This window comes from Typopeltis vanoorti, chromosome 24, assembly GCF_054136105.1.
Source record: "Typopeltis vanoorti isolate ZY-2024b chromosome 24, IOZ_Tvanoo_1.0, whole genome shotgun sequence".
NCBI classification, from domain to species: Eukaryota; Metazoa; Arthropoda; class Arachnida; order Uropygi; family Thelyphonidae; genus Typopeltis; species Typopeltis vanoorti.
Window position 1 is genome coordinate 62,254,982 of NC_143572.1, and position 72,089 is coordinate 62,327,070.

Below are 72,089 nucleotides of genomic sequence, written 5' to 3' on the forward strand. Positions count from 1 at the left end.
ATTCCCAAGCATACTGCAGATGTTGAGGAGGAATGGAAGCTGTTCAGAACAGCTGTCACTGCCTCTGCACTCTCATGGTGTGGCAGAAAGCGGCTCGGCGTGGCAACGGGCAGTGAGAAAAGGACACCTTGGTGGAACCAAGAAGTCCAAAAAACTGTCCGGGCAAAAAAGGAGTCCTACCTAACATGGCTTAGAGTCAGGTCACCTGAGATATGTTTGCGGTATGCTGAGGCACGAAAAGCTGCGGCTAAGGCAGTAAAGACAGCAAAGCAAAAGGCTTGGGAATCCTTTGGAGAAAGATTAGATTCATCCTATGCAAATGCGAACAATATTCTGGCAGACCATCCGCCGCCTTCGAGGGAGGAAATCGTGCACAGCGAGCGCAAGTAAGGCCTCTGATGGTGCACTTTTAACAACCGAGAAGGATATCCTTCACAGATGGAGGGAATACTTTGAGAGCCTTATTAACCCAGGTGGCCCAGCAGTTGTGGACATCCAAGAGGTCCAGATCGGGGCAATGACTAGTCTCACAGCAGAAGAGGTCCATTTAGCAATAAAATCGCTAAAATCGGGCAAGGCTGCTGGCGATGATGAAATTCGGCCCGAAATGCTAAAAGCCTTAAATCGAGACGGTGTTCTCTGGGTGACTCGAGTGTGTCAGGCTGCTTGGATATCTGGGCGAGCACCAAAACAATGGCAGACAGGCATAATAACACCAGTCTTTAAGAAGGGAGACCAGAAGGATTGCATTAACTATCGTGGCATCTCTGCTCAGCCTGCCTGGGAAAGTGTATGCTAAGTGCTAGGAAAGACGGTGCAGGAGCATAGTTGAGTCAAAGTTCCAGGAAGAACAATGTGGCTTTCGTCCTGGTAGAAGCACAACTTACCAAATCTTAACTTTAAGGCAAGTCTTTGAGAAATCTTGGGAATATGCCAAGAATGTCTACACATGTTTTGTGGACTTGGAGAAGGCATATGACCGGGTTCCTCGGAATAAGCTTTGGCAAGTAGTACAGGAGTATGGAGTGGATGGTCATCTATTAGTTGCCATCAAGTCCCTGTATGAATGCCTAGAGTTTTGTGTCAGGGTAAACAGCACAAAATCTGAACCTTTCACAGTCTCCGTTGGCCTCCGCCAAGGATGTGTTCTGTCACCCCTCCTTTTCGTAATATTTATGGACTGGATCGATAGGCATAGCCGAGGCAGTGAGTGTGTCAGAATTGGAAAATGTAGCATTGGACGTCTGCTTTCTGCAGATGACCTAGTTCTGCTTAGCTCTTCCACAGATGACCTCCAGCGGACCCTGGATAGGTTTGTAGCTGTTTGTGCAGACGCCGGAATGAAGATCAGTGTGGCCAAAACTGAAACGTTTGTGGTCTCAAGACAACCATCCCAGTGCACTCTAAATGTAAGTAGAGTCCCATTGAGACAGGTGGAGAAGTTTAAATACCTTGGGTCCATATTCACGAATGATGGAAAATGGGACGTAGAGCTAGATACTCGAATTGGCTTAGCAAGCTCAATATTGCGGGAGCTTGGCCGTTCGGTAGTATTGAAGCAGGAGTTAAGCCAGAAGGCGAAGCTGGCTATCTTCAATACAGTCTATGTCCCTATCCTCACCTATGGTCATGAGAGTTAGATAATGACCGAAAGAATGCGGACACGAATCCAAGCGGATGAAATGAGGTTCCTTCGAGGGATTGCGGGGCTGACAAAACTCGACAGAGTCAGAAGCTTTGCAATTCGGGTAACCCTCAATACTCAACCGCTGCTTCTCCGTGTTGAGAGATCACAGTTACGCTGGTACGGGCACCTGGTCAGAATGCCACAACAGAGGCTCCCTCAGCAGGCCCTCTTTGTCAAGCCAGAGGGTGGGAGGCCATGGACTCGCTGGATAGACTATATCCAAAACCTTGGGTGGGACTATATCCAAAACGTTTGGGAATCCCACCAGAACACCAGAGCTTGGTGGCAGAGGATCGTGACCATTGGAAGTTCCTCTTGCAGCTTTTGCTCCCACAACCCAATATATATTATATATATATATTTATATTTTGCTCCCACAACCCAATTAGGAAGAGTGGGCCTTGAAGATATATATATATATATATATCTATATCTATCTTTCATATATATATACATATATATACATATATATATATCTTAAAGTTCTTAAAGAAGTGGGCGATGGACTGAGTCATTGACTCTTTATCCCGTCATCTGAATGAAGAAAATCTGTGTGGATGGAGTGTTATCTCGAGCTAAAAAGCTCTAGTCATGGCTGGGTAACGGCAATAGCCGAGCCTCAGTTAAAACTTCATGGGCTACAGCATTGCCATTTGTTACCCTGGAAGTCCTAAGATCTTCCCACCTCTTACCCTCCCATACATACTTGAAAGATATATCTATATATAGATATAGATATATAGATATAGATATATAGATATAGATATAGATATATAGATATAGATATAGATATATATCTTTCAACCACTAATTTATTTATTACAATTATATAAGAATCAAAATGGTGTGTTGAAAATTGAGATTAATATTCTCCAGATTTTTAATAATTTTTAATTTATACCATGAATACCAAAAATCAAAATAAATTATAATATACGGAAAATATATAAAATATGTTCTATCAATCTTAAATCCTAAATAACAATGTGACTTCTTCGTTTGTTAAAGAAAGTTTGAAAACAAGAATATGATCTTTTCGTAAAAGTATAATTTACTTTGTAACCAGGTAGCGAAACTTTCTACCAGTACAGGGAGGAACGTTCATTACTAATATACCTAAACGCTTAAAAAGAAAGGAAGAATTTAATTAAACAGCTAATTTCCTACGTTCATATTTTATCCTTTATTCTAGTATAAATAAAGTTTAAGAATTTGTATATAGATCTAACTTTAAATAATTTTAATAATAAATTTATACACACCTTTATATTACTTGTATAAGATAAGTATATAAAATTTGTATTAAATGTATTAAATGTATTAGATTCATTCAATCCAATATCCTTGGAGGGTAATGGATGGCAATGCTGTAGCCAATGAAGTTCTAACTGAGGCTCGGCTATTGCTGTTACCCTCCTGCCATGATCAGAGCTTTAATAGCTGAATAACACCTTATCCCTACACTGCCCTCTACAGATAACGGGGAAGATGAAAAGCATTCTTGCTTCGCCCCTTATGCGGTGATGATTGATTCATTCAATCCAATACCCTTGGAGGGTAATGGATGGCAATGCTGTAGCTAATGAAGATCTAACTGAGGCTCGGCTATTGTTGTTACCCTCCTGCCATGATCAGAGCTTTAATTGCTGAATAACACCTTATCCCTACACTGTCCTCTACAGATAACGGGGAATATGAAAAGCATTCTTGCTTCGCCCCTTTAAGCCAGTCCTTATAAGGATAAGGATTAAATTAAGTGAGGAGACACCATACTCTTGGAGGGTAATGGATGGCAATGCTGTAGCCAATGAAGTTCTAATTGAGTATCAGCTATTGCTGTTACCTTCCTGTCATGATCAGAGCTTTAATAGCTCAATAACACCTTATCCCTACATTGTCCTCTACAGATAACGGGGAAGATGAAGACACAAATATTCCCTATATTCTCTCTTATCTACAATCCTTAGCTTCCAAATTTTTTCTAAAGACGTCCCCACATCCCAACGATTTGGTTCAACAAGCTGCAGCATACGAGCCAACGGACATATTTAAATATAGAAGACCAAAAACTATATTAGCCTCCTATAGCGATACATAATCTCCATGTCCATTCAGGGCGAGCAAACTGCTCGTAAATTTTACTCTCACTGTAACCACGACAGATAGCGGGGATTATGAAAAGCATTTTGCTTCACCCTTAAAGAATAAATGTCAATTGTCAATTATTAAATTAAGTGAATGTGCTTAATGGTGAGGAAAGGACTTGAATGAGAGAAAGTCCTTGTTAGGCCTTCCAGGGTAACAAATGGCAATGCTGTAGCCAATGAAGTTTTAACTGAGGTTCGGCTATTGCCGTTACCCAGCCATGACTAGAGCTTTTTTAGCTCAATAACACCCAATCCACACAGATTTTATTCATTCAGATGACGGGATAAAGAGTCAAGGACTCAGTTCATCGCCCAGTTCTTATAAGAACTATTAAATTAAGTGGAAAAGGTCACCAGACCACCATATCCTTGGAGAGTAATGGAATGCAATGCTGTAGTCAATGAAGTTCTAACTGAGGCTCGGCTATTGCTGTTACCCTCCTGCCATGATTAGAGCTTTAATAATAGCTCATAACACCTTATCCCTACACTGTCCGATACAGATAACGGGGAAGATGAAAAGCATTCTTGCTTCGCCCCTTTAAGCCAGTCCTTATAAGGATAAGGATTAAATTAAGTGAGGAGACACCATACTCTTGGAGGGTAATGGATGGCAATGCTGTAGCCAATGAAGTTCTAATTGAGTATCAGCTATTGTTGTTACCTTCCTGCCATGATCAGAGCTTTAATAGCTCAATAACACCTTATCCCTACATTGTCCTCTACAGATAACGGGGAAGATGAAAAGCATTGTTGCTTCGCCCCTTTAAGCCAGTCCTTTTAAGGATTTAAGGATATTAAATTAAGTTTGCATTTACATATCTATTTGGTATGGAGATTTCACTTATATGAGATTTCAATGCAGCATTGTCCAGTGTGTTTCAATACAGCATTATCCAGTATGTTGCATGAGAATATCATACTTGTATATAATCACACACACATACATATAATCAAACACGGACTTATATTATATATTATATAATCAAACACGTACTTATATTATATTATATATTATATTATATAATCATATCATACTTGTATAGTATATTATGTCGTATAATTAAACACACACACATATAATCAAACACACGCACACAGATATTATATTATATCATACTTATAGTATATTATATCATACTTATAGTATATTATATCATACTTATATAATCAAACACACGCATAGATATTAGTATTAAAGAAACCCTTGGAGGGTAATGGATGGAAATCATTTATATATGGAAAATATATAAATGGAGGGTAATTGATGGAAATGCTGTAGCCAATGAAGTTCTAACTGAGGTTCGGCTATGGCTTTTTCTCTCATGCCATAATCAGAGCTTTAATAGCTCAATCACACCTTATCCCTACACTGTCCTCTACAGATAACGGGAAAGATGAAAAGCATTCTTGCTTCGCCACTTTAAGCCACTCCTTATAAGGACTATAAGATATTAGTAAATTTAGTATTAATTGCATTAAGATATATACTGTATATAGATATACACGTACTACTGATTAGTCCTAACATCTGACCTTATCTCTAATAAATTAATTAAATTATTAATAAGCAAATACTAAATGCAAAACGAGATTTCTCAATGATGTTACATTTCTCTTTTGGTTGATTGATTGAGTGTCCACTATTTCCCAGAAAACTACATTTAAGATTGCCCAAAAGTGTTGTATTAATGAAACAATTTTTCAATGAAATCCTAATTCTATATAGTGTAATTATTATCAAGACAATTTCAGGATTCGGATTATTAAAAGTCAAAATTATTAGAAAAAATTAAATTAAACAAAATTATGTAAGGAAAATATCAAATTTTCTTGTTTATTAGCTTAATAATTCTTTAAAAATATTGAAATTGGATTTTAAATCAGTACACCACTATCAAAAATGCTCTTCTGAAATAGCAAACACAAAAGGCGTATTTTGAATATGATAACGACCGAACTTCAAGAGAAAAATGGGAAAATAATATTGTTTTCCTTTCATACTATCCACCAATAATTTTCCGGACGCACCTGTTATTTGAAGTTATGGAGCATTCCAAGTGTGTTCGTAACATTAAAACCGGTGTACAGATAGTAGGAAGCAGTATTTCACCGTAGCGGTTGAATTCAGGTGGTACGCAACACGACGTCAACTCATTGACTACGAGAGAGAGAGGTGTCATTGGGCTGTCACATTGGCAGCGTGTGCACTCGTGCCATTGCCGCTCAACTGGAGCATCCAAAATCAACGGTTGACGATGTCATCAACAAATGGAGGCGTTCTGGCATCACTAGTGCAGGAAAACACCCAGGTGAGCAGTTGAATATGAGTGAGATATGAGTGAGAGGAACAGGAGGGTGTTGAAACGGGTGGCACGGGAAAAAAAACGGCGCACAGTCAGCACAGACCATTCGTGATGAGTTCCAGAGTGCCAGTCACACCATAATCAGCACTAACACTGATCAACAACAACAAAAAAACTGAATTTATTGATTTTCCACCGAAGAATTGCTGAACATTACAACAACGAACAAGGCGACTAGTCTGTCCATGTGCAAATAGCATGTGAACTAGACAATTGCCTAGTGAAAAACGATAATCCAGAGCGAGAAATCAAGGTTCACCTGTCTCCAGTCGGCTGCCAATGCATGGGTTTGGAGGAAGCCTAGTGAACGCCTGCTACCACAGTGGGTTTTATCCACAGTAAAGTTTTGGTGGTGGAGGAATAATGGTATGGGATGCATGCAGCTGGTTGACGATGTGATGAATCAAATGGAAATGATCTGGCATCACTAGTGCAGGAAAACACCGAGAGCAGTCGCTGAAAATGACTGAGACGGACAGGAGGGTGTTAAAATGGGTGACACGCAAAAACCAGCCTACAGTCAGCACAGACCATTCATGATGAGTTCCAGTGGACAACTGGTCGTTGTCCCTGGTTCCATGAAGGCAGCTTAGTACCTTGATGTTCTGGATAACCAGGTGCTGCCTACACTGTGCAGTTTTTATGGAACTGAACAGTGTTACTCTTAAGAGGAAACTGTAGTTGTTGTGGAATGGGATGAAGAGATGGGTGTTAAACGACTGCCCTGACCTACGCAGGGTCCTGACCTCAACCCCATCAAACATCTGCGGAGGAATTGGCGTGGCGACTGAAGTACAGAGAAGCACGTCCTCGATCTGTTGCTGAACTCAGGGTGCTTTGATGGAGGAATGGAGACATATTTCACCTGATGTTTGCCTCCCATTGGTGGAAAGCCTCCCTGAAAGGGTGCATGAAGTGATCAAAGCCAAAGAGGGACATACTCGATGTTAGGTTCGGCGGCTGGTATCAATTGCAGACAATTATTGCTAGACAGTGATGTGTGAAATGTGAATTATTAAAGCTAATATAATATATTAGCTGTGTTAATATTAAAGGTACATTGTATAATATTTTATTTAATATAATATTATTTCTATTATCGAATGTCAAGGATAGATAATTTATCGCGTCCGTCCAAAGTGGTCCATTGGATTATTAGAAGAGGCACTTTGGACCCCAATGGTAACAATAAAAAATAAACCTATCCTATTTATGCCAAAAGTATTAACCAAAAGCCGATTTGTAGAAAAAATCTAAAACTTCGTAGTTATTTTTAGCGATTTTGTGTTTCGTGCACATCTTTTGCAGATTCACTTGTTTGATCCCGAGGCGCCAAGTGATAGCAACAGCGTCCTTCGCAGGTTTTTGTCAGTCGGTTTACAAGTGATACTCGTGCACTACGACGTTGCGCTTTGTTCGTCCTTTGTGAACATTTGCGGTTTGGCACTGTTTCGAAAATTAAACCTCGTGTTTACATCCATCCAGTTACCATCACAGAGCAAAAGAAAACAGAAGGTAACAATAAGCGTGAATTCAATGGGCAGTGGGAAAATGAGTTGTTTTTTTATAGCAAATCCATCAGTAAACCCAATTGTGCATTGTTTGTGAAAATATTGACTCAGTTGGGATTACATTTCGGTTCTAATCCGTCTGAAGATCAGTTTTGCCGAGTTATGCCATCATTCATCAGATCAGAAATATTGATTTGAGCTTTTCCAGAGGAATATTTTGAAGCAATATCGACAACATTATAAACAAATATTCATAATTTATAAATAATCATTGAATTTGTCGATGTTAGATTTTCATTTTGGTGAGTAAAACATTTACTAAATATATTTCGTTGATGTTTGATTCTTTTTCAACTGATAGTTTATATAAATATTATCCGAATAAGAAACTCAAAGATCGGAATCAAAGAGTTTCATGCCGAATATAGCAAACCATAAAAGTATCGGCGACTACTAGCGTAAGCTAAAGCACGTAGTACAAACTAGGGCATCTCGTAGCAAAGATGGAGAAAGTTCTGATCGCTATTCATAGTATTTTCCATAATCAGAACTTTTCACACCTTTGCTACGAGTTGCCCTAGATTGTACTACGTGCTTTAGCATACGCTAGTAGTCGCCGATACTCTTATAGTTACTATACTCGGCATGGAATTCTTTGATTCCAATCATTGAGTTTCTTGTTCGGTTTTAAAACAATGTGGGATTTAATATCCCCTTAATTTAAATAATGTTTACATCGCCGAAATGAAGCCTACTGGCTCTTTATTTTAAATAAATATTATCCTTTTTTGGTTCTTAGGTAAAAATACAGGTCATTTTATCTTCACGAAATCTCCCACTGCTTAATCAGATACTTTCATAAAATAACAATAGACTGTTATTATCTTATTCTTGCAAAATACGCAATCGATTTTTCTGAGTTCTTCTAAAAAAACTCTACTATTTATCCTTGAAATTTAGTAACTTTATTCTAGTTGCTTTAATGATAACAACAGAAGCAAGACCACTAAAAAAAAAAAAATAAAAATTTTGATTAACCGTGTTTCGTAACAGTAGTTTGCAAGAGATTCACAATTTCAGATCAACAATCCAAAGCAGAAAACTTCACACTGAGATTTTTATTCGAGGTGCAACAATTAATGAGAATTTCATTATTAGCGTGTTTCAGTTTTCAATGCCTTAACTGCGACCATTAGGCCTTTAAAGTGGGTCGTCCGCATCACAAAATGCTTCCACACTAAGCTTGAAGGTAAGGTTAAATTTTACCTTGTTTAGTTTTAAAAGTTTTTTTTTTTTTTGCCTCTATTAATGAAGTTACAACAACAAAAAAAAATACCTGGACATAACATAGAGAAGCCAGTTGAAAAGTATGCTGTTATCGCATATTGTAATCCTGAAGGTTCACCTTATACTTCTGGTATTAGATCGCACGCGCTTGTGCGTATGTGTATGTTTAACTTCTCTCTTTTCTACGTTATATATCCTCTCCTTTAATAGGGCATTTCTTTTTTTGACAGATGGACGGTGAATGTCATTTCGCTTTTCTTCATGATGTTGCCATCTCAACAAGAGAATCAGAACGGTCAATTATTAGATTACAAAAGTACGTAATAATTACGTCGACTGTATCAGCACTCCGAGTCAAGCATTCTTCTTTCAGGGAAGTATGTAAAATAAATATAATCTCAATTTCTTTCTTTCTTTTAAACACTTAGTTAAGTTATTTAAGTTAAAGTTATATTACATTCCATATCGTTTCTTAGCTGAATAAGAAACTCAAAGAGTTTAATGCCGAATATAGTAAAAACTATATAAAATTCGGCGATTCCAAGCGTAAGCATATACCTGGATGTTGCAGCAACTGATCCTTTAGGTAGTGCAAGCTGAGGCAACTCATGTCAAAGGTGGAGCAAGTTCCGATCACTATTCTTGATATTTACCCATAATGTGACCTTAGCTCCTGGGAGTTGTATTATTGTTCTACATTATTAGAGAAAGTCACTTCCCAGACCGGTTTCAACCTTTATTGAGGTCTCATCAGTGAGTAGGTAGACTAAGTTAATAATATGAAGTTTGTAGCGAACAGAACAGTTGCTGCAGTATCCAGGTATTTGCTTACGCTTGGAATCGCCGAACTTTATATAGTTTCTATATTCGGCATGAAACCCTTTGAATTTTCTTATTCGGCTAAGAAACAATATGGGATGTAATATCCCTTTAACTTAATTAAGTTATATAGTCGAAAAAAAATTTGGCTCTTCGTATAATTAGTAATTTATTAGAACACCTTCTTGGAAATTCTTATAGCAAGGTATGTAAGTTCTGTTCGCTACCCCCTTTAACTTGGATTAATACTTTTCGAGTATTTACTTGGATTAATACTTTTGTAGCGATAACACCTTATCCTTACACTGTCCTTTACAGATAACGGGGAATATGAAAAGCATTCTTGCTTCGCCCCTTTAAGCCAGTCCTTTTACTTATATTCGTATGTGCGTACAACACCTTTTTTTTTTTACTGTCATTTAAAAAAAACTGTAATGTAATGTAAAATGTAATATTCATATAATGAATACTATTATTATGACACATTGTATTATGTCATATTATTATTATATTAATAATGAAATATAATAATAAAATTAAGAGAAACCTTCCCGAAAGGGACTAGAGAGATCGCATTAATATCAAACAAATGGATCATATTTTCTGGGAATATTAACAAAATTTGAAAGTAGAACAATTAAAAGAACTGAAAGAACAAGCAAGGAAATACGTTGTAGGAATTCTACGATTAATAAAAGCAGATAGATGAATAGTTGGATTACTTTAGAGGAAGCTGCAGATTCGTATATAGTAAAGGACAGAAAAGACAAAAGTTGTGGCTTTGATACTAAGCAAAGATTGGGGAAAGAAAGTGGAACATACTTACCATCTGAATGACAGAATACTGAAGACAACCTTAACAGCACCCTTAATGGATCCAGCCATAATTCAAGTATACATCCTGAGAACTAATGCGGACGACGTTCGTATATAGAAGAAATGTATGAACAACTAAAGGAAGTAACAACACCTGGAAAAGATGACATTTAAAAATCTTTAGCTCACTCTTGGTACAAATGTCCTACAGGATTGCATGTAACCATTCGTGGATGGGTAAAATAAATAAATAAATGTACATGGTCGGTAGCGTGTTTAGTTCAATGGAAGTGGCGCTTGCATCCTCTGCATCCATCTTGCATCCATCTTCATGCTTGGCCGCATGAAGTTAGAATTCGAGTCTAGTCGCGGACTGGAAGAACTTTTTCCTAAGCCTTTCTTCGATCGGTTCCCGAGTTAATCGATGTGTGGCACCGGCCAGTAGGTTTTTTCTCCTAGAAACTCAGGTTTTTCATCCCTTAACCTCAAGAAAATCGACCTTGGAACCCATATTATTTCAGACAGTAACGTATCCTGTTAGAGTTAGTCACCAAGAGATGCCAGCACTTGATTCCCGGTCTGGTAGTTGCATATAATTAGTGATAGATATAGGAAAGCTATCTCTGACTGGCTATCTGTGGAGATTGAACTGCCCACTCAGTCTCCAAAAGCTAGATAGGGTTTCAAGTCCTCGCCAACTCCCTATATGGGAATAAAAAGGCGTTAGCTTATTATTATTATTATTTACAAACATGGTCTTATAGTTAGTAATGTTACATGAAGACGAAATACACGAAAATTACCAGGAGATTTTTTCACTGAATAAACACGCAAGATATCTCAAAATTTGAGAAACCACTCAGCTTTGCTGTTTACAAAATCGGTGGTCCAGCCAGACGAGCACCCACAATAAACCCTTTATCGAACACCGAAACATTCTTTGTTTGTTCCAATTAATATCAACACTACTGACATATTTCTTAAATAGCTGCTTAGTATACACGAGGTGACGCACTTGAGCAAGTATTTTGTATCTAAGCTGTGCAAGTGATGTTTGTGTATTTGCAAAAAAGTTTCTAATTCAGTCGCCGGTTTTGCTAATGTACAATGGAACAATTTTCTTTTAAATAATGAGAGCGATTGGAATATACTGGAGGGACAGAAAGTAATTAAGAAAGGGTACCAGCCAGAAGATAAAGGACACTTTTTCGACTCATAAATAGTGCATCACATTCGTGTTAAGAGCCAAAATGTGCGGTCACAAACACATTCACATTTGCGCCCTTTGAACAGACGAACAGATGACGTAGTGGATCAAATTTTTAGCGTTCAGTAGTTTTAAACCACGCACGAAGCGAAGCAGGGTGCGCGCTAAGAAAATAGCACCCAGAAATCAGTGGCTCTTATTGGTTATTATATCAACCAATCCAATTGAACATTGTCATTTTTCACGAGTTTGCTGCTTTTGTTTTCTGGGTTTCAACTGTTGTGGGTGCGTCAGGTGTGAAATGACGAGCTTAGGACACCGATAGACACACGTTTTTAATATAGAAATTTCTGTAAATTCAGTAAAAAAATTGTACTCCTGTACTGTATGTACTGCTGTTACCATTTTGCTTTTCTGTACTCGCAATTATTTTTATTGCATTTCCTAGACGACGTGAAAACGAACAGATTTGTTTTATTTTGCTTTCTTTCCACTTTTTTGTTCTCTTTTAGCTAGACGATTGTGATGACAATTTCACAGATGTCGGAATGTTTTTTTGCTCGTAACATGCATGAGACCAACTACCATTTTTTTCGTGATATCTTTATGAAAATCACTCTTGTTTTTTTTTTAATCTATTCAGTTCGATTGTATTCTAGTTTACAAAATGATGGATATATATTTCTATTCAAGTCTACTTTCGGCACTAATAGATAACTATTAAGTATATGGTCTAGTATAATGCTGGTGAGATCTTATCTGAAAAGGAAAAATTATTTAATGATACTTATTTTCTGTAAATAATGTACAAGTTTTTTCCCATATTTACAATGAGAAACAGCATCGATGATTTATTGAATGTCATGTTTTCTGCCGGAGATTTTGGGGATTATATTATTGAAGTGGAAGGAGGTAAGCGTCGACCTGCTCTTCCAAATTTACTCTTATATTTATACTTTTGAGTAATTCAAATATATCATCCAAATTGTAAGGCATATGAACCACAACCAACTGAAATGGACACGCGACGCCACTGGAAAAACTGAAAGTAAAAGAGTCAGCACTTATATAACTAATGACAACTACTGCTGTACGGTGCAGAAACTTGGACCTTGAAGAAAACATCAATGAAAAAACTTGAAGCATTTGATATATGGTTATACACACGAATTTTAAAAATCCCATGAACAGCAAAAACGTCCAATCACTAACACTGAATTACTCAATTACGAATGAGTTAACGTTTAGATACCATGTTTTCACGTGAACGTTTAGATACCATAACAAAGAAGGAAAGCTGCATGTCTTAGTCACCTACTTCGCAACGAAAAATATAAGATACTTGAATTGGTTTTAAAATGGAAGATCAATGATTGAAGGGGACAAGGAAAATGAAGAAAATCTTGGCTGGCAGACATCAGAGAGTGGACTGGCATGAGCTCTGAGGGACTGTTCGGAGTGTCTAGGGATCGCTCAAAATTTGCCAATTTGGTCTCCGAACTCCGATAGATGATGACACTCAAAGAAGAAGTTGTGTGTTCCTTAGACGATTGTTGTTTAATCGATATATCAGTGATATTGAAAACGGATTGAGGGGAGATCTTCATTTCTTTGCTGATGATGCAATTATCGGCAGGACAATCACAGATGCGACGGATATCCAGCATTTCCAGGGTGGTACAGGCTGAAAATGTGAGCAAATGATAATAGTTATCAATTCAGTGTTAGTAAATGTAAAGATAAGCACTTTGTGTAATATAATATTCAACAGCGTATTATAATAGGGGATGATTGACTTAGTGTAACTGGAGATGCTAATGATCGTGTAGTGATATCGGATAGAAAGTTGAAGTTTGATAGAAAAAGGACACATTACAAACATTTCAAACATAACTCAGAGTTAAACTGCGATGATGAAACTAATATTTTACTTGTAAAGATATGGAAGCAATTTTATCGCTTTACCGCACCTGGGGTAGTGTGTGCAGATTTGGACTCTATGGATGATGCCGTGAAAAGGCTGCAAACAAGAATTACAAATGATATTGGGACAGTTGAATGTTGATCACCAGGACAGATTGAGAGTATGTGGACTATAGATTCTGATAGAAAGAAGGAACAGAGGTGATATAATAGAGGTCTATAAAATTTTGAAAGGACTTCCTGAAATTTCGGTTTATAATATTTCTCTTTATATAGAAGATGGGAAGACAACAAAGAAATGTCCGTGGTATGTTTGTGTGCAGTTAACAAAATGGCAACAGCTCGAGAGCTGTTGTTTTCTCTCATAGAACTGACAGTTTGTAGAACAGTTTGCCTTTGAAGTCGTGAACGCATGCAGTGCGAATGAGTTTAAGAGAAAGTACGACAACACGGGTGATGTGTAGATTCCCTCGATGGGTCCTTGTCTCACGAGATGTCTAATCACAATCATTACTATGACAAAATAAGTATTAAACAAAAAGTAAGATAATAAATACTTTCTGAAAAGAGTTACAAAACATTTGTTTGGAGCATATTCTAATGTGGGTGTGAGACTTTGACAGTGGAAGGAATTAAATATAAGAAGTAAATTGGAGAGAAAGAAAAAACCAATATTCATTGTAATAAAAGCGAACAGAGTCTTGAAGACTACAATCATAGAAAGAAAGGTGAAATTCCTGGAACATGTACGGAGATATACGGAGTGGATTACAAGCATATTAGAAAGAAACATGCTGGGGAAAAGAACAAGAGGACACAGCCGAAATATAAATTATTAGACAAAGTGTTTAGGTTTATCGAAAAGATCTATAGAAGACGAATGTAGAAATAGTTCGCTTCGAATTACGGAATTCACAAGAATTGCCACAAATCATGCAGTCCATTATTATACCTTATTCCCCATTCATTATTCACTTTACTGGTCCATCTCTACTTCATAGAGACCACGTATTGGTAGTGGAAAAGAAAAAAATAAACGTATTCAACATATCAAATCAAGCAGCAAAATAAACTAGTACGATATAAATTAACCGAAAATCAAGAATATTTTAGAAACCTTTGTGTGTACGATCAGAAACAAATGTCGTTATATCTCATCTATTTGGAGTCGGCCATTTTACATAATGCTGCTTTAAGCAATCCCAATCGAAGAACCTGACGTTGGCGAGGAGGAAGGGAAAGTATTTTATGAGTGTAGATATGGGTGTTCACGGTGTCGGTTTAACTGTTTTAAAAAATTTAAGTTGCCTGGAGAAAAAACCCTCTCCTTCCGTATGAGACTGGATAACTGACCTTTAGTCGAAAGAGACCAGATAAAGGTTCCTCATCTCATGGACAGGAATCGAATCCAGGTCTTTCCAACTAATGAGCTTTGCCAATAACGAATGAGCTACGGAGGCTGCAATCAAAAATGAATTACAAAATGGAGATACAGAAGCAAAATGATAAAACATAAAACAGATACACAATGAAACACATCAAGGATAACTAGGAAATAGGAGAGAGTCTGAAAACTGGAGATAAGATAAGACGATGCTTCTAAGTGAGAAAAGAACAAAACGTAGAAGAAATAACTCCAAAATAATGAAGTGCAAAATAAAGTATACAATTAGAAAAATAGACAATAAAGGAACATGTAAGAGATCAAAAAAGAGAATTTCTTGAAGTCTTATGTAACGAGGATGAACAGACTGCACTGAATGTTCCTTATAAGTAATTATTTGAAATAACAAGAAAGGTCCGCGCGGTTAGCCTTGAGCTTGTCCCAGGTTCGATTCCCGTCGAAGAAGTGAATCGAACCTGCGACAAGTCAAAAGAAGTCAAAAATATATCCCCCTAGCCGCAGACTAGGCGACAGATCGGTTGGGAGTGGTACTTACAAAACCCTGCATAGGAAGCGGGAATAACGCGTAGTGAAAGAAGATTCAAAATAACAAGAAAGATAAGCGGGGAAAGAAATCAGAAACGAACGACAGCTGAGGGATAAACCACGACATACACCGCTTGGAAAGAACACGTAACAGATTACTTGACATTATGCCATCTAATATGTTGGCTGTTTGGAGCCGGTATAAATTGGAGGAATACGATACTCCCCATTGAGTGCCTGTTTCCGGGTGTGTAAAATGGCTGCGAGAAGGCAATTGACGGAGCTTGAAAGAAGCGTTGTGATTGGATGCCATGTTGCAGGCTTATCGGTTTGGAAACTTGTTGACAAATTGCGCCATCCCGGGTCAACAAACAGTGATGTCATAATGAGATGGAAGTGCAGGGATAGCACTTCAACTTGAAGTGCTACCCCAGTGGACGATCCAGCACACCCACTGAACGGGATCGTAGGATGCTACGAAGGAGAGCACAGGAAAATAGCCATTCGTCGGCCAATGCGTTGAACTTGGAGTTTCGACCACCGACTGGAACACGAATCTGATAACCGTTGAGAAGCAAGGCTGACAACAAGGTAGGAGTTTAATATGCAATCCCTATATTAACAGAACCAGCATGTAGTTGTCTACAGTAATACAATGAGCGTGTATGGGTGGCCAATGCCTCCTGAACGTCTCTTACTGGAGTGCGTAACCCCAACAATGAAATTCGGTGGTGAAGGTGTGGGACAATGCTATGCATGGCTTGCTACTTTGTGGAGTTTCTACGGAATTGTTCACTGTCTCTTTCAGCAAGTCAGTCTCATAAAGCTGCTGCCGCTGCTGCTGTAACTGTGTGGCTTGTGGACATGAACGTCACCACACTTGACTGGCCTCTCCAGAGCACTGATCTCAACTATACAGAGCATCTGTGGGATGAGATGGAGCGTCGGGTGAGGTCAATAGACGTTCGCCCGGCAACAGTCCAAGACTTCGTTACATGCGAACAGAAGAAATGCTCCAAAATACCCATTGATCGCTATTGTACATTTGTGGAAAGTATGTCCCGTAGGATTGCTGCAATCATCGCAGCAAAAGACGGTCCTGCATCTTATTAAGGTAGGCAACATGGCTATTTGCTCCTCACATCACAACAATGGTGTCCGTTGATTTCTTTACAAGCAGTGCAGTTTTTCCGATACTCAGGCTGGATTCAGAAAGAACAGATGTAGAATGGATTATATATTTTTACACTCAATATTATTGAATAAAAATATATAATTCTGAAGTAACGAAAAATTAATTTCTTTTCTGATCTATCCTTCATCGGATTTTTCTTCATCTGGCGTTTCCACATCAGTAGATTTTGTGGCTTCCCAATGAAAGTTTTCGGAGGATATTCCAGAAACCTGAAAACGAAGCTGTAACCAGCATAAACTGGTTTAACAAAAACTGAACAAGACTTTCCGTTCAGAGCTTAAGGCTAAATTCAAAGATAGATTGGAAATTTTTCTAATTGTTTTGGAAAAAATGGAAACCATCGTAAAATACAAAACCAAATGGAAACCTACACAGAACGAATAGTGTTCAAGATAAAATCCTACGAAGTTGATGAACTAGAAAAAACTTGATGAACTACTTCGTTGATGATATAGAAATGATTGAGATCAATTCTAAAAAAGCGATGTTTACCAATTGTATAACAAGCTTTAAAATTTATTAATTCGTGGAATAGGCCTACTGGGGATACCACGTTAAAAAAAAAACGCGCCTCATACTCTACCTCAGAGGTGGTGTGGAAAAGAGTAACCTGAACGTTCATCCATCTTTCTATTCCCATTAAAGCACCGAAGTCTGGTACTGTTGAGCTTATGAGCGAAGAACAGAGTGCTAGAGAAGTGGGATGTGGTGGGTGATTTTAATAATTTTTACTGAGTATTTTACATCATTATTATTACGAATACTTTTATTTCAAATTTATGTTACAAATAAAATAGACAATGGACAGTAAAGAGGAAACGAACGAAGAGGAAAAAAGTTTTGTTTGGAGTTTGATGTTAGTCTGTGAGTGTGTGTGTGTGTGTGTAAATTATTAGCTTTCGACAGAACAGTGATAAATCCTTAAAAGGACAAAGCAAGAATGCTTTTCATATTCCCCGTTATCTGAAGAAGAGAGTGTAAGGATAGGATGTTATTGAGCTATATAAATATAAATAAAGCTCTGATCATGGCAGTAACAGCAATAGCCGAGACTCAGTTACAACTTCATTGGCTACAGTATTGCCATCCATTACCCTCCAAGGGTATTAATCACCGCATCTCACGGTCGATTAAATTCCACACGGGGACAGCGAAAAATCTATGAAACCAAAATCAGATAATAATAATAACATCCAGAATTTTACTTTACACGTTCTTATAGTCCTTATTAGGACTGGCTTAAAGGGGCGAAGCAAGAATGCTTTTCATATTCCCCGTTATCTGTAGCGGACAGTGTAGGGATAAGGTTATTGAGCTATTATTAAAGCTCTGATCATGGCAGGAGGGTAACAGCAATAGCCGAGCCTCAGTTAGAGCTTCATTAGCTACAGCATTGCTATCCATTACCCTCCAAGGGTATTGGATTGAATGAATCAATCACCGCATCTCACATCTCGCATTATACAAAAATTTTGAAAGCGATAAAGAATTAAACGTTCAAAGGTTTAAAAAAAATTAAATATCAGTGTTTCAAAATTTTTAAAGGTAATAGTGAAACAAGAATCAAGAATTACATAATCTTTATAAGTAATAATATTTCTCTGATTAAAACAGCTAAGAATAACTAAATCGAAATTAACTTATCCTACTTAATAACTTCAGCATGAATTAATATCAGAATAATTATGTTATTCTGTAATTCCTATTTCGGAAATATTAATGATATAAATTAATTATAAATTATATAACTAATTCATAATTAAATTTAATTAATTATTAATAATTAACCATTTATATAATATAAATTAAAGAAATAATTTAATAACGTTAATAAATGAAAAAAAATCTCCATTTCATTCGCTCAAAATATAAATTTTGTTTATAATATAAATGAAAGCGATGCGTGAGACTATAAATGCCAGATATTCTTATAATTTATTACTGTTTAGCGAAGTTTATGTGAATAAAATAAATCACTATAATGTCACTGCATCTCGCTAGTTTAACAATACATCGTACCACCGCGAGACCAACGAATTACGTCACTGTTCACATGATCAACGATCATAAAATTTACCCGAAATAGAAATTCGATTCACAGTCTACAGAAATCAACAGCACAATTGAAAATTAGGTTGCGATTTATATTATTATATTTATTTATATTTTAGTAAAGTGCTTCACCAAGAAGTGACATATCCATTGTTTCCTGACATAAGAGGTTTATAAGTTTTTAGAAATATAACTTTATTTCAATATTTGATGGATACCGTTGACAGTTGCGTTCCTTTCACCTTATGTAACGGAATAGGAGGATTGTTATTATTCCCCTTTATTTTCTCATATTATTTGAATAATATGGGAAAATAATTATTTTCCCATATTATAGAAATAATATTTATTGCAATAAATATTATTTCCCTAAACAGAATTCATTGATAGATTTATGTCTCTTAAATAAATGAATCTTAAATTTAACTCATTCGGTCTTCAAATTTTTAAACATCGAAGCTAAACTTTTAAACAAGTTAATGTTAAATCTCCTCTTAAATCAATCTTTTAGAGAAATCATATTTGTCTTTTATACCCTTTAAAAAGGTAGGAAATACTTAATTAGTTTTCTTCGGAGAATTTTTCGGGATGCCATTATATCACCCCTTCCTGATCTATTCATTCTCGACCCTCCTTAGAAGGGTCGAGTTCCCTAATTAGAAGTTTTAGGCAATTGATTGGAGCAATTCCTCTGCTGTATCCCTCTAAGGATTAAATACTGTGTACATGGGCTGACATTTCAAATATTCCTTTGGCATATTTTTAGTGTGGTGGTTGACGTCACCTTGAGATCATCCTAATAACCTTAACTGGTAACCAAACATTGTAAAAATCCATCTGCAACAAAACGACATTTTCAAACATCGATGTCTAGTAATAGTAAAATTTGTTGTTGCTGATCTTCTTATGCGGGATTATGGCTGAAGAAACAGACTATGAGAATAGCCTATAATGTCTGTTAATTATTAATATTATTTATATTTTTATTAATATAAATAATATTAATGTAACCAAATCATATGTAACCAGAAAAAAGTATCATATGTAACCAAATGCATGTAATGTACGTTTCACATGTAAACCAATGTATGTAATGTATGTATTACATTTAAACAAATGTATGTAATGTAAGTATTATAAGTAAACAAATGTAAGTAATGTATCATATGTAATCAAATGTATATAATGTATGTAATAACTGTAACAAAAGTATGCAATATAGAGTGATTTTATCCATTGATATTGTATAGATAGAGTGTAAAATTGCAAGGAAAAAATCGGTAATAATCATCATGTATACTTGTAATAATATACGTTGTAAACAGTTATTGTTATTATTATTATTTAAAAAAAAATTATGTACGAGAAAGTATTTGTTATGCATAATTATGTTCATATAATGTATGTAATTTATATGAGAAATAATTAAAAAAAAGTATTATTATTATTAAAATTATTAATAATAATAATTATTATTATTAAAATTATTATTATTACTATTATTACTAAAAACTATTCTCAGAAATTCCAGTAGAATGAACAGATACTTCATAGATACTTGAGTTAATAAACACCTACAGTTTGATTAAAACCACCTGATCACGGATTATTAGTATTATTAATTTTTTTATTTTTAATTTCTTTAAATTTGGCATATTTTTCTAATCAGTGTCACTTTGATAGAATTTTCTTCCTTAAAGACGTATCGTAAATATAACCTTTCTCATTCAAAAACATGTGAGTTGTGATCAAAGTTTCAAGACTACCACCAGATGGCATTACTTTTTTACTATAAAAGCAAACCGTTAATATGGTGACCAGAATCCATGGGATCGTTCGCATTTTATATTACAAAACTACAGATTCGAACAAATTCTTGAAAATATTACTATATTTTCAAGAATTATATTTCAGGAAATATAAAACTTTTATCGGCTTTTTTAATTCTTAATATAAAATTTAGAGGATAATTTTCTTGCAAAACGCGTCAGGCAAAAATCATTTATTAAAACAAAAGAGATATAAATTGAGTCTGTATACCTTTTTCCTTCTTATGAATCCATTACTTTAACTATTTTTTCTTTAAATAAAACCAGTGCTTTAATCATTTTTTATAAATGATAATATTAATTAAAAAACATTTTATATCTTTAAAAGAAAATAAACCTTAATAAATTAGATTAAGTGATGTAAAATATTTAGAAATACTTTAACATATATTATAACACCTTAAATCTTTTTATAGATTATTAATATATCTATCTCAACAGAAATTTTTTTTCATTTGAAAATGTTAAAAGTTAATGTTTTTTCATTTGGAATTATTATTGGTTGGTGGGGCTTTTCCACGTTTCATGAGGGGAATTCTTGCATCGAAAATAAAATAAAAGCAGTTGTAAATTAGGAGACATTAAAAATTAAAGAAAAGGTTTTAGCAACATCTGCAGCCATGCTTAAAGAAAAGTATATTTTTTTTTATAAATGTGAATAAAAAAAGGAAGATTCTTTATCTGTTTTTAAGCGTAGGTTGGTAAAGACCACATTGTCAAACCGATGAGGTTTCCTCTTCTTCCTAGAGAACAACGGAGTGAATTCTACACATAATGGCCACTAAATTACAAACTTTTCTTTAACACCCTGTTGAACCTTCTTTAGCGCGAATTACAGCACATGCGGTTTGGCATAGATTCCACAAGGTGTTGGACTGCATCTACGTCTTCAGCATACCATTCGTGTCGAGGCTATCAGGTGAAAAGACATGCTATAAGAAAGATCCTGAAAGATCTGTGGTTTTTGTTGATTTTTTAAGTGTTTTCTTAGATTTATTATTATTATTATTATTATTATTATTATTATTATTATTATTATTATTATTCCTGATACCTCCAAGGAGTCCGAAGACTCATCGCGGGAGGACATCTTCAACTGTCTCTACACCTTATCTCTACTACGAATCAACGCCATCTACCGCCCACCATTTATTTGTGTGTTTTTGGTATAATATTGTAGTTTTTAGTGTAATTATTGTGCTACAGCATTTTATAACACAATCGCAGAAATATTATTAGATTTTGCTACTCTTAAGAATGGCGCCGACAACTCGTCGTAAGAAGGCAGTGGCTAAAGCTCAAGTTGTTGCTACTGAGGAGAGCGATTGTTCTGGTGAACAAAAGTATTGCTGCAGTGATGATGATAATTTATCCGAGGACGAGTTGACATTAGAAATATCTCGATTAAAAGAAATGATTAGAAAATTACCAGAGAACTGGAAAAGATTTAAGAAATAATTTAAGTAATAGGAAATATATTATGAGAAAAGATATGATAGGTCTGTTGGAAGAAGCGAGAAAGAAATATAAGAGAGCAAATATTGTAGGTTTGCTACCCAGATATGGTGGCACCGAGTTAAGATGGAGGGCGATGATAGCAAATGATTTCCCGCGCAGGTTGTGTAGAAGAAATGAATGCGTGTTTTTAGATGTGTGGAGTGTGTTTGATGACAGAAAAGACTTGAATAAAAAGAATGGCCTGAAATTTAATTCATTTGTCATCATAAGCTTGAAGAAATTACTTCTTAGTATGAGACCTAATGCAGAGCGTCAGGGAAACTAAATCATCAAGGGAGGAGTGGGGAAATGTGTGTGAAAGTTCAGCTATGGTATGCAAACATGATAAATAAAGATATGAATGCCTTCGAACGTGACGAAAGAGTGCAAAAATGTGCTTTGGGTTCGGACCTTTTAAGTATATCTGGGGAGAGAAAAGAGAAAATTCTAGAACAAGACCAAATAAATTGCATATCTAATTATAACAATAGTGCAGGTGGTAATTTGTATGTCTATACAAAAATGCCTGGCGCATCAGAAACATAATGGTTGAGTTCGTTGCTTTATTGAATACGATGTGGCCTAAGATTGCTGCCATTAGTGAAATCTTGATATCAGATTCATATATGGTAATCACTGCTAATATGGGATTGATAAACAGCAGTATTGTCGTCCATGAAACAGCCGTCACCTGCCTGATAAAAAGTGAACATTGCAGGATGGACTTGATAGCCACCAATACTCCCTTCTAGTATTGTGGCTTAAATATCTTCTAGCGATTCTCACAATATATTTACGGTTCCCTCTCAGATAACCAAGTTTGATGATCAACACTCACCCACCGCCACGATTTAATAAACCTGTTGTGGGCAAAGTGGTTAAAGTCATTGAGACGAATACTTTGAGACACACCGATCCATCCAAGGAAGTGATGAATACGCCATAGCCAAGAAGAATACGACTGGGAGGTTTCATACAGAGTCAGAAAAGTCCTTCGAATCAGAAATCAAACAGTTATTCAACATGAAAAGAAGAAATTTTAATCGGATAAAATATAAAAATAAAAACTGAATGAAATTATAAATCAAATATTTTTTATTTCTTCTGTGGAAATAAAGTGATCGAATAAAAGTGAACTCTCTTCGCTTTGTATGAATTTATAACAGTTTCATAATGAACATGCTCACCTCGGAAGATAAAAGTCTGTGCTAGCCTGACTCTGTGTGAAAACTCCTAGTCGTATTCTTGTTGGCGATGACGTTTCCATCGCTTCCTCGGATCGATGTGTCACAAAGTATTCGTGTCAATGACTTTAACCACTTTCCTCACTACAGTTTTATTAAATGTGCCGGTGGGTGAGCGTTGACCTTTAAACTTGTTTATCTGAGACGTAACCGTAAATGTACTGCGAGAATCGCTAGAACGTGTGTCTGTATACACGTGCGTCATGCGTACACTAGTATTATAAATGAGAGTAGGTGGAAATGGGAGGACGTTAACAATACACGCATGATAAACACTAATCCCAAAAGAAGCTCGTCAGTAAGATGCCAGTAGGAGTTGTCATGACAACAAACTCATTTATTCCACAGTCAAATCGGCAGCACTTAGTTGGAAATTTAAGAAGTGTCATTTCGCACACATAATCCTTTCTATAACCATAAATTTAGATCATCTTATTTTGAATACCTTTGATGGTTCTTCGTGTTTTCTTTATTACTCTTTTTTTTTATAAAGATTTACACTAAAAACTAAGATCACGGAAGTTGCGCTTTTGTAACTTTTTGGGCTGCGTTATTGTAATTTATTTGTATTATGCTGGTTCGGCCTTAACTGAAAACGAAAACCTGTTTAATGTTATTTATTTGTTTTACTATTTCAGCCATTCATTGAGGATCTGCTTATTTTTCTTCATCTTGGTCGTAATTCAATACAACATGAATTAAGTTCCTTAAATAACGACTTACTTCTACTCAAATAATTGACGAACTCCTCTCCTTTTCTACTCTGATTTCGTCGTATGCATCTCTGCTCTTAAAAACCAATTTCGCTATACGAATCACGAGGACGTAAACTCATTTGACAACACTATAATAAGGACTGGCTTAAAATGGCGAAGCAAAAATGCTTTTTATCTTTCCCGTTATCTGTATAGGACAGTGTAGGGATAAGGTGTTATTGTTGAGCTATTAAAGCTCTGATCATGGCAGGAGGGTAACAGCAATATCCGAACCTCAGTTAGAACTTCATTGGCTACAGCACTGCCACCCATTACCCTCCAAGGCTATTGGATTGAATGAATCAATCACCGCATCTCCTGAACCACCGCCAACAAGTTCTTAAAAGAACTGGGCGATGGACTGAGTCCTTGGCTCTTTATCCCGTCATCTGAATGAAGAAAATCTGTGTGGATGGAGTGTTGTTGAGCTAAAAAGCTCAAGTCATTGCTGGGTAACGGCAATAGCCGAATCTCATTTAATAAAATTTCATTGGCTACAGCATTGCCATTTGTTACCCGGGAAGTCCTAAAAAGGATTTTTTTTTTCTGTCGCACTCCCACCGCCAACAATCTTTCAACCACTAATTTATTTATTACAATTATATAAGAATAAAAATGGTGTATTGAAAATTGAAAATAATATTCTCCAGATTTTTAATAATTTTTAATTTATACCATGAATATCAAAAATCAAAATAAATTATAGTATATGGAATATATATTAAATATGTTCTATCAATCTTAAATCCTAAATAAAAATGTGACCTCTTCGTTTGCTAAAGAAAGTTTGGAAATAATAATATGATCTTTTAGTAAAAGTATAATTTACTTTGTAACTAGGTGGCGAAACATTCTACCACTACAGGGAGGAACGTTCATTATTAATATATATACATAAACACTTAAAAAGAAAGGAAGAATTAAACTAACCTAGCTAATTACCTACATTCATATTTTATACTTTATTCTAGAATAAATAAATTTTACAAATTTGTATATAGATCTAACTTGAAATAATTTTAATAATAAATTTACACACACCTTTATATTACTTATATATGCAAAGTATATAAAATTTGTATTAAATGAATTTTGCGTTCGGGAATCAATCGACCGTGAGATGCGGTGATTGAGATTCATTCATTACCCTTGGAGGGTAATGGATGGCAATGCTGTAGCCAATGAAGTTCTAACTGAGGCTCGGCTATTGCTGTTACCCTCCTGCCATGATCAGAGCTTTAATTGCTCAATAACACCTTATCCTACACTGTCCTCTACAGATAACGGGGAATATGAAAAGCATTCTTGCTTCGCCCCTTTAAGCCAGTCCTTATAAGGACTATTAAAAAAAATTTTGCGTTCATATATTTGTTTGATTCATATCTGTTTGATATGGGTATTAGCACCGTTGTCTATGACAATGCTTCAGTACAGTGCAGGCATTATCCAGTATGTTGAATGAGAAATATAATACTTGTATATAATCAAACACGCACTGATATAACATCATACATATATATAATATAATATATATAATATATATATAATACATATATATATAACATCATACATATATAATATATATATAATACATATATATATATAATATATATATAATATATATATATATATATATATATATATATATAAGTAGAAAGTATATTATTACTATTACTAATTATTACGGGCAACTTCAGGGAGTCATTAGACTCATCGAAGGAGGCCCCAAATCATATTCATCACAACTATTCAACATTCATACAGTATCTATCATACCTCGCCTTAAACTCCTTCACTGTCACAGCATCCACCACAGACCCAGGGAGCGCATTCCACTCATTCACTACTCTAAAAGTAAAGAACCCAGCTCTAACACCTTTACTAATCACGCTTTTTCCCAGTTTCCATGGATGTCCCCTAGTCCTCCCACAACCAGCCCTGTTCTCAAAAATATCTTCTGAATTAATTTTATAGAAATTAATTGATAGGTGTCGAGGCTAGCTGGTGAACGGACGTGCTATCGGAGAGCTCCTGAGAGATTTGTGTTTTTTGTTGATTTATTGGTGTTTTGGATTCAATTTAATGGACTTAAGTGTTTAATTTTGGTATATTATTGGAGCTTATTAGCGTGGTCAGTGTACTAAGGTGTTTTATAACATAATCTATGTCGGGAAGTCGCCGCTAGATGAATTCGTAATGTGTAGTGTTCGTGCAAGCTCCAGATAAGATAAGTATCATTTTCAGTTATCGATACAAATTACTTAATATTGTGTAGTTTTGTTTTGTTTGCCTTGAGTATTTTAGTGCGTCTATTTTTGGTGTGTTATAACGTATAATTTGACAAAACACGTTATGGCACCTGTGCGAAGGAAAATGGCGGCCAGTAATGAAGGTTCGCCATCGTTATCAAAGAACGGTAGCATAAAAGAAATGAGTCAGTGTACTAGCTGTGGAATGTACGCTTTGCGGAGTGCGGTCGGAGTGTGGTTAGATGATAATAAAGGATTGAATGTGTGTAGAAAATGTAGGGAGAATGCGGAATTGAAGTGTATTTCGGATCGTGAGTGTGATATTTTTGTCAACCTTCAGAATGAAGGAAATAGGCATATAACAAGAAAAGGCAAGGTTGTACATGAAAATTGTGAGAGTGTGAATGTAGAAAGTGTGAATGATAGTATAAATGGCTTCTCAGAGAACAAAAAAGATGAGATAGATGCATTGAGTGAGATCGCGTTGTTGAATAGTGCGATAGAAAGAGCAAAACAGCAGCTAGAGTGCATGAACAAAAGTAGACTGAATGAACCAACCAATAATAAAAGGTATGACAGGAAAAATAGACGTATGAATGTGAACATGAACAAAATGAAGGATAGAGTGCTGTATGGAGACTCGTTAGTACGAGGTGTGTTAGTAGAGGATTTGACAAAATCGTACCAACCTGGTGCGACTATAAAGGACGTAACTGCGTCTATTAGAGAGCAAAAGGAAAGGGTGAAAGAAATGATTGTTGTGGCAGGTACGAATGATTTGAAAGGAGATAAAATGGAAATGATAGAAGACCTGAATGAATTGTTTGAGGTAGCAAAAGAAAAGAGTGAGAGAGTTAGAATGATTAGTCTTTTGCCACGGTATGACAGTGAAATGTTTAAAAGGAGGGCTATAATTGCAAATGACTTTATGCGTGGGTTATGTATGACGAGTGGTGTGGAATTTGTGGATGTGTGGAGTGAGTTTGATGGGCGAAAGGATCTATACAAGATGGATGGCTTGCATTTGAATGGTTATGGTGTAAGAAGACTTGAGAAAGTGTTGCTGAATGTTGTGGATGTGCAAATTCAGGGAAACTAGATTTGTTAGGGGGGGGAGTAGAGATACAGTCCTTATGAAGGCAGTTGAATGTAAGAATGAATATAATATGCCAGAGCAAATAAGGACAACAAATCTGAGTGGGATAGTTAATATAAGGCATCAAGGTAGGATTGGGGCTAATGGGGGTCTTAAATTCATGTACACTAATACTAGGAGTATTAGGAACAAGAAGGAAGAGTTTTTGGCCATGGTTGGCACTTCCAGACCACAGGTTATAGGTGTTAGTGAAACATGGCTGACTGTAGATGATATAACTAGTGGGATTGAATGTGATGGGTATAGTGTGTTCAGAAATGACAGAGAGAATAAAATGGGGGGAGGAGTATTGTTGATGATAGCTGATGAGCTCCAGCCAAGGAGAATAGAAGTTGAATTGCAGGATAGAGAAAAGAGCACATTTGAGGCCATTTGGTGTGAGATTGTGGCTAGCAGAACTAAATATACAATTGGGTGCTGCTATAGACCAGGAGATGGAAAAGATGGTGGTGACAGTATGCACAAGCAAATAGAAGAAATGGGTGGAAGGAGGGTGATTATTATGGGAGATTTCAACTATGGTCGCATTGATTGGAGTGAGGAGAGGACACACGGGAGGATGGAACTGGATTTTATGCGGTTATTAAGGGATAACTATCTGCGACAGCATGTAATGGAAAATACTAGGGGTCAGAGAGTGCTTGACCTAGTAATTACATCTGAGGATTTGGCTGTAACAAATATGACCACATTGCCACCAATCGGTGAGAGTGATCATAGGGTCTTAACTTGGGAGGTGGCTAAAGGTGTAGAATTTTCAATTAAGACAGAGTACATGTGGAATTATCGGGCTGGAAAGTATGACAAGCTTAGGAGTTTGATTGGTTCAGTGCCATGGCATGTACAACTGCAAGGACTACAAGTTGATAGTGCATGGGAGGTAGTTAAGAAGTGCTTGCATGAAGCAATGGCTGACTGTATACCTAGTGTCCGAATAATAAATCAAGTAGGGGTTAAATGGATGAATAACACCATTAAGCTTGAGTTGCAAAAAAGAAACAACTATGGAGGGAATTTAAGGAGAAGGGTGACCGGCAGGCACATGAACGGTATAAAGCGCAGGCCAGAAGGGTGACGAGTGTGGTAAGAAAAGCAAAAAAGGATTACGAAAGAACATTGGCCATGCAGGCTAAAGAGAATCCTAAACAGTTTTTTAGATATGTAGCAAGTAAAAGGAAAAATGTACATGGCAGATTGATTTTAAAGAATGCCGATGGAAGGGAGGTAACTGAATCCGTTGAGATAGTTACTGAGTGAGCACTTTGCAAAAGTATATCATCCAGGTGGTGACATTGCAGAAACGAATAAACCAGTAGATTATACGGGAATTGTGGTTAATGAAGTGGAGGTGAGTAGTCTATTGCATAACCTCAATGTCAATACATCTGTGGGATTGGATGGTATACCAGCTCGTGTTGTACGAGAAGCAGCTAAAGAATTGTCAGTACCCTTGACCATTTTGTTTAATTTGAGTCTCGGGTCTGGGTTAGTCCCGAGCGGGTGGAAAGAGGGGAAAATAGTTCCACTGCATAAAGGTGGTTCCAAGACTGCTGTTGTAAATTACCGACCGATTAGCATATCAGGAATCATTGTCAAGGTCTTAGAGAAAATAGTCAAGAGGAAAATACAAGATTGGAGAGAAGAAAATGGGATACTGTATCGGGGACAGCATGGTTTTGTGAAGGGTAGGTCATGCCTCAGTAACTTGCTCACATATTATAACACAGTGACGGCTGAACTGGATAAGGGTAATGGGTTTACGGTGATTCTACTGGACCTTGCCAAGGCCTTTGACAGGATTCCACATGGAATTCTAATCAGTAAATTGCAGCATATGGGAATGGACATAGGGTTGGTGAGATGGATAGGAGGGTGGTTGACGGAGAGATATCAGAGAGTGGTTTACTCGGGAGTAGAGTCCACAAGACGGCCTATGACTAGTGGTGTACCACAAGGATCTGTTCTTGGACCACTGCTGTTTAATTTGTTCATAAATGATATAGGAAATAATCTGAGAGGAACAGTTCATTTGTTTGCAGATGATGCGAAGTTGGGTAGGGCAATAGTGAACGCAGATGACGTCAAAATTTTGCAGGATGATTTGGATAGATTGGAGGTCTGGGCTAAGGAGAATGGATGTCAGTTTAATGTGGCAAAATGTAAGGTATGCATTTTGGGGTGAAAAGATTGGTGGCAGTTTACTGCATTGGTGGAACCGTGCTCCAGGAAATTGATGAGGCACGAGATTTAGGAGTGTTGGTAGATAAGGAATTGAAATTTAGGGGACACATTGCAAAAGTGACCAAAACAGCTCATCAAATCACTTGGTTGCTGAAGAATACGTTGACAAGCAGAGACAAGCAGGTTATTGTTCCTCTGTATCGAGCCTTGATAAGACCCCATCTAGACTACTGTGCTCAGATTTGGTCACCTAGGTTTCTTCTTGATGGGAAGGAGGTGGAGAGAATCCAGAGGCGAGTGACCAAGATGATAGCAGGTCTGTGGAATGAACCGTATGAGAACAGGTTGAGGATTTGTGGGTTGCAAAAATTGGTTGATAGGCGGAGGAGGGGAGATATGATTGAGACATTCAAATTACTGAAGGGTTTCTATAAAATTAATTCAGAAGATATTTTTGAGAACAGGGCTGGTTCTGGGAGGACTAGGGGACATCCATGGAAACTGGGCAAAAGTGTGGTTAGTAAAGGTGTTAGAGCTGGGTTCTTTACTTTTAGAGTAGTGAATGAGTGGAATGCGCTCCCTGAATCTGTGGTGGATGCTGTGACAGTGAATGAGTTTAAGGCGAGGTATGATAGATACTGTATGAATGTCAAATAGTTGTGATGAATATGATTTGGGGCCTCCCTTGATGAGTCTAATGACTCCCTGGAGTTGCCCGTAATAATAGTAATAATAGTAATAGAAACCCTTCAATAATTTGAATGTCTCAATCATATCTTCCCTCCTCCACCTATCAACCAATTTTTGCAACCCACAAATCCTTAACCTGTTCTCATAAGGTTCATTCCACAGACCTGCTATCACCTTGGTCACTCGCCTCTGGATCCTCTCCACCTCCTCCCCATCAGGAAGAAACCTAGGTGACCAAATCTGAGCACAGTAGTCGAGATGGGGTCTTATCATGGCTCGATAGAGAGGAACAATAACCTGCTTGTCTCTGCTTGTCAACGTATTCTTCAGCAACCAAGTGATTTGATGAGCTGATTTGGCTACTTTTGCAATGTGACCCCTAAATTTCAATTCCTTATCCACCAACACTCCTAAATCTCGTGCCTCATCAATTTCCTGGAGCACGGTTCCACCAATGCAGTAAACTGCCGCCAATCTTTTCACCCCAAAATGCATAACCTTACATTTTTCCACATTAAATTGACATCCATTCTCCTTAGCCCAGACCTCCAATCTATCCAAATCATCCTGCAAAATTTTGACGTCATCTGCATTCACTATTGCCCTACCCAACTTCGCATCATCTGCAAACAAATGAACTGTTCCTCTCAGATCCTTTCCTATATCATTAATGAACAAATTAAACAGCAATGGTCCAAGAACAGATCCTTGAGACACGCCACTAGTCACAGGCCGTCTTGTGGACTCTACTCCTGAGTAAACCACTCTCTGATATCTCTCCGTCAACCACCCTCCTATCCATTTCACCAACCCTATGTCCATCCCCATATGCTGCAATTTACTGATTAGAATTCCATGTGGTATCCTGTCAAAGGCCTTAGTAAGGTCCAGTAGAAAAACTGTAAACCCATTACCCTTATCCAGTTCAGCCATCACTGTTTTATAATACGTGAGCAAGTTACTGAGGCATGACCTACCCTTCACAAAACCATGCTGTCTCCGATACAGTATCCCATTTTCTTCTATCCAATCTTGAATTTACCGCTTGACTATTTTCTCTAAGACCTTGATAATGATTCCTGTTATGCTGATTGGTCGGTAATTTTCAACAACAGCCTTGGAACCACCTTTGTGCAGCGGAACTATTTTCCCCTCTTTCCACCCCCATGGGACTGACCCAGACCTGAGGCTCAAATTAAACAAAATGGTCAAGGGCACTGACAATTCTTAGCCGCTTCACGTATGACACAAGCTGGTATACTATCCAATCCCACAGATGTATTGACATTGAGGTTCTGTAATAGACTAGTTACCTCTACTTCATTCATCACAATTCCAGTATAAGCTGTTGGTTCTTCCATTCCTGCAAAGTCACCACCTGGATGATATACTCTTGCAAAGTGCTCGCTCAGTAATTCCACAATATCGACTGATTCGGTTACCTACCTACCCTCAGCATTTTTTAAGATCATTCTACCATGAGCATTTTTTCTTTTACTTGCAGCATATTGAAAAAACTGTTTGGGATTCTCTTTAGCCTGCGTGGCCAATTTCCTTTCGTAATCTGCTTTTGCTTTTCTTACCACCCTTGTTACCATCCTGGCCTGAGCTTTATACTGTTCCTGCGCCTGATGGTCACCCTTCTCCTTAAATTCCCTCCACAATTGTTTCTTTTTTTTCAGCTCAAGCTTAATAGTGTTATTCATCCATTTAACCCCTACTTGATTTATTATTCGGACTCTTGGTATACAGTCAACGATTGCCTCCTGCAAACAGTTCTTAACCACCTCCCATGCACTATCAACATCCAGCCCTTGCAGTTTTACATGCCATGGCATTAAGCCAAGCACACACCTAAGCTTGTCATACTTACCAGCCCGGTAATTCCACATGTACTCTGTCTTAATTGTAAATTCGACTCCTTTAGCCACCTCCCAAGTCATGACCTTATGGTCACTCTCACCAATTGGTGGCAACATGGTCATGTTCGTTACAGCCACATTCTCAGTTGCAATTACTAGGTCCAGCACTCTCTGCCCCCTGATATTTTCCACTACATGTTGCCATAGATAGTTGTCCCTTAATAACCGCATAAAATCCAATTCCTATCTCCCATGTACCCTTTCCTGTTTCCAGTCAATGTTACCATAATTGAAATCACCCATTATAATTACCCTCCTTCCACTCATTTCTTCTATTTGCCTATGCATACTATCCCCACCATCGATTCCATCACCTGGTCTATAGCAGCACCCAATTGTATATTTTGTTCTGCTAGATTCTATCTCACACCAAACAACCGCAAATGTGCTGTTTTCCCCCATCCTGCAGTTCAACTTCTATACTCCTTGGCTGAAGCTCATCGGCTATTATCAGTAACACTCCTCCCCCCTTTTTATTCACCCTGTCACTCCTGAACACGCTATACCCGTCGCATTCAATCCCACTAGCTTTATCATCTTCTGTCAGCCATGTTTCACTAATACCAACAACCTGTGGCCTGGAAGTGCCAACCATGGCCAAAAACTCTTCCTTCTTGTTCGTAATACTCCTGGCATTAGTGTACATGAATTGGAGAAGCCCATTTGTCCCATCCCTATTTTGATGTCTTATACTAACTGTCCCATTCTGATTTGTTGTCCTTCGTACTCGCTCGGGCATAATATACTCATTCATACACTTAACTGTCCCCCTAAAGTCTGCATATGTACTCCCCCCCTTTAATAAATCTAGTTTCCCTGAGTCTGTTCATCCACTTCCACATCATTCATCAACACTTTTTCAAGTCTCCGTACACCAACTCCATTCAAATGTAACCCATCCATCTTATATAAGTCCTTTCGCCCATCGAACTCATTCCACACATCCACAAATTCCACACCACTCTCCATGCATAACCCACGTATAAAGTCATTGGCAATTATGGCCCTCCTTCTAAACACTTCGCTGTCATACCGCGGTAAGATACTCACCATCCTAACTCTCTCACTCTTCTCTTTTGCTACCTCAAATAATTCCCTCACATCGTCTATCATTTCCATTTTGTCCTCTTTCAAATCATTCGTTCCTGCCACGATTATCATCTCTTTCACCCTCTATTTTTGCACTCGAATAGATTCGCTGACGTCCTTTATGTTGGCACCCGGCTGGTACGACTTCGTTAAACTCTCAATTATTACACCTCTTAATAGCGAATCCACATACAGCACTCGCTCCTTCATTGTATTGACATTTACGAACATTCTATTATTTGCCGGCACAGACTTCCGCCGGTTATTAGTCGGTACGTTCAGCACAAATTTTTCCGTATGCTTCAGTTGCCTTTTAGCTCTGTGTATCGCACCATTCAAACGGGCAATTTCGCTACTCACATTTATCGCACCATTTTCATTATCGATCAAATCATCCATTCGTTCTGTAATTCTACCCTCATTTACACTTTCAGTGACGCTCTCACACCTATCTGGCACTACAACGCAATTCTCTAGCACACCGCCATTTTCTACATTCTGACTATCGTTAACGATATCTCTCTTGACACACGAAACACGCTTGAAATCCTCATTCTCTTTACACTTGTTGCACACATTAACTGCACTATCACTTTCTAACCTGACTCCTACCATTCTTCGCTAGGCATACATCTCACAGACAGCGCATTGCATAAATTCGTTTACATCAAAACTCTTAAACAAACATGGCGACCTGGCTGCCATTTTTTTCTTTATCGGTGCCATGTGTACGCTATCGTATCTTAAAAATAATAATTAAAATTACAGAAAACACGCAAAAATTGCACAGACACACCAAGAAACAAAAAGCAAACAATACTACTTAAAATTCTAGTAAAATATCTAATGTTAACACAAAGTACTACTAATCTTTTCAGGAGCTCTCGACAAGCCAAGGATCTAATCAGTGTGACATGTGACACCAAGCTGTTGCTTGGTGTCGCACTGGTCGCACTATATATATATATATATATATATATATATATATATATATATATATATATATATATATATATATATACAGATATTATATACACAGATATTTAAACACACCTTTATATTACTTGTATAAGTCAAGTTTATAAAATTTGTATTAAATGAAGTTCGCATACGGCGGAGGAGAGGAATCAATCGACAGTGAGATGCGGTGATTGATTCATTCAATCCAATAATACTCTTGCAGGGTAATGGATGGCAATGCTGTAGCCAATGAAGTTCTAACTGAGACTCGGCTATTGCTGTTACCCTCCTGCCATGATCAGAGCTTTAATTTAATAGCTCAATACCACCTTATTCCTACACTGTCCTCTACAGATAACGGGGAAGATGAAAAGCATTCTTGCTTCGCCCCTTTAAGCCAGTCCTTATAAGGACTATAAGTTTGCATACGAGAGCCAAACGTCCTTTTTAGGACTTCCAGGGTAACAAATGGCAATGCTATAGCCAATGAAGTTTTAACTGAGGCTCGGTTATTGCCGTTACCCAGCCATGACTAGAGCTTTTTACCTGAACAACACTCCATCCCACACAGATTATCTTCATTCAGATGACGGGATAAAGAGTCAAGGACTCAGTCCATCGCCCAGTTCTTTTAAGAATTAAGTTTGCATACGGATATGGATTCATTCAATCCAATACTCTTGGAGGGTAATGGATGGCAATGCTGTAGCCAATGAAGTTCTAACTGAGGCTCGGATATTGCTGTTACCCTCCTGCCATGATCAGAGCTTTAATTGCTCAATAACACCTTATCCCTACACTGTCCTCTACAGATAACGGGGAATATGAAAAGCATTCTTGCTTCGCCCCTTTAAGCCAGTCCTTATAAGGACTATAAGTTTGCATACAGGGACATGACACAGGTGAGAACCACCATACCCTTGGAGGGTAATGGATGGCAATGCTGTAGCCAATGAAGTTCTAACTGAGGCTCGGCTATTGATGTTACCCTCCTGACATGATCAGAGCTTTAATAATAGCGCAATAACCTTATCCCTACACTGTCCGCTACAGATAACGGGGAATATGAAAAGCATTCTTGCTTCGCCCCTTTAAGCCAGTCCTTATAAGGACTATAAAAGTTTGCATACATGGAATGGATGTACCGACTTCCAGTCCTTTTTAGGACTTCAAGGGTAACAAATGGCAATGCTGTAGCCCATGAAGCTTTAACTGAGGCTCGGCTATTGCCGTTTCCCAGCCACGACTAGAGCCTTTTAGCTCGATAACACCCCATCCACACAGATTATCTTCATTCAGATGACGGGATAAAGAGTCAAGGACTCAGTCCATCGCCCAGTTCTTTTAAGAACTTTAAGTTTGCATACATATCTATTTGATATGGATCTCAGCTCCATTGTCAAGAAGAATGTTTCAATACAGCATTATCCAGTATGTTGCATGGGAAATATCATACTTGTATATGTCTAGTAACTAGTAACATTACTGGCTTAACGGGTGAAGCAAAAGCTTTTCGTATTCCCGGCTATCTTAATAGAGACTGTGAGTAGAAAGAGTTTATGAGCTATATTGCTCGTATTGCTCGCCCAAAATGGGCTAGGAGATTAATCCTCAGTGAGGGGGTTGAGGATCGCTTTAGGTCTTTTGTGCTTAGAATAGTCCATTGCATCATAGTCAGCGGCCAGTTGGATCAGTCTGTTAGGATGCACAGTTGCTTTTGAAAAGAATTTGGTTGCTATAGTCTGCATGAAGGTGTAGATATAGGGGACCTCCGTGTCGCGGTGCAGTTGGACAGTTCGGATGAACCACGGAGCGCCCAGGATCATTCTAAGACACTTGTTCTGAATGCGTTGTAATTTAATGATATTTGAGTTTGAAGTATGGCTCCAGGCCGGTGAGGCAGAGGTGAGTATTGGACGAACCATCAGTTTGTATATGAGAAGTTTGATTCTGGTGCTCAGTTTACTGTTTCTGTTTATTAGCGGATAGAGCTGGGCTATGGTTTTGGATGTGTTTGCAGAAAGAGTCTTGATATGGGAGTTGAAAGTCAGTTTACTGTCCCTTACTACACCGAGATACTTGATCTCTGTTTTCCACTGAATTTTTGTGTTAAAGATATAATATCTTCTTTGGGAAGCACTGATCTTCTAGAGAATAAGACGGCTACGCTCTTCTGAGGATTCACCTGGAGTCGCCATTTGGCAAAATATTGTTCTATTTGCAGTAGGTTTTCTTGCAGTTTCTTGATGTTTAAGTGATCTGGCCAATATCGCTGTGTCATCAGCGTAAAGAGCTTTAATTGAAGATAATGGGTTGTGTGGTATATCATGCAGGTATAAGGAGAATAGGATTGGTGCTAGTAAGGACCCTTGTGGAACTCCAGCCAAGATGTGTTTCTGTGAGGACACTACTCCACTTAATCTCACTTGCATGCGCCTATCGCAGAGGTACGTCTTGATGAGTTGAATGATTCCAATTGGAACACCGGATGATATATATAAGCTTGTGTAGTAAACCATAATGCCAAACCTTGTCAAATGCACTGGCTAAGTCTAGGAAAACAGCCCCAGTGCATTGACGCCAGTTAAAACCTGTAATGATATGTTCCACCAATCTGTGTATTTGTTGTGTGGTACTATGCAACTGTCTGAAGCCAAACTGCTCCTCAGGCAGGATGTTTAACCGGAGTACAGAATCTTGAAGCCTAGTAAGAATTACCTTCTCAGCAATTTTCCGAGATTAGAGATGAGACTGATTGGTTTGTAATTCTGTGGCAAAGTGGGATCCTTTCCCGATTTATGAATTGGAACAATGTACGCCAATTTCCAGTAGGAAGGGAAATACTTGTAGTGAAGTATGGAGTTGATTATGTTTGCCAAATGAACGATAGCTTTGCGAGGTAGAAGTTTTATAACTTTGTTGGAGATACCCTCGGGTCCAGGAGCCTTTTTATTTTTGAATTTCTGAATAATTGCATATATTTCAGCAGGTGAGGTGGGTGTAATTTGAGTAGAATGTGTGGGAGCAGACTTGAGCGAATATCTGACATTACGGTGTATCTTGTAGATATGACTAATGTCAAGGTGATCGTATGCGGGTTTGCATTGATTTGCAAGGTGATTCGCTATTGCCTCAGCTTTATCAGCATCAGTGTGGATGAGACCAGAATCTGTTTGCAGAGGGGGAAGAGTTTTATTTTTGTTCTTGATCTTTCGGATAAGATTCCATACAGAGTGGCTGTCAGTGGAGATGGAGGTCAGTTTTTCTTCCCACAGTTGAGTTCTATGAGCTGCGAGCGCATCTCTTACTGCAGAATTTAACCTATTTAAGATCCGTTTATCTTGTGGCGCCCTAGTGTTATGGTATCTTTTTATAGCCCTATTTTTTTCCCTAATCAGATTCACAGTATCTTCATGCAGGTGGTTGGATTTGTGGGTGGTTGCAGGGTAGTAACTGCTGCACAGGCTGCTGTAATCTGTTCTGTTAGATTTTTGACAGCTATGTGAATTTCCTCTTTTGATTTAATGATGGGAACAGGACCAATATATTTTGGAAGCACCTTGGAGAGCCTTTCCCAAGGAATAAATGAGTGAGGGGGTGGGGATAATTTTTCAAGATTTCCTAATTTTAACCGTATTGGATTATGATCTGATGATAAATCATTGATTGTCATTAAATTGTATTGGAGTCTGATGTGCTGCAGTATGGCTATGTCCAATATATCAGCCCTACCATAGGTGTTGTGATGGGTGGGATCAGCAGGGCCTATTACGTGAAGGTTGTTGAAATCAGCATAGTTCTGTAGTATCTGTCCATTTTTGTTAGTGGAGTCGCTATTCCAGGTAGAATGCTTGGCATTTAAATCACCTGCCACAATGGTAGGCTCTCCAGTATCAAATATGGCGTTCAAATCAGAAGGTAGTAATGATTTTTGAGGTGGATGGTATGCTGCAAAAAGTTTTAATTTGCCTACTGAGCTCGTGAGAATCTCGATGCCAGTGATCTCGAGATTGGAGGTAGAAGGAATGTTTATGGAGTGATGACAGATAAAATTCTTGATGAAAATTGCCGTGCCTCCACCTCTGTGGGTTGATCTGTCAGTTCTATACGACTGATATCCATAAATTTTGGGATTGTCTGCTGGCCTTAGATGCGTTTCATTTATTAATAGAACATCTGGCCGATGTCTGTGGGCAAAATTTTGGAGTTCTAGGATCTTATTTCTTAAGCCGTTTGCATTCCAGGCTGTTATCTCTAGGGCTTCTGGTTTTAATTTTTTACCGTTCATTAGTGAGCGCTGAAATGATGACTTGAGTGTCTTTTAGAAATCTGTTAGTAGAACTTTGTGAGGGATTAGATCTGCTGAAATCTAATATCATATTTGCCAGGGACACCGTAATGATAGCTGTCAAATTTGGGCGTGATGGTGACTGTTCTAGGGATGTCTGTTTAGGGCGGGTTACATCCGCATATGTCCTGTACTGCCAATTTAGAGTCGTTTTTTGAGGGACCTCAGTTTTCAGAAGATGGGCTTCTGAGTCTTTATTCTGAACTTTAGGAGGCTGTGAAGTAGCCGCAGATGTAGGTGAGCTGATGGAAGGAGAGAATGTTCCCTCTTCAGATTTCCTGTTACGTGGATTGTACAAACATCCTCTGTAGTTGGATGTGTGAGGACCGCCACAATTGGCACATTTGGCCTGGGTAGATTTTGGTTTAGAACAGGTGTTCGTTGGGTGACCAACCCCACACTTCAAACATTTATATTCGGCCTTACACATTTTCTGGGCATGCCCAAACTTTTGACATCTATGGCATTGCCCAGTAGAAGATCTCTTCCTTAACGGTTCTACCGAGATTTTCAATCCATAGATGGTTGTCAAGTCATATACGTGTTTATAGGTTTGACTGATCTCGATCAGCACTAATGGCATTGGAGTCTTGTCCCTCCTGGTCATCCTGCTGACCTTGATTGGTGGTAAATCACTTGAGTGCAGGTCTGTAATGATTTCGTCGGTGGAGACATCCTCAGGTACGCCTCTAATCACTACCTTGAGATTTTTTTCCGAACCGAGTGAAAAAGTATGGTACTGAATTCCTCTGGAATTTAATTCTGTTGTTAACCTACGATAGTCTGTGACAGTTTTAGGGTGAATTTTGACACCATCTGTGATATTCTTTGCGTTGTTATATGAGATCTTTAAGTTGTTCATTATGTTCTTTAGTGTAATCCATTTGTTTTTCTCACGCAGAATAATCGGGGGGATCTTTTCCCTTGCAGAGGTAGGTGAGTCTGGGGCAGAACCATCCTCTTCCATGACTTCTATAATTGGTGATTCGGAGGTCGCAGTTTTGCGCTTTTTGCTTGCGCGAACCTCCTGAAAATCAGTGTGGTCAGTACGGGAATGATCTTCAGCCGTTGTTGTTTTTTCAGTAGCGTTGTCTTGGAGTATTTCAAGAAGTTGAGCGTCTTCCGCATCAACTACTTGGATTTCATGAACTACTACCTTACCTGGCCATTTTGTGTGTAGCAGATTTCCAATATGCTTAAAAATAGCCAGGAGCTGTTTGAAGGTGAGTTCCTCGTACGGCAGATCTGTGGTTGGACCAACGTTTTGTTCTGGAGAACAGGACATGTTTTCCATTTCTACCGTATTGTGATAATAGATAGTTTCTAAAACAATAATTGATGCAATGAAACAATGTCGATGCTGATGGCAGTAAGCCTAGCGTATCGCCGTTGTTTCGAAAAAAGGTTAACTTACCTACTGAATTAGTTTTTATGAGCCTATTTAAGAACCAAACCGGTTGACTATACCAGTAGGACTATTCACTGCCAGTAAATATATTTGTTGAGTTCATTAAATCACATTTTATATCAAATATCAGAATCGCGAAACATATGTATGAACACTAAACAAAACGCCATTTTTCCGAATCTTCAGATCTTGTATATGTATATATATATATATATATATATATATATATATATGTTGCATGAGAAATATACTTGTATATATGTATACTTGTATATATGTATATATATAATCAAACACACACACATAGAGAGAGATATATAATCAAACAACACATAGATATATAATCAAACACGCACTGATATAATATCATACTTATATGATATATATATATATATATATAATCAAACACACACACAGATATTATATTATATCATACTTATATAATCAAACACACGCGTAGATATTAGTATGAAAGAAACCCTTGGAGGGTAATGGATGGCAATGCTGTAGCCAATGAAGTTCTAACTGAGGCTCGGCTGTTGCTGTTACCCTCCTACCATGATCAGAGCTTTAATAACTCAATAACACCTTATCCCTACACTGTCCTCTATAGATAACTGGGAAGATGAAAAGCATTCTTGCTTCGCCCCTTTAAGCCAGTCCTTTTAAGGACTATAAGATATTAGTAAAATTAGTATTAATTGCATTAAGACATATACTGTATATAGATATACACTTACTACTACTTCTTCTGCAGCTTCTCCCACTTAAGTGGGGTCACTGTTGATAATGAGTCTCCTCCACACCTTCCTGTCTTGGGCTGTCACCACATCCAAGTTCTTCATCCTCAAGTCCTCTTCTACCAATTCTCTCCATCTCTTCTTTGGCCGCCCACGCTTCCGCCTTCCTTGCACATCCATCTGCATGACCCTTCTTCCCACATATTCGTCCTCCCTCCTCATCACATGATCAAACCATCTCAACCTTGCCTCCTGTATTTTCGATACTAAGTTCGTAACTTTCACTGTTCCCCTGACATACTCATTTCTCCGACGATCCTTTCTGGTCACACCGCACATCCACCTAAGCATTCTCATCTCTGCTACTTCCATCCTGCTGATGTAATTTTTCCTAAGGGCCACAGTTTCTATAGCATATGTTATAGCTTGCCTCACTACTGTCCTATAGATTTTGCCTTTCAGATCGATCGGCACCCCCTCTTATCGCATAACACTCCGGCCATCTCCCTCCAGTTCCTCCAACTCGCTTGTATCCTGCATCCCACTGCCTTCTCAGCTCCTCCATCTTCTTCCACTGTTGAACGTAAGTATCTAAAGTCTCTCACCTTCCTGATGACATTATCTTCCAGCTCCAGATCTGTTCTGTCCGCTGCCCACAGTGCAACACATATACTGTGTCTTACTTCTGCTCAGTCTCATAGCTCTCTCTTCCAGTACTTTTCTCCATCTTTCCAGTTTAGTTCCCGCTTCTTCTCTTGAATCTGCACACAGCAAGATGTCATATGCATACAACATTGTCCAAGGCGCATCTTATCTCCCCTCCTCTGTTACCACCTCCATCACAATATTAAACAGAAACGGACTTAATGCTGACCCTTGATGCAAACCGACTGTTACTTGAAAACCTTCTGTCCGAACACTCGTCTTCACCTTTGTTTCTCTCGATACTTTTCCATCGTCTGCCGTAACCCAAAGATAGCATCTGTTGTTGATCTACCAGGCTTGAAACCAAATTGTTCCTTTGCAATCTCCACCTCCTTCCTCAATCTAGCATCAAGAACCCTTTCTAGGATTTTCATTGTGTGGGACATCAACTTTATTCCTCTGTAATTTTTACAGTCTTGTGCATCCCCTTTACCCTTGTTGATGGGGACAAGAGTACTCTCCTTCCATTCCTCGGGTATATTTTCCTGTTGGCAAACTTTCATGAACAGGTCCCACAGCAGGTCAATTCCCTCTTCCCCCAGTGTCTTCCATGCCTCCACTGGAATTCTGTCGGGGCCCACCGATTTTCCATTCCTCATCCTCTTCATGGCCTCCATCACTTCCACTCTACTGATGTTCTGCACCATCCCCTCAGAAGGCTGCCCATCTTCTCTGTGAGTTCTTGCATTTTCCTCATTCAAAAGTCCCTCAAAGTATATTTTCCATCTGTTTCTTATGTTCACACCTCTCCATAATACTCTTCCTTCAGCGTCTTTGATCTGCCTCACATGTAAGATTGCTGCTTTATTTCTACATTTCGCTAGTTGGTAAATTTTTCTCTGTCCTTCCTTTGTTTCTAATTGATCATACAGATCTTGATATGCCATGGCCTTCGCCTGTGCCACAACTCTCTTGGCTTCTTGCTTTCTCTCACTGTACACCTCTCTGTCCTCTTGCACTCTTGAGTCGTCCTACTTCTGCATTGCCTTCCTCTTAGCTGTCACTGCAACTTGTACATTATTATTCCACCACCAACCCTCCTTCTGCTCTCCAATCTTTCCAGATGTCTCACCAAGCACCTCGATTGCACAGCTCAGGATTACTTTTGAATTATGTTTCCACCAATGTTGTACACTTTCCAGTCCATCCGAAATCCTCTCTAACACCCTCTCCCTAAAACGATTCCTCACACTCTCCTCTTTTAAACGAAACCATTTAATTTTCTTCCTCCAATGGCTTCCAGAAGTTCTTATCTTCGATCTTATTTTAAAGTCTGCGCACAGCAGTCGGTGTTGCTGTGCTACTTGATCTGTTGGAATTTCTTTACAATTTGTCACAACCTTAAGATGTTTTCTTCTAGTCAAAATATAGTCAATTTGTAAACTGTTGTTACCACTCCTAAATGTTATCAAATGTTCTTCCCGCTTGTAGAAAAACGAGTTCACAATTGACAGATCAAACGCGACCGCAAAGTCCACAACCCTCTACTGATACACGTATGATTAGTCTTAATGTCTAACCTTATCTCTAATAAATTAATTAAATAATTAATATTAGATATGGGTCTCACTGATGAGATTTCAATTCAGCATTATCTAGTACCGGTATTGTCACTTCCCATGTTGCATGAGAAATATCATACTTGTATAATCAAACACACACACACATAGATATATAATCAAACACACGCACAGATATTAGTAAATTTAGAATTAATTGCATTAAGATATGTGCTATATATAAATATACACGTACTACTGATTAGTCTTAATATCTGACCTTATCTCTAATAAATTAATTAAATAATTAATAAGCAAATACTAAATGCCAAAAGATTTCTCAATGATGTTACGTTTCTTTTTTTTTTTGGTTGATTGATTGATTGTACACTATTTCCAGAAAACTACATTTAAGATTGCCCAAAAGTGTTCGTATTAATGAAACAAGTTTTCAATGAAAACTTAATTTTGTATAGTGTAATTATCATCAAGACAATTTTAGGATTCGGATGATTAAAATACAAAATTATTAGAAAAAATTAAATTAAACAAAATTATGTAAGGAAAATATCAAATTTTCTTGTTTATTAGCTTAATAATTCTTTAAAAAATTGAAATTTGATTTTAAATCAATACACCACTATCAAAAATGCTCTTCTCAAATAGCAAACACAGAAGGCATATTTTGAATATGATAACGACCGAACTTCAAGAGAAAAATATGGGAAAATAATATTGTTTTCCTTACACACTATCCACCAATAATTTTCCGGACGCACCTGCTGTTTGAAGTTATGGAACATTCCAAGTTTGTCGGTAACATTAAAACCGGTGTACAGATAGTAGGAAGCAGTATTTCATCGTAGCGGTTGAATTCACGTGGTACGCAACACGAACGTCAACTCATTGACTACGACAGAGTGGTGTCATTGGGCTGTCACATTGGTAGCGTGTGCACACGTGCCATTGCCGCCTCAACTGGAGCATCCAAAATCAACGGTTGACGGTGTTATCAACAAATGGAGGCGTTCTGGCATCATTTGTGCAGGAAAACACCCAGACCAGCAGTTGAATATGATTGAAAGGTACAGGAGGGTGTTGAAACGGGTGGCACGCCAAAAACCGGCCTATACAATCAGCACAGACCATTCGTGATGAGTTCCAGAGTGCCGGTAACACCATAATCAGCACCAAAAAAAAACAGAATTTATTGATTTTTCACGGAAGAATTGCTGAACATTACAACAACCAACAAGGTGGCTCGTCTGTCCATGTGCAAAGAGCACGTGAACTGGACAACTGACTAGAGGAAAACGGTAATCTAGAGCGAAGAAATATAATAATAAAATTAAGAGAAACCATCTCGAATGGGACCAGAGAGATCGCATTAATATCAAACAAATAGATCATATTTTCTGGGAATATTAGACAAAATTTGAAATTATAACAATTAAAAGAACTGAAAGAACAAGCAAGGAAATACGTTGTAGGAATTCTAGGAGTTAATAAAAGCATATAGAAGAATAGTAGGATTACTTTAGAGGAAGATGCAGATTCGTATATAGTGAAGGAGAGAAAAGACAAAAGTTGTGGTTTAGATACTAAGCAAAGATTGGGCAAAGAAAGTGGGCCATACTTATCATCTGAATGACAGAATACTGACGACAACCTTAACAGCACCCTTAACGGATCCAGCCATAATTCAAGTATACATCCTGAGAATTAATGAGGACGACGTTCGTATATAGAAGAAATGTATGAACAAGTAGAAGAAATAACAACACCTGGAAAAGATGACATTTAAAAATCTTTAGCTCACTCCTGGTACAAATGTCCTACAGGATTGCATATAACCATTCGTGGATGGGTAAAATAAATAAATAAATATACATGGTCGGTAGCGTGTTTAGTTCAATGAAAGTGGCGCTTGCATCCTCTGAGCTTGGCCGCATGAAGTTAGACTTAGAGTTAGAGTCTGGTTGCGGACTGGAGGAACTTTTTCCTAAGCCTTTCTTCGATTGGTTCCCGAGTTAATCGATGTCTGGCACAGGCATATAGGTTTTTCCTCCTAGAAACTCGGGTTTTTCATCCCTTAACCTCAAGAAAATCGACCTTACAACCCATATTATTTCAGACAGTAACATATCCTGTTAGAGTTAGGCACCAAGAGATGGCATCACTTGTTTTCTGGTTTGGTAGTTGCATATAATTAGTGATAGACATGGGACAGCTATCTCTGACTGGCTATCGGTGGAGATTGAACTGCCCACTCAATCTCCAAAAGCCAGATAGGGTTTCATGTCCTCGCCAACTCCCTATACGGGAATAAAAAGGCGTTAGCTTATTATTATTATTATTATTATTTACAAACATGGTCTTATAGTTAGTAATGTTACATGACGACGACATACACGAAATTACCAGGGGATTTTTCCACTGAATAAACACGCGAGATATCTCAAATTTTGAGAAACCAGTCAGCTCTGCTGTTTACAAAATCGTGGGTCCAGCCAGACGAGCACCCACAATAAACCCTTTATCAAACACCGAAAGATCCTTTATTTTTTTCCAATTGGTATCAACACTGCTGACGCTTAGTGACCGACAGATTTCTTAAATAGCTGCTTAGTATACACGTAGTGGCTCTTATTGGTTATTATATCAACCAATCCAATTGAACATTGCCATTTATCATGAGTTTGCTGCTTTTGTTTTCTGGATTTCATCTGTTGTGGGTGCGTCACGTGCGAAATGACGAGCTTAGGACACCAATATACACAATTTTTTAATATAGAAATTTCTATAAATTCAGTAAACAAATTGTACTCCTGTACTGTATGTACTGCTGCTACCATTTTGCTTTTCTGTACTCGCAATTAGTTTTATTGCATTTCTCAGACGACGTGGAAACGAACAGATTTGTTTTATTTTGCTTTCTTTCCCCTTTGTTTTCTTTTTTAGCTAGACGACTGTGATGACAATTTCACAGATGTGGGAATGGTTTTTTGCTCGTAACATGCATGAGACCAACTACCAGTTTTTCGTGATATCTTTATGAAAATCCTTCTTGTTTTTTTTTTAAAATCTATTCAGTTCGATTGTATTCAGGTTTACAAAATGATGTATATATATATCTATTCCAGTCTAGTTTCGGCACTAATGGATAACTATTAAGTATGTGGTCTAGTATTATGCTGGTGAGATATTATCTGAAAAGGAAAAACTATTTAATGATACTTATTTTCGGTAAATAATGTACAAAGTTTTCCTATATTTACAATGAGAAACAGCAGTGATGATTTATTGAATGTCATGTTTTCTGCCGGAGCTTTTGAGGATTATATGATTGTAGTCGAAGGAAGTAAGCCTCGTCCTGCTCTTCCAAAGACTCTTATTATATTTAAACCTTTGAATAATTCAAAAATACCAACCAAATTCTAAGCCATACGAACCCCACCTCACCGATATTGCAGTCGACGCCACTGGAAAAACGGAAAGTAAAAGTGAAAGAGTCAGCACTTACGTAAGTAATGACAACTATAGTATCAGAGAAGATATGAAAGCCTGATGGATGAAGCCAGAAAGAAAGGCTAAAAATTCAAAACTGTTTGGTTTATTACCGAGAAGATGCGATAGCAATGAGTTAACTAGGACGGCAATGATAGCAAACCATGCCATGGTCAGGCTGTGTGTAAAAGATGAGTTTTTGGATGTGTGGTGTGAGTTCGATGGTAGCAAAAATTTGAATAGGAGGGTTAGCCTGCATTTCAATGGATTTGGCATCACGTTTCTAGAACGATTATTTGTTGGAATGAATCCTAATTCAGTGAGTCAGAAAAACTAGATCATCTTGGGAGGAACAATGAAGAGATGTGTATAGAAGTGCAGCTAGAATTTAAAGACGTAATAATAATATGAATATCAATGAACACGATTATGAATCACTTTAGGTTCGACCATTCTGAGTGGGGGAGAGGAAGCGAAAAGGGAAAGTTGCCAAACAGTATGTAGATTTCAAGCGAGGAGATAACTAATAATGTCTATGCATATATGCGAGGAGAGCATTAGGAACAAAATGCTTGCATTTGTTACTTTTTTGAATACAGTTCTGGCCCCAAATCGTTGGCAGTATTGAACCCTGCATCTCAAAGTAGTTTGCCGTAATCGGAATCGAGGGAAAGGGATATAACCTCTTTACGAATGATGTTAGCAATAATGGTGAACGCATTCAGTGCGAATGAGTTTAGGAGAAAGTATGACAACTTGCGTGGGTGATGTGCAGATTCCCTCGAGGAGTCCTTGTCTCACGAGATATCTAATCATAATCATTACCACGATAAAAGAAGTATTAAAGAAAAAGATATATTTATTGTAAGATAAGAAATACATACTGAAAAGAGTTATAAAACATTTGTTTGTAGTACATTCTATTATGCTTGTGAGACTTTGACGGTGGAAGACTGGAAAGGAATTAAAGCGTTTGAAGTGCGCTGTTGTAGAGAACTCTTAGAAGTAAATTGGAGAGAAAGAAAAACCAATTTTGCTTGTAATTAAAGCGAACAGCATATTTCACAGTCATAGAAAGAAAGCTGAAATTCTAGGAACATGTATGGAGACATATGGAGTGGATTACAAGCATATCAGAAGGAAACATGCAAGGGAAGAGAACAAGAGGACAGTTGAAATATGCATTATTAGACAAGGGTTTTAGATCCATCGAAAAGATTACATACTACGAAAGACAAATCTGACTGTTCGCTTTATAGAATTCACCATAATTGTCATAAATCATACAGTCCATTATTATACTTTATTCTCTATTCATTATTCACTTTAACTGGTCCATAAAACGTTCTTAGAGACGAATCATTCACAGACCACTTATAGATAGTGGAAAAGAAAAAAATGAAAGTATTCAAGATATTTACCAGAATCAAAAGTAGCAGAGGAATCTAGTACAATATAAATTAACAGAAAATTAAGGATATTTTAGTCAACTTTGCATGTACGATCATAAACTAATGTTGTTGTTGTTCTTCTTCTTGTGCATTATTCCCTCTATTTGGGGTCGGCCTTTTTACATGATGCGACTTTAAGTAATCTCAATCGACTTGCCGCAGAAATTTAAGTTTGGGGGAAGGGGGAAAGTGTTTTATGTCTGTAGATATTTGTGTTCAGGGGAGAAGTTTATCTGTTTTAAAAACTCGAGTTACGGGGAGAAAGATACCTCTAAATCCATACGAGACCGGCTAACTCACCTTTGGTCGAAAAAGAGCAGATGACGGTTCCTCACGTCAGGGACAGGAATCGAACCCTGGTCTTTCCGATCAAAGAGCTTCGTTTATACCGATTAGTTACGGAGGCTCAAAACAAAATTCAATGAAAGAAAAAAATGGAGATATAGAAGAAAAATGAAACTATATAAAACAGACACACAGTGAAACACAGAAGGATAACTTGGAAAACAGAAGAAAGTCTGAAAACTGGGGATAACAGACAAGACAATGCTTCTAAGTGAGACAGGAACAAAAACAGAAGAAATAATTCCAAATGAAAAATAACGAAGAGCAAAATAAAATATTCAATGAGAAAAATAGACAACAGAGAAACGTGCAAGAGAGCACCAAAGAGAATTCCTTGAAGACGAGGAGGAACAGGTTGCAGTAAATGTTCATTATAAGTAATTATTCGAAATAACAAGAAAGATAACCGAAAAAAATCAGAAAAGAGAGACAGATGAGGGATAATCAAGGACATACACTGTTTGTAAAAAGTTAATGGGCATCCCCATGGGGAAGGTTCATTATGCCACGTAACGTGTCACCTGTTTGTATCTGTATAAATTAGAGGAAAATGATGCTCCCAAGTCTGTCCGACAGTCCGAGCGTGATTTCTGCCAGAAGGGAACTCTCAGCGTATCAAAGAAGCGTTGTGATGGGATGCCATGTTGGAGGCCTATCTCTTCGGGATGTTGTTGAAAATGTCCTCCATTCCAGGTCAACAATCAATGATACCATACCGAGATGAAACCTCCGGGAGTCAACTTCAAGTGCTACCCACAGGGGGCGATCCAGCACACTCACCGAACAGGATTGTAGGATGCTACGAAGGATAGTACATGAAAACAATCATTCGCCGGCCAACACGCTGAATGTGGAGTTTCGACCATCGACTAGAACACGAATAAAAACAAAACAGCACACGAAAAAAAGTTTCGAAGCAACGCTCATAACATGGGTTTCCACGGTAGGTGTGCCGCATATGAAAATCCATAACCGGAACCAACATGCAGTAATCTACAGTGGTACAAAGAGCTGTACAGTGGGATGTAGAAACTTGGAAAGCTGTGTTATGGAGCGACGAATCACGTGACAATCTGAACCGAGTTGATCGTATAGTGCCGCTGTGGCAGATGCCCGCTGAACGTCTCTTACTGGAGTGCGTAACTCCAACTATAAAATTGGGATATGATGGTGTGATAGTATGGTCCTGTTCTTCTTTTGGTCTCATACCTATGTTTGTGGTGCCACAATTATTGAACTCGGAAAAGTATCTGAACATTCTGGATAATGGTATGTAAAGCTTGCTACTCTGTGCAGTTTCTACAGAAAAAAACTGACCATGGTCTCTTTCAGCAAGACAATGCACCCTATCATAAAGCTCCTACTCTAACTGCGTAGTTTGGGGACATGAACTTTACGACACTTTACTAGCCACCTCAGAGCTCTAATCTCAACCTTATCGAGCATCCGTTGGATGCACTGGAGCGTAGGGTGAGGTCAAGGAACGTTGGCCCCGTAACAGTCCAAAACCTCATTACGTGCGATCAGAAAGAATGGTCCAAAATTCTCATTGATCGCTATATCGTACGTTTGTAGAAAGTACGCACTGTAGGACTGCGGTAATCATCTCAGCGAAAGGAGGTCTCCTGAATCTTATTAAAGTAGTCGCCATGACTTTCTCCTCACACTATGGTGTCCGTTGACTTTTTTCCCAAGGAGCGTAGTCTTTCCGATAATCAGGCTGGATTCAGAAAGAAAAGATATAAAACTGGGATATATTTACACACAATATTTTTGAATAAAAATAAATAGAACCTCAGTAGTGTGCCAAAATTTTTTTGTATGTACCGAAATATATAAAACACTGGAAGATATAGCACTACTTTCCAATACAACCTAGAGTAAGACAGGAGCGCAAGTTATCATATTTATTATTTAATTGCTTCCTCCAATATATTCTAAATGAAGTTCTGGAGAACTGTGATATTAGAATGACAGTAGGAGAAAGAAGAATAAACTTTGTTGGCGACATTCACCTGCTTGCAGAAAACAAATCACATCATCAGAAACTCGCCACAAGTTAGCTCATACTTTTAAACATATGGATTAACCACAAGCACACAAAAATATTTTAAAAACGATGAAAATATCCGTGCCTCTGAGGAAGGAGGAAGTGATGTAGCAGAAGCCGAAAAAATCCTACTCGATGAAAAATGTCTGGAAGAAGAAGATGAGCAACTTAAATTCCTGCGCAGTATGTTTAATAAAGATGGAAGATCAAGAAAGGAGATTAAAACAAAAATTGCAAACAATAGCATTCCATAAATCTAAACTACTACGGACAGATTACAAGCTTACAATTACAACCAAAGTACATTTTATTGATACTCTGTTTAATTCCGTACTCCTGTATGGAAGTAAAACTTGGAATCTCTCCAAAGATTGGAATCTCCAAATAACAGAGGTTGCTGGCATTTGAAATGAAGTGCTTTAGATGCCTTATAAAGATACATCAATACATCAACCACATCACAAATTCTGAAATATCGAAAAAATAATTTCTTTCCCGAACTTCGCTTCATCAGGTTTCTCCTCATCTGGAGTCGTCACATCAGTAGATTTTTTGGCTTTCCAATGAAAGTTTTCGGAGAATGATTCAGAAACCTGAAAACCAAGCTATCCTAGTATAAGCCTTTAAAAAAAAAAAACTGAGCGAGACTTTCCTTACAGAGCTTAAGGCTAAATTCAAAGACAGATTGAAAAATTTCCATGAAGAATATTTCCTTTTATCTCCTCAGTGGTCCTGCTGGGAAATATGACGTTTTGGAAACAATGGAAACCATGGAAAAATACAAAACCAAATGGAAAGTGCATCTAGAATAGTGTTTACGATAAAATGCTACGAAGTTCATCATCTACAAAAAAGGTTGATGAACTATTTCGTAGATGATTTAGAGAAATGAGTGAGTCATATCAATAAAAGCGATGTTTATCTATTTTGTTACAAAAAACTTTAAAATTTATTAATTCGTGGAATAGGCCTACTGGGGATACCACTCTAAAAAAACGCGCCTCATACTCTACCTCAGCGGTGGTGTGGAAAAGAGTAAACTGAATATTCTATCCATCTATCTATTCCCATTAAAGCGCTGAGTTCAAGTACCATTGAGTTTAGGATTGGACGACAAAGTGCTAGACGATTAGAATGTGATGGGAGATATTAACAAATTTTGCTGAGTGTTTACCTAATTATTATTATTATTAATGCTTTTATTTCAAATTTATATTATAAATAAAATAGCCATACGAGAGCTAAGAGGGAATGAACGAAGAGGAAAAAAAGTAGTTCTGGGAGTTAGTTAGTTTGTCAGTTAAAATAATTACATAGAAGTAAAGGGAATTAATTACAACTGTCGCTGTGGGAATTGTTGATTTTCTATAGAAATTTGACAAATCCTTAAAAGGACTGGCATAAAGGAGCGAAGGAAGAATGTTTTTTATATTCCCCGTTATCTGTAGAGGAAAGTGTAAGGATAAGGTGTTATTGAGCTATATAAATATAAATAAAGCTCTGATCATGGCAGGAGGGTAACAGCAATAGCCGAGTCTCCGTTAGAACTTCATTGGCGATGTTTAAGTAAAGCCAACTCTAACAATTTAAGACGATCCCTAGACCACTCCATAGTGGCCTAAAGACCGTCTAACTGAGCGTTGGTTCCACTCGGTGATCGCCTTCCTCCCACCGAGAAGAACCACTCATATTCCGAAGAAAAGCATTCAACGACAAAACCCCTCACCAGGCCGTGCGGGAAAACACTTTCCCCAGAGATTCAAATTGCTCCCTTAAGGCAAACACCTTAAGAGAGCGAACTCAAAACCGATCGGTTTGAACTAACTTGCTGCAGGCACTGATTAGATGTTCTACAGTCTCATCTTTCTGATCGCATAATCTGCATTTGCTGTTATTATTGATGTTCAATATTTTTGCTTTCAATGCATTAGTTTGTAATACCTGTTCTTGAGTTTCTAGGTTTCTAGAATAAATCTTTCTGTTCCTTTTTTAATATATCCATATTGCAGCCATTGCCACGTCTTGTTCACGGCAATTTTGTCGTCAGTATTTGTTTCCTGTTGCTTTTAGTAGACCTCTTGTGTAATTTCTTGAAACATTGACTCAGAGCTATTGTCGATGTTATTTATTAAACTAATTTCTTCTTCTTCCACAGTCTGTCTCACTTACAGCAGACCCCGTCCACCCATTCTCCTTGGTAGGTACAACCGATCAACATTAGTGCGTGGATGTAATGCATGATGCATAATAGTCATTAGTGTGTTATGAGATCTTTGGTTCGCAAAAGAAACGAAGAAATTATGAAAGAATTAAACCAAGAACCAGTAATAGAAAAAATTAAAAAATATAAACCTAAATGGATGGAACACGTTCAGAGAATGAAAACAGAAGGATTACCAAAACAAGCCTTAAAGCAAGTCATTAGGAAAAAGAAAACCAGGACGTCCTCTTAAACGATTCAACGATGACTTCTAAAGCCGGAACAGGCCATGCTAGGCCTAAATCTTTGATACGCATGATGATGATAGTCATTCGTTTTCCAGTTTTGCAGTCCAGTTTGTCCAGGTCTTCTTTTGTCCAATCTATTAGGCCAGCTGTGTATGGGATCATTGGTATAGCCCAAGAATTCATTCTCTAATTGTGTTTAATCCATTTGATTTTGTTTTCAGAATATTTGAAACGCTTTTGATATATTCTGATGATGCCTGTTGTTTAACTTTCGAGTGGAGAATATCATTGGCTTCTAATATTCCTAGATTCGTCATAGTTATAGTGTTCGTCAGCTGAAATTGTTTTTATGTTTTTCTTTTGATCAAAATTAAAATTGCTAGTGTGATTACTTTTTCCTCGTTTAATAGATAAAATTGCGCACTTATGTAAACCATATTCCAAATTCGAATACGAACTTGTAATTTGTGTTCACTAAAGAGTTTATTTGCCGGACCTATTTTCCATACAGCTTCAAGTCATTCATATACAACAGATGGGAAATTTTAATATTATATTTATGAATTTCATATCCAAGTTTTGTTTTCTTCAGAATCATAGACAAAGGTATCAAAGATATGTTGAAGAGCAATGGTGACGAGGAATCACCTTGGGAAATTCTACGTTTAATGCTAATATCTCCGAATCGTTCATTATTCACTATTAAAGTTGTTTTCCATGATTTCATAGCAGCAGCCAGAAACGAACAAATGTTTTTGCTAATAACAAATATTTTTAGTGATTTTAGGATCCAGGAGTATGGGAGGGAATCGAATGCTTTCTTGTAGTCTATCCATGGCATGTTTAAGTTAGTTTGTTGTATTTTTGAATTTCTGAGAATCATTTTATTAATAAGGATCTGGTCTTTTGTTCCTCTAGATTTTTGAAAATTGTCTTTTTGTTCAATCGGATAAATCTGATTATCTGATAAGTAGTGGGATATGGAATTTGCTATGATTACAGTGAACAGCTTAAGCATAGTTGGTAGGCATGTTATTGGGATAGTTACTTGGGTCTGCACACACACACTTATCCTTATCTTTGATGAAGAGAAAAGTGCGCCCAGATATCATGCAGTTTTCCACTGAGCCTCACTGCAACGAATAAAATTGTTCTGCCATTCGATCATGTAGACTGTTTAGCTGCTTTAACCAAAATCCATGTAGTTCGTCTTTGCCAGGTGCACTGCAGTGTTTTGATTTTCTAGCTTGAGCACTAACGATTTCTTTAGTGATAATGACATTTTGCATTTGTTTTTGTTTCATTTCTGACTCTATTTCCTTTATCCATGGAGCATCTTTATTGTGTAGGATTATCCCAGATTGACTGCCAGAATTTGAGTGTTTCTTTTTTTCCTGGTGAATGATGGTTTGTATTTGTGTTTCTCTGGATAGACTGAAAGAACTGACGTTGGTTCTGTCGAAATTTCATATTTTTTGTACATATTGGTTTATTCTTGCTTCTTATCTTTAATTTTCTGTGTAGTCGCTGTAATTCTTTGTTTTACTTCTTCAGTAACTTCAGAAATTGTTTTGTTGGCTAAATTATATGTGTTAATCAGTTTGTTTTTGATGTTATTATTTTTAAGCCGTCCTTCTTTAATACTCTTTAAGTTGTTGCTGAGATCAACTCGAAGTTTGTTGACTCTTCGTTCCAACCGGATTTTGCATGGTACAAATTGTTTCATCCTCTGCTTTTGCTCTTGCGGTTTGCAACCAAGCTTCACTGTAATGATATAGGCTGTGCTGTATAGATTTGTTTCCTTTATACTGTTGGTTGTGATGGTTTTAATCACAGCATTTGCGTCTAAGAGGAGCTGTTTTAGCTTAGATGTATGTAAAGCTGTTAATGGCGGAAGTCTTACACGGTCATTTATGAAGTTCATATGTGTCAATATCCCTGACTGCATTTCACATTGCACTTCTGTGAAAATATTCTGATGTTTGTCGTCATGTCGTATTGATCTGTAAAAACATTTCATAATTTCTCTATTTTCTTCTACAGACAATTTTTAACGTATGGTTTCTTCCAGTCACTTTTCAGGTTCCTGCCCTGATTGCCTAGAAAGGAGAGCTGGGTTATGCATTCCACTTGTTGCCTGATGCCCTGGATCCCCAGCATCTGATGCAGACCTTGATGAACCCGGCGTCGACTGATCCTGTATGGATGTCTTCTTACTTTTCACCATTGAGATGGGGGATGGAACACTGTTAGTCTGGCTCCTCAGGGGGAGATCTGTCTGACAAGGTTGGCCCAGCTAACAGCTATGCTGCCGCATAATAGCACTGAACATCACTGAAGCAAGCAAACCCCATCGCCACGACAAGGCCGTGTTCCTTCAGGGTGTTATTATTATTATTATTATTATTATTATTATTATTATTATTATTATTATTATTATTATTATTATTATTATTATTATTATTATTATTATTATTATTATTATTTTGTGACGCCTCTAAGGAATCCAAGGATTCGTAGATTGAGGATATCCAAAACCATCCAATACGCCGTCTTCCCGTATCCCTAGATACGAGATTAAGTGGTGTCTACATGCACTACATATTTGTCCACATTCTATACCATGTTCATTTCCTCTAGTATTATTTCTATTTGTCAATTGTGTGTATTCTCTTCATGATTTGCTGCATGAAGGGAATATGAAACAAAAGTCCTCTAATACCTTTAATCCCTGTAGGGAGTAGGAGAGGATTTTTATCCCAATCTAACTTTTTGGAGACCCCACTGGTAGTCAATCAGAGATAAAAGGCTATCAGTATCGATAAAGCTGTATAGAAGGAATATACAGCTCAACAAGTGCTGCCATCTCGTGGTCCCTAACCCTAACACACTATTTTTAATATCTGAAACAGTGTGACATCTACGGTCGATTTTCTTGGGTTTACAGGACGAAATAATCCGAGTTTAAGGGAGAAAAAAATCCGGTTGCCCATGCCAGAGATCGACTACTCGGGAACCAATCGAAATTAGGCTTAGAAAAAGTTTCACTACTCGGCAACTAGAATCGAACTGGCGATGCTTTTTCTTCTGGCAGTTTAGCGCTGTCGAGTGCAAAACCACTTCCACTGAGCTACAAAAGCTAAAATTTAATGTAATTGTTGAAACCATACCATATCAATCCGTCGTTTTTTAAATATTTTATTATAATTTAAAATATTTTAAAATGATAATAAATATGAAAATTACTGAAAATAATTCATATTTTCTTTTGCTTCGAAGTCAAGGTTATCTTCGTACTGAAATCGATTTGTAACTTAAACTTTTCTTACAAATGAAGGTTATAATAGAATATTACGTAAGAAAGGAGAGTTATCCTAATGACATACAGCATTTGTTTAAATGATTTTAATTATTTTCTATAGTAAGCTATTTTTTCAAATAAGTTTCATAAAATTTTGAAATAAATACTAATTTTAGAACTAATTCATTTAAATAGATAATATTAAATAGATAATATATTCCAACACCTTTTATATTTTTGAATGATTTCTCACTTAGTAATGTGTTAACATTGTGTTGCGGAATTGGGGAGTTGATGTATCAATCGACCGTGATGTTTTTATTTTCTTATACAATCCTATTACATTGCAGTACAGTACACAGTCCGATAACCTTGTAGGTTTAATTCGTGTCTTTTTGACTAAGATCAAACTGTAGTATCTGTTCGAGATCCAGTTTTCATGCTGAAGAGTGTACAGTCTGGTATAATATAATATAATAAGACTGCAGTATCAGTGGAAGGTCCAGTCTTTCCCGCAGCACAGTCAACAGGCTGGTTTTGTAAGATTGTTTGCTTTGCAATATCTGTTTTAGTTCCGCGCCTTGTGTTCGTTTGTTAATGTTCCGACTTTCGTAGAAGATTTCCGCTTACGGGGAAATCTTGGTGATTCGAAGGATCTTATATTTGTTTCTCTTTGCTGGCACTGCCACTTAGGTAGTGCGGAATATTTTCTGCTGGTGGACATTTGTTTGAATTTTCCCCGGTCAAGGGAGAACGCCTAACTTTTATCTTTTTAATTTTTGAAGTTAAATCGTGGCATCCCTTGTGCGGAGAGTCAGAACGCTCGGATGTGAAGTCGATACCAAGGTCGAAAAACGTTCGGTCGTGAAAGCTTTCGTAACAAGCGTAGGCTCTTAAAATATATGTGGTTTTACTCCATACGGCAGAGGTAGATATCAAATTGTAGTTAAGGATTTCCAAACTAGAGATAAACGTCTAGAAGGATATGAATGTGGTGGTGAAAAAATCTTTCCCATATTGATAGGCAGTATACTTAGGACAGTAAAAATTGACAGATTCCTACTTGAATATATGGAAAATAGCGACGAAGTTGCTTGCAAAGTATATTCGAAGTAGGGTGTCGTCCGCGATATTAAACCGTCGAACGAAACCGAAAACCCTGACTGGAAATCCGGGGAAGTAATATATACAATCGAAATGAAACAGCTGTCCCCAACTTCGTTTTTATAGGTTCTGCAAGAATAATGGTTAATTATCCTGGAGTTAAAAGACAGTACTTCAGATGTGGATCATATAATCATCTGAGGACAGATTGCCCGGAAAATAAACCTAGAAACGGCTTGGCAACAGGGATTGAACTGGAACAGTCTTCATCATCCTGATTTAAATGTGGTAATAAAGAACATAAAGTGGACGTCTGCACACACATAACCGATGCTGAAAGGATGGTCGGTGCTATCAAGCCTCATATTCCCAGCAACTGAAAATTCGGAGACAACAGAGCCACCAAAAAAAAAAGCAGTCACCTTTTCATGGTATGCCTTTTCAGGCAACAGCTTTAGGGGGGGAGGGAGCAATCGTCATTAGATCGTTTAATGGGTCTTCAATAATGATGCTAGGAAAAAAATTCTAACATCAAGAGATAAATTAGAAGAACCATTTCCAGGAGGGCCGACTCCTATGTGAATAGCTTAGGCTTTGAATGGGGGAAACATAACATACACGATCTAAGAACAGCGACTCCTGAACAGTGTAAGGAATTTTCGCATGTAGTCTCACACTTGAGTGAAGAGAAAATGTTAGTCCTACGAAGCACATTAACTCAGTTCAGTTAGCAAAGGGCAACATTTTTCTGAACCATGAATAACTAACTAGAATTTCGAGTTGCCAAATGTTAGCGGATTTCGCAATCCTCTTGCGCAAAGCGCTGTTTGGAGACTACTTTTATAATATTAATATACTCTTCTTACAGGAAGTACATTTTTCTAAACATTGGGATGTGGAGAACTTCTCAAGAAGCTTTCCGATCAACAACTGTTGGTGTGTTGGGGATTCCTATTCGAGGGGAATGGGAATAATTATTCGCCCCCATACTAGGAGGATTTTTTAACATCCAAAAAGATTCTATTGGACGTCTAATGTCCATTGACTATAAGTACGGGTGTCGAACAACCCGATTTCTCACAGTGTATGCTCCCAATAGTCCTCACCAGCGAAATGTTTTTTTTTTCCACTTTAGAACAGTATCTATTGGGGATGCAACAGCTAATCATAGCGGGTGATTGGAACTGTACAGAGAACACTCGCTATGATAAGATAGGTGGAAACGATCACAATGGAACTGGCGGTTTCGCAGCTCTAAAACGCTGCTGTGAAAATGTCGACCTTGTTGATGTTTAGAGACGGCAGAACTCTTCAAAAGTCGGAACGACGTGGTCCCGTGTGAGAATATCAACAACGCTGGACCAGTTCTACATACACGTAGTTGGGGTATGGCATATTGTAGAAACCAGTCTATTAACGGACCACAAAATGGTTCTGTTGAAAGTTCGACTTCCAGAACTCATGGAAACCACCAGAGGTCCGTAGTAGCTCCCTCCCACTTTCCCCAGTCTTTTTAGCAATGAGCTACAGAACCTATACGATAGATGAAAAGACACCAACTGGGACTGGGAAGCATGGTTAAACTTCAAGATACAGGCAAAGGAACTCTTTCAAAGATGTGGACGCGAAAAAGTGCACCAACTGAGAGACGTGTGAGGGATCACTACAGGGAACTGCGGTAGTATCGCGTAAATGATCGAAGCGGAATCCCTTGTAATGATCTCATCCGACTGGAAGAGCCACAGAAAAGGTTTGATGACCTCTAATTTCGAGCGAGACTTTTTCTGTGACACACAGAAACGCCTTCTGCTTCTTTTTACAACAAAAGCTGGCGGCAGCATGTGAAGACCGAAACAATGTACTGGATCCAAGAGAACGGTGAAATGTTGCAATCGTCTCAGGAAATCCTACGACATTTTTATCAACATCATCTCGGTGCTTTTTCTGATCAGCAAGGCGTGAATCACTTCAGCGAGTGGGACACCACATGTCTTCCCGATCATCTTAGAGCCTTGCATGACAAGCCGATATCCCCCGAAGAAATAAAAGCAGCTTGCAAAACGATGAAGACAAGGAAAACTCATGGCTTAGATGGGCTAGGAATTGAGTTCTACTGGTCTATCCGGAACTTTGTTTTAACCATCTTAGTGACAGAATTTAACGATTTCCTCTCTTTGGGAACATTCCCGCAGACTTTGTAAAGAGCTACACACAGTTTTTATTCCAAAAAATGACCGAAATCCCACTTTGGTAAATAGCTGGCGACCAGACCAACACGGACCATGATATTTTCACAAAATTTATCTGCGCCTGCATTAAGTTAGGCATCCGAAATGTCATAATCAGCTCGCATGTTTACGGCTTTCCGGGTAGAACAATGGAACTAAATCTCTTTTTCCCCAGGGATCTCATCCGTCTGGCCAAAAGCAAGGAATATCCACTTGCACTTCTCTCAGTTGATCAGGAAAAAGCATTTCATAGTGTTAGGCACACCTACTTGCATCACGTCCTTCAAAAAATTGGGGCGAAACCTGGGCTGAGCGAAATAATCAAAAATATTTACTCATAAGCCTATAATGGCTTATAAAAGCTATAAATGGATTTCTTTCGGAACAAATTCGTATGCAAAAAGGGTAAGGCAGGACTGCTCTCTAAGCCCTCTCTTTTTTCACTAGATTTCGAACCCTTCATCAAAAAAAATAGATGACTCTCCCGCAGTCAGAGGAATACCTATGGTGTCATATGCTGATGATGTAGTTGCATCGCTCCCTGACTATGATTCTATCTACATTTACTTTGGCATATTGCCGCAATTCAGCATGATCAGTAGTCTACACTTCTCTTACAGCGATCATAGTAGTCACTTTTGGAACTAATTTTGGCGGGAGCGACAAAGGCCATCAAATGTCGAAACACTTTTTACCCACCAAACACGATAATAAAATCCACATTAACAATTCTTTTGGCCGGTACCATTTAAAAGCTAAAAATTTTAAAGTTTCAAAATATGTTTTTTACTTATCTTTAAAGCATTTAGGAAATAAAATATTCATATTGGTAAACTATACTACTATGGATTATTAATATAAAGTTTAGAAAAAATGGCAATGAAAACCAGTATTGTCTCGGGAGCCTCACAGAGTAGCTTTGGGAGCCTCATGCGGCTCGCGAGCGGCAGTTTGCTCACCCCTGGTATATACATTTAGGCATAACACTGATCACTGCATTCTAAAAGTGTGAGTTAGAAAGCCAATCTGCGCTGAGTAGATAGAAAACTTCACGGACCCAAATGGAAAACTTTAAAGAACATTTAAAGTATCGTTATTGAAAGAATGTCCTTCGTTTCATTATTATTATTATTAGTAGTAGTAGTAGTAGTATTACTACTACTAATATGCAAACGATTACTGTGATCGTTATTATTCTGTTACATGAATTCCATATTATGCAATTATAAAGATATTAAGAGTGGAAAATTGTAACGTAAGAAATTAGTTACCTAATTATTATAAAAGATATGTCATTCTCTGAGAGGTAAAGATAAGTGCAAGTAAGGTGATGTACCCAATTGTACACATGGTTAGTACAGAATTGTAAAGTTGTAAAATTATGGTCTCATTCTTAATCGTTGCTGTCGATTTTTTTTTATTTTAGTTATTATTGTGAAAAGTGAAATTAATGCATTTAGCATTAACTATTGCATGTTAATTATAAACTAATTGTTAATGTGAACTGTGTACGTAACCTCTCTTAAGCAGCGTATATGCAAATTACTTGCAATACTCTAAGCAACTATTTCGAGTTCGGTAAAGGGCTAATTGCTGGAAGCACAATTTTGAAAACAATAGAGCTGACTGGTTTCTTAAAATGTTCGCTGTCCCTGGTGTTTAATCAGTGGAAAAATAACCCACTTTATCTAAGAGGCATAACTGTGGTTATGCCAGGAACCAGATTGCCATAGTATGGGAAGTCTTGTACGGACAAACAGAACTTCCTGCTTGAAGCAATTGAGCGACGCATTTAAAGAAGGCTGTTCCTGATCCATAATTAAATACAAATCTACTGGGTTCAGGGTCAAATTCGTGAAATATCAGTCAACTCACTGAAATTGAAAATGATCTCTAAAAGAGAGTTTTAAATTTGCTTTTAGGAGAATTCAGGTTTAAAGAAGTTGGAATAGCAAAAATCCTTTTAAAGCCAGCAACTATAAAATGCATTCCTTAAAGCCACGAACGCAGAATTTAAAATAATATATTTTAAGACCACATTTTATATTATCTTTTTACAAAACCTATAGAATAACACCTTAGTGGACGTTAGAAAGAATCTATTAATATAATATTCATTGATGTTGAAGTCGAAGTGCAGAAGCAGAAGAAATAAAAGAAGAAGGTGAGAATTTGTTTCGATAAGCTTGGATTGAATTCTATGCGGGTAATAACAAGCCGTCTTCAATCCATTTCAAGCACCTTCAATATGTACCATGGTAGTGATCTCATTCTAAGCAATTCAATTTCTAAAAGTCATCGACAAACTTTGAATACCCCAACACCAGCTAGCCGTTGTCTATATTCGTGTAGTGCCTTTTCTGTTTTGTGTAGCCGCATATTTGTCATTTAATTTCTTATTTGACTCACTTGGGTAATGAACTGAATGACATATTATAATATGTGAGTAGTCATATTTCGTAAATTTCATCAAGGTAAGTCAACCATTTGTTTTTTATTACGCAATTTGTATACTCATAAATGAGTGAGAAGCATTGATAGAAAAAAAAATCAATAACGAAATGTTTCTCTTACTGATATCCTGTAAAAGTAACTACAAATAAAATAAAAAAGACATGACAACAATGCCCAACATATCCCGGCAAACAAAATTACTCGAGATAGCATAGACAGTTTTAAACACATCAATCAAATGTAGATCAATCTAAAAATTTAAAAAGTGTTGGAATAAAATATAAATTTCGTAAATAAATTAAAATGATATTTAATATTGTATTAATAATATTGAAAACATATTTTAATTAATAATTTTATTTATAAAAATTAATTGAAATAATTAATCTTTTCTTTTGAATTAAACTGAATTTTCGAATGATAAATTTAATCGAATTTATAATTCGATAAATTGATACAGTACAATAAAACTGTCTGTTAACGTTAATGTAAAATCAAAACTTAGAATGTAGAATGATTCAAACACCAAGGGTGATTCCCATATTGATTACAGACGAAAATAATACATTAGTGTTCAGGGTGTGGTACACAGTGGAAATGATATTTGCATGTGTACAGATATATGATTATTTGATTACAAAATGATTACATACATACGTAATTAATTTCTTCACAATTTATATGTTAATACTTAATAGTTATGCTGTATAACTATTAAGTACATAGTTATTGTTTCATTTGCTATGATAAACATATTTCAAAGATCATTCTTTTAATTTTCTTTTTATTTTCAAACACACAAAATAAAAAGGCTTTTAATTAATTTGTATTTTTTTCTTGGAATTGTGAGCGAATTCTCGACTAATTTGAGAACAGGTCGAAAAACGAAAGTCCGTTGTTACACCTGTTCTCAAATTAGTCGATCTCCTGTGAGGAGAAGTAGGATTTTTTTTATTCCTGAAACCGTAGAGATTAAATTCTATAAATCCACAAATCGAGGCAAGAACACATGCTCTTTCAGCCAATATATAGTGTTAGGCTTAGAGACTATGAGATGGCAGCAGTTGTCCTCGTCTCTCCTCCACGGATGCCCATTAAAATCACTGATTCCCTTGGGCCAGCACTCTGGGATTGGCTGATGGTAGAGATTTATGTCAGCAGACTTCAAAATGTTTGGACTAAACGGTCTCTTCTACTGTCGCCAGCATTTACATCATTTTCTTTCTTTGTGCAGGATATTTCGAGGAAGAAAACTATTTTGAGAGATTCTAAGAGGCTTTGACATGTCTGCATTTCTTTAAAGATTTCTGTTATGAATATCTTGCAGTTTAGAAGTTATGCAGTGGAAAGTACCATAAGCATATGGAAAGTGGTTGATGTCAGTGATGTGACATGCTGGTTTATCTTGTGAGTAATTCTATTACGGTAAACCTATTAAATGGATTGTTGTGTGAAAGGAACTGTAATTGTTTTTCATCCATAAAACCTCACCTAGGATAAGGAGTAATCTCTTGAACTTGAGGATGATTACTTTTTCTTGAAGTTGTCGTCGAGAAATTTCTTGATTTTCTCTCTCTCTCTCTGTGTGTGTGTGTGTGTGTGTGTGTGTGTGTGTGTGTGTGTGTGTGTGTGTGTGTGTGTGTGTGTGTGTGTGTGTGTGTGTGTGTGTGTGTGTGTGTGTGTGTGTGTGTGTGTGTGTTCGTGTGTGTGTGTGTGTGTGTGTGTGTGTGTGTGTGTGTGTGTGTGTGTGTGTGTGTGTGTGTGTGTGTGTGTGTGTGTGTGTGTGTGTGTGTGTGTGTGTGTGTGTGTGTGTGTGTGTGTGAACTAAGTGTATTCTTAGTTCTATTTTGTGCTTTTATTGCATGTAAACTACGGACTGAAAATTCACACAAAATATTTCGCTTTTGATCCATTTCCTAGAATCCACCAACAATAGAGGGAAAGAAATAGGATCTTTTATTTTATTTTAAATTTTATAGTTTAATTTATTATAATTGTGAAATATTTAAATTTAATTTTTAACTTGGAATTAAAAAATAAACAAATATTAATTTATTTAGACACTTTTTAATTTTCAGAATAAATTATTTCTAAAGAATGTCTTTAACTTTCTGTTGTGTGTTGACTGCGCTAACTTCGCATTCGCTTCACTCTATGTATGTATTTAAAATATTAATATTTCAGAGAAGTGGGACCCATGTGCACAATGAGATTTTCCCTAACGCTGCTTCTAAGTTAAATATGAGTGTTAGAGAATCATTGTGAACAGTGTCTCGACAGGGAACTGGTTTGAAAACTTTAACAATATGCTACCTATGTCGTTTAATGGGATGAATAAGGTTTAGAGCATACTTTGAAGTGTTATCCTGATTTTATATTTGTGTAATTATGATTGGTATGTATACATTTAGTGCCTATTATTATTGCTTAAAATTATTAATTTAGCACGGTTATTTATATTAAATTAAATTCCTTATATTATATATTTTATTGAACATTTTATGCCATTAAAAATTCTCTATTTGTCATTTCTTAGTTGTATTTCTTGTAATTTTTCCCATGTTTACCATAGGAAAATGTCAAGGAGGCTTAAATACGGACAACATTCAAATCACCGGTAACGGCTTAATGTTTGAATTAGATGCTGGCGCTGATGGGAAAATCGGCTTAAAACATTTTAATTACTTTTTTTTTTTTGCAAAATTACAATTATATCAATATATTTTACATCATATACTTTGACTAAAAGTATTATTTTTAGTACTTTTTACTTAATAAGATGAAACACGAATTAATAATGATTCTAATCGTATACAACACAAGTTCTGAGAAATTAGGATGAAATTATTAGCGACCTGGCAGTACATGAAGATACACTTAATATTATATAGTTTATTTTTGGCCACTGATGGACAGGGATGCACAATATACGGCATTCTCTCTCTCTCTCTCTCTCTCTCTCTCTCTCTCTCTCTCTCTCAAGTTAATCCCGTCTTCCAGCAGTGAAGCCTCTTTAAACAAAAGGGACTCTCGCATTTGCAGCGAGCATTCCCGCTACAAAAGGATTCCTTCCCAGTTTGAAGAAATGCCAACTAGACATTAAAAAGGTGGTGGAAGTCCTTCATCATCCGGTGAAATACCGCTTCTTAGCTTATTGGAAGTCCGAAGCAGTAAATGCCATGTTTGGTCAGATAAGAGATTCTGGTTTCTTTCTCTCCGCGGTCATCTTAATGCATGGTGAGTGATACCCTTCAGGGTCATGACAAATATGCTACGAGACCCATACTGTCCTCCATTTTGAGGGTATTAAACCCGAACCTATTAATAACGAGTTAGGAGGCTTCTCAATCAACTGCCATATAATCCCGCTGCCACATTCTCTGCCAGGTCGTCCTGGAGAGGGAGTCCAGGTTGTGGTATGTTGGTGGCACTGTCGAAGTCATGTCATGGTACGGAGAATGTTTTCTCTGCGTACAATGACATACAATTTTATGATATCAACAGTTCCATACTAGAACCCAAGACTTTAAATCTCCTTTAGTTTTTCGACAAAAAGAAACCACGAAACTACTACAAAAACTTGAATACTAAAAAGTCTTCTTGAAATTTCCAAAGCCTTCAACCGTGTGTGACATCGTGGCCATGCTCAAGAAATTGCCATTCTTTGGTCTCTCTCCCATCTTCTGTAATTGGGAAATCAACTTCCTCCTTGGTCGTTCTCTTCGATTAATGATAGATGGCTCCCTCTCCTCGAGCTTCACCGTTCAGCCTTACCAACTACTCATTCTCTTGTTCCTAAATGACCTGCTCACAATAACCACCAGTCCTATCTATAGCTTTGCTGATGACAGTACTATCCACTCATCCAACTCTTTGACAAACCATGCAATACTCGGACATCCCAGGCTACAAGATCATATAAAACCAGTGCCCTAAACATTGATTTCTTCATATTACTCTTCAATCGGGGAGGACAAACCTGTCCTCCCCGATTGAAGTCACGTCTTTTCTAAAAATAGATCTCAATTCACCTACCCTTACCCTCACATTACTTTACGCACAAATCTCCAAGCCAGATCAGATATATCTGCTTGGATTAACGTTTAGCTCCAGTCGCTCCTGAGATAAACACATCACATCAATAGCCTCCTCAGCATCCAAGAATGTAGCCATCTCTCTTCCGTTGCATGCGTTGAATACTGCTCACATGTTTGGGGTGGAGTACCCGACCGTTCCCTTAAAATCCTTGCTGCTGTCCAAAGGAGAGCTCATAGATGATCCCTATCTTACAGATTGCCTTCAACGCAGTGTTTCAGCAATGTGTCTATTCCACAGTTACTTCCAGTTCTATATTAATTATTTAATTTTGTCACATTCATCAATGATTGCTGCCACTTCACGAGGGGTCACGACCTACAGTTTAAGAAGCATTGGTATAAATCATTTAAGAAAAAATGTTATATAATATCAAATTAATATGCTATTATTGTTTTCGTAAATTACTGATTTATGACTGCCAGCAAAAATAGTGTATTGGGTGAAGAATAATCATATGCACTGGATTATGTTTTCTTCAAATAATATAATATATTATGCTGTATCTTATTTAGGAAACGTTTGCGATGTTTAATAGTTCTTATAGTTAAATATTGATAAGAATGTATACACCAGTTATCGGTACTATTATTTATTACTTTTTTAAATTAATAATATTAATAATATGATTATTGCCATCTTGGCCTTCTCTGTATTATATTTATTATATTATATATTATATTATAATGAAGAGACAATCAGAGTATATTCACTTACAATCTGCAATTTTTTATGACTACTACTAAAAGTTGCTATATGCCAATAGAAACTTCGAAAATTACTCGGGATAAAATATTTGTATAATTTCTCTTCTATTTTAAAATAGGTGTGTTAAGATGGTGTATATAAATTCAAAAGATTTTAAAATTATTTAAAAAAAATTACTTTTCTAAATATTATTCAATTACTAACTAATTGTATACAGCTATAAATAATAGAAGGATTTCGATTTTGTAATAATCGTAATTTTTGTAATATATTTCAATTCCTTTTATCAAAATAAGCTGCAGCAGAGATTTTAAATAGTTGTGCTATTATCGCTATTCAAGTAGTTGCAAAAAAGATTTTCTAATTTTACTTAAAAACATCTTAAGGCTTTAGAAAAATAATTATCGTTCAGTAGAATGCACTGGGTTGTTTAAAATAAGATTCCTTTTTTTAAATGTAATTTATTCTAACACCCTTTTCTTTTTAAAATAATTTTTCTATGTATATGTTCAAAACGGATTATTCATTGCATCGGTGTTGATTTGAGGACTTCCAGGGTAACAAATGGCAATGCTGTAGCCAATGAAGTTTTAACTGAGGCTCTGCTATTGCCGTTACCCAGCCATGACTAGAGCTTTTTAGCTCAATAACACTCCATCCACACAGATTTTCTTCATTCAGATGACGGGATAAAGAGTCAAGGACTCAGTCTATCGCCCAGTTCTTTTAAGAACTTTAAGATTCATTGCATCGATGTAGAAGTGATCTAAGTTTCGAAAAGTCCTTTTTAGGACTTCCAGGGTAACAAATGGTAATGCTGTAGTCAATGAAGTTTTAACTGAGGCTTGGCTCTTGCCTTTACCCAGCCATGACTAGAGCTTTTTATCTCAATAAAACTCCATCCACACAGATTTACTTCATTCAGATGACGGGATAAAGAGTCAAGGACTCAGTCCATCGCCCAGTTCTTATAAGAACTATAAGATTCATTGCATCGAGGGGATCAATCGACCGTGAGATGCGATGATTGATTCATTCAATCCAATCATTCAATCCAATACCCTTAGAGGTAATGGATGGCAATGCTGTAGCCAATGAAGTTCTAACTGAGGCTCGGCTATTGCTGTTACCCTCCTGCCATGATCAGAACTTTAATAGCTCAATAACACCTTATCCATACACTGTCCTCTACAAATGACGGGGAATATGAAAAGCATTCTTGCTTCGCCCCTTTAAGTCAGTCCTTATAAGGATTCATTGCATCTTGAAAAACAGAATTTCAAGGAATTCCAGATAGTAAGGCTGTAGCCAATGAAGTTTTAACTGAGGCTTGGCTATTGCCGTTACTCCGCCATGATCAAAGCTTATACAGCTCAATAACACTCCATCCACACATTTACTTCTACAGATATCCATACACTGTCCTCTACAGATAATGGGGAAGGTGAAAAGCATTCTTGCTTCGCCCCTTGAAATCAGTCCATATAAGGATTCATTGCATCTTGAAAAACAGAATTTCAAGGAATTCCAGATAGTAAGGCTGTAGCCAATGAAGTTTTAACTGAGGCTTGGCTATTGCCGTTACTCCACCATGATCAAAGCTTATACAGCTCAATAATACTCCATCCACACATTTTCTTCTGCAGATAGCTTTAATTTATTTTTTTAAATAAATTTTTAAAAAATGCATGCATGTAATGTGAGAGGTGCTAATCATAACTTCATTGTTTTTTGTTTGTCATAAATCAAAAATAATTCATTGAACTGAAGCCAACTTTTTTGTGAAAATTGCCCTACCCAGTTTTGAATTAATGATTATCATATTATCAATAAGGTACGTTTGGATGGGATCCTAAACAGAAATTTAATCAAAATACTATGCTTGTCTTTTTATGGACAAAAATAATAATCATTGGCGTAATATGTTTAGTGTGACTTTGATCATCCTTTGAAGAATTAATAATTCCATACTAATCAAATATTGTTACTCATGAAAAAAAAAGAAAATTATAATTTCCTTTTTTGTGTTAATATCATCCTCAAAATTTGGTAAAGTTATAATACTGAGAGCAGTAAAAAAAAACTTAATAATTTCAGGATCCAAACGTTTCGAACCACTTTAGGTTCCTAATAAAGTGCGCGATGGTTTGAGTTTTAAATTCATCTACCGCTTCATGCCATTTACAAAAATATCTTGGAGCGAATTCGCATTTGGTGTCTGTTAGTTGGATAGTGGCGACAATATCCAACTTACACCCGGAAACAACCTACAGTGGTATTCTTAAAAGTAAGTCAATCTTATCGAACGTATCACAATGTACGTACAAAATATATAGCAGAATCTTAAATAACAAACTAACGAAATATTCCGAAAACTTATTCTAGAAGTACAGAATGGATTTAGAAAAGGACGATCATGTATAGACCCGGCCTTTTGCCTAAAATTAATAATAGAGAAAAGAAGAGAATACAATTTAGAAACACACATTGCATTTATTGACTTTGAAAAAGCATTTGACAAAGTTAAAAGAAACATATTATTTAACATATTAAAAGAAAGACAAATACCAAATAATATCCTAAAAGCTATCACAAGTATATATGTAAATAATCAAATACAAATAAGATTAAATCACGAGCTTTCATATACGAGAGAGATAAACCAAGGGGTCCGATAGGGGTGTCCCCTCTCAGCAACACTTTTTTAATATCTACTTAAAGGAAATAATAATAAAATGGAATAAAAATTTACATCAAGGAATTAAACTCTCTCCTGCAGTGAACTTAAACACTCTCCTCTTTGCCGACCACCAAATATTAAGTACAAATTCTGAAGATAACTTACAGAAAGCTATATTAGATCTAAATGAGATATCCAAAGATTATGGTATGATAATATCAACGGAAAAATCAAAACTATGGCCTTTAAAAGACAAGATCCAGCAAGAACTAAAATAGTAATAGATAACAAGATCTTAGAACAGGTGAATTCATTTAACTACCTAGGATGTATGATCACATATGAAAATGAAAAAGATATAAACGTAAAAATTGCAACATATTTAAAAATAGAAGATGTAATTAACTCTATGTTTAAACCAAACCTAGTTCAAAAACAAACCAGGCTAGAAGTATACAATACATTAGCCCTACTAGTCTTAATGTATGGAAGCGAAATCTGGGCAATAAAACAAAAAGACAAACAAAGATTAACAACAGCAGAAAGGAAGTTTATGATAAAAACTGCAAAGTATATCCTATTTGATCACAAAAGAAACGAAGATATTATGAAAGAATTAAACCAAGAACCAGTAATAGAAAAAATATAAACATAAATGGATGGAACACGTTCAAAGAATGAAAACAGAAAGATTATCAAAACAAGCCTTATTAGGAAAAAGAAAACCAGGACGTCCTCTTAAACGATGACTTCTAAGACCAGAACAGGCCATGCTAGGCTTAAATACGCATGATGATGATGATGATGATGATGATGATGATCACAATGATGAGCGCAAAGATTTCAACAAAATTTATCGAAATAATGAATGGCAAAAAAAAAGAGAAAAGAAATATGCATTAGTGAATGCCAATAGTTGTATGTAATAAAGTAGGAAAAGCTGTACTCTACACAAAGATCAGCATTAAAAGATATTACGCAGGAATTGTGTAACAATCAGTGCTAAATAAAAGGATAGGCTTCTCACATTCCCATTCTCAATTCTGATATCAATTTCATGAGGTTCACAGAACCCAAAGTAGCTAAGATTAAACTACATAACCGCAACGTACTGTGGGTACGTTGCGGTTTATATCTCCATTTCTTCTTATTATTATTTTCATACTTTTAAGTGAATTTTGAATTATCAAAAACTATCACATTTATTAAAAAGTAACCTATATGAACATTTCCGTCAGATATTTTATTTTAAATATTAAACCACACTAGAGTGATAATAAATTAAATAATTCCATATATTTTATATTCAAAAAAGAAAAATTACAAAAAATATAACTGAAAAATTTTAAAATACTTTAATAATAAGTTTGATAATAAACTACTTTAATAATAAGTTTGATAATAAACTACTTTAATAAAAAGTTTGATAATAAAATACTTTAATAAAAAGTTTGAAACTATTTTAAAAAATCGTTTCGAACTTATTTAAAATTGAGTATTTATTTAAACACCTTTTACTTATTTAAAATATGTTTTTTTATTGGAAAAGTAGTTTCCAATAAAAGAAAAACAGCAGATTAAAAGGGGTTTTGACTCATTGGAAAATGTGCTCAGGCTAATAAAAACATTATTATTCCTTTCAAATCAAATATATAATATTGAACACATTTTAGTTTAACTTTATTATATTTAGAATATTCCTCTAAACTGCTGGTCAACCTTTCAGCTGAATTCTTCACTTGTTTGAATAAATAGGAAACAGTGAATTGTAAATAAAAGAATCACAATAAAAGTAGGCAGCTATTCTTTATTAATGTTAACGTAAAGAAATGTGCAGAAAAATAGAGATATCTTCTCTGTTTTTGAGCAACCTCTCTTTTACCGGTATGTAAATGTCACACTGTCATATAGACAAGTTATTCTTTTCCTCTTAGAGAACCAACGGTGTTTAATCCTAATACCAAACAGTGCGAATATTGCTAGAAAAATTGTACATGATCGAAGTGGGATGGATCTTTAAGCATTCGTGCTAAATACATTCGGGAAAATTGAGGCTTAAAATTGTACGCTATGTGCAATCTGTACACAAATGAAAAATCTCTTGTTACGATAAAAAGTAGGCTTTATGTGGATATGCATTCGGCGCAAGCTATAAACTAAGCAGCTTGATATCCGTACAGTATAAAATGCTAACGCTGATCTTCTGGGAACAAACAGGTAATGCTAACTTTATCTGTACCAGTGGCAGCATATAAAAGATTAACAATTAAACACCTATGGCACTATTCAGTTTTACTAAAACATTACTTTGATACTAACTATAGAGTAACTACAACCACGTCCAGTATAACAGTCTCAGACAAAAATTTGTGAATATATTATTTTATGTTTTATCTCTCACACTGCTATTCTTTTTCAGATTTAATTTTCTTTTACTTCTTTTTAGTAATTTTCCGTGCTACAAGAGAGTAATCAGTCGCTTATTTTCTAACAAATAGCTACTGCA